A 72089-nucleotide genomic window follows, 5' to 3' on the forward strand; every position below is an offset into this window, starting at 1 on the left:
CTATAGCTATGCCTGGTATAAGAAAATCCTTAGTATTTAAAATAATTCATACTTTTGCAAACAGTAAATTTATAAAAATGACCATATAATTAATATTCATATCAACACCGAAGTGCTGACTACTGGGCTGATGATACCCTGGGGGACGAATCACCGATTAGTGAGGCCCCTCATGGGGGGGTCCTAGTAATCACATAATCACCATTTTTTTGCCAATATAATCACATAATCATTAAATATTTGCTTATCTTTAGTAATCAAATAATCATAAACTAAAAATACAGTCCTAGGTAATCAAATAATCATGAAATATTTGGCTTAATAATCAAATAATCATTAAAAAAACGGCCAAGTAATCACATAATCAAAAACCCCATGAGGGCCCTCATTAGTTGTTTGTTCTATTTTAATGTTAAGGTCTCTGTCAATGTGCCCTCTTTTGTGAATACGTTTTCTATTTTCTATTTGTAATTTTATTTCATTTTTGTTTTTAAATTTTATTTATAATTTTCTCTTTTTTTAAAGGGGAGAGTTATAATGCAACTAAAAGAAATCAAATATACTAATTAATATGAGCTGTTATACAGATCAACTATAGTCCACAATAAGATAATTTTCGTACACTTTTGTACGATATTCAACATAGACGAGAGTCAGTCCATAATGTTTTGATTGGTAATGGGTTATAGCCCTCAGTCCACGAAGAAAAATATGTTTTCCTTTTTGAAGACATGTGTTATTTTCTTCAGTCCATGAAGCCAACACATATCTTAAAAATGATAATTGACACCTGATAACCTAGAATGTCCAATTATCGTTCTTATAAGCCTAGTGCTTTAAGTCTAAATGAATCGTTTGTCGATTTCTGTTAACGTATACATGTAAAAGGATGAACTTTTTTTTATAAATTAGCTCCAATAAACAATTCTACAGGGAAAATTGAACACAACCAAAAAGTTTAAACTTGGCGCGTTCATAAAGGTCAACTTTAAATTGGTGAGCTGTATACGAGTGTTCATTTTCATTTAAGGGTCATACCTGACTGTTTTATATTTTTTTAGTATAAAAAGAACTCCAACTTCAAAGTAATCCAGCTTTAATCAAAAGCTCCTTATGTCTAGACATGAACCATTGAACAAATGTAATCTCTTATTTCATACATGAGCTATTTTGGACAATGAACGATTTTTTTTTATTTAACTACATGTCCCCCTTTATAGATGATCAGACATGGGGTGATCGTAGTCATTAATCGTAAACTTTTTCACTCGATTACATTTTGCAATTAATTATTTTTAATCAGAAATCTTGTAACTCATGATACATGTAAAAAGTAAAATTACCAAAAAAGAAAGAACTCCTAACACGAATTTTAATCGTAACTTAATCGATTACCAAAAATTAGTAAACAAGGTAACACTGAACTATTTGAAGGCATCCAGAACGTAAACGATTACCTGGATTTCTACCGTTTTTAAAGTAACGTCGGGCTACTGTTCGGCTGTAAAGACTAAATACTCAAGCATCCGGTTGGAATAGGATGTTAAATTCAGTACCTTTGACAGAGATAGTATCACGCTCCCTGTACGTACAGTATTTTTCAACTTTTCTTTGAGGGTCTGTAAGTGGCCTTGGGCAAGGCTTGATTTCTTATCCAATAAATCATATATAGACATAAGGGCCTCTTTGTACGTACATCGTCTCCCTATCTTTGAAATACAAATTTCCGTTATTATTCAAGTAAAACCATAATAAACTAGTGTGTATAGTCGGATGGACAGCTTATTTGTAGAAAAAAATTTACCGTAAATAAAACTGCGTATTTACTTCACTTAATTAAGCACATGACCTGTTGCGGAATGGGTTGTACAAAGGCAAAATCAAAAGTCCAAACACATCAAACGAATGGATAACAACTGTCATATTCCTGACTTGGTACAGGCATTTTCTAATGTACATTTGACTTTGAAAAAATAATCATTCCTTTACACTAAATGCGGAATAACACATACATCACTAAATCCATCCAACTTCCTCTTATATTAACCTGACGTAAACCCTCAAAAAATATATAAACAAAATTATATATCAAAAAATCAATGAAGGATAAAAAAAACTTAATTCAAATAATTTGGGGGGGGGGGGGTTAAAAAGTGCTGCAAGTTTTGTTCATCCAAACATATATCCAAATTAGTCAATCAATTTTTCCCAAATTAAGCTAAGAGCGGGGTGGGGAGGGGGGTCATTGTAAAATTTATGAATTAAGTTTTTTTAACCTACATTGAAATTTTGATGTCGTCCCTAAACAAAACGAAAAAAAAAATCAAGAGAAACGGCTACCACTCAACACTGTCCCTTGCTTTAGACAGGCACTTATGTTGCTGAGTAAACATGTTTGCTGTTCGGCAAACTCTCCATCTAACATGCGACAGCGGATAGGACCACACTGTAAAAATCAAATTAGTAAACATCAGAATAATGGTTAACAAAAACACGGACATGTCTTTATATGGTATTTATTTAACCGCAATATAATAAACATATTTAATTCCGCCACATTCAGTACATGTCTGTTACTCAGTAGTTTTATTGTTTTATTGTATATCATATTTATTTTTCGTTCATTTTTTGGTACATTAACCATGCTGATTGTTTTTTCGTTTCAATTGTGTTACATTTTTATTTCTTAGCCTGGAATAACTGGCTATAAAGTAGCTGATTAAAAAAAAAGTTTTTTATCTGATGGAATAGAACAAGGAATGATTTGTAATTACCTAGCGACAAAGATTACCAGACATGTGATTTGTGCATCTCAAACCAGTCCGATCATGATATTCATGTTTTTGTCAGGATAGTATTGATGATTGTTCCAGGCTTGTTTTATTGCACATGAGCAAATAAGACATAACCTTGATATTTTCTAAATGATTTGGTGATAAATACAAGGATTTAAAAAGGTTCGATGTTTTTCCTACGTAAAGAAGCGAGAGAAAAAAAACCACTGTTGACCGAAAATCTGTATTCCACTTTAAATGATCGAAAATCTGTAGCCTACTTTAAATGAACGAAAATCTGTAGCCTACTTTAAATGACTGAAAATCTATATATATAATAGATATCGAACATAATTGAATTTTTTGCCTCAAACAACATCATAAGGTCATAACTTTATGTAGTCGCAGCTGGTAAAACATACTGTATTTATAGACAAGTTTTGCAACGTTAAATATCACAATCTTCCATTTTTCATGAAAATTTGCGCAGACACATGGCATAAAACGGTCATCATGGAAAAACTATTTCTGATTCATTTGATGTTCTTAATCTTTCAAACAGGTAAGGAAAGTATAATACTTTTTAAATATATTTTCATCATTCAGATTTGTTTTTTTTTCTTTCGTAAAAAGCACGTTCAAAAGACAATATTTTTCATTTGATGATGGTAATATTTTCTTTGAAAAATTTATGGTTAATGATTTAAAACTGTCTTTTATTTGTGTAAATTCTGTTATAAATATTGTTGCAGAATTGATAAGACATGTCATGTAAAGTCATATACTTTTCCTTTATTTCAACAGAATTTTATATTTGAAGTAAAATACATTTCTCTTTTTTTCGTAACTTATTATTTCTCTGAATAATAGTCCCAATACGGTGAAGAACCTGCAATTGTGCTAAAGGGTCGTTATTATTCTGAAACTAATGTGATACTACATTTCAATATTACTATAGAATGCACAATTGTTCAACAAATAATTGTTTATATTGAAATTATTAAAACTATTCCTGATATATCCTTTACTAAAACCAAAATGAAAAACATGTTGCGTAAATGTATTTGATTTATGTTTTATTCAGGTTGTACATAGCACAACAAAATGTTAGAAATTATTATAAATTAAGGAATGTATCACCCTCATGCAACGCTCTGATTCCTTTCATGGATTTGGCTATACTTTTTGGACCTTTTGGATTATAGCTCTTCATCTTTTATATAAGCTTTGAATTTCAAATATTTTGGCCACGAGCATTACTGAAGAGACATGTTTTGTCGAAATGCGCATCTGGTGCCGGAAAATTGGTACTGTTAATGTTATTACAGGGAGATCATTGTGCAAAAATCAGCTGAACGTTTGATCATATTCCATTGTTAAGGAAATATTAAGATTATCTGTGATAGAAATTAGAGTTTGTCAAACTACTTTATATCCGATGAAATTTTCCCGATAAAGTGTGTGGTTCAAGTTTTTCGAAAAGTTTATATTTTTGACAAAGGTTCAAAGTAAATAAACGAGGCAAACTAATTTTGGTCAATGAGTTTGGTATCTCCTTAAGTATAATATAAAATTTGATGCATTTTCTTTGCAAATTAATAAGGTCTTTCCTCAAAATGTTGTTAAAAATGTAGGTAAAACTTCAGAAATCAGAAAATAGTAACACCCTATGTTTTTATAAACTGCAATTAACAGTTCTAAAACCAGGATAGTAGAGGGGGAGGACAGGGGGTACCCTTCTCCCTTCTCCCACCCCTCTTCTCCTTTCTCCTACACCCCTTCTCCTTTCTCCCATTAGAATAAAACATCTCCTTTTGAGATATTTTTTCTTGAAATATTAGAAATTTTTTTAAAAGGAGAGATATTTTATTTTTTCTCCTTTCTCCAACTTTTTCTCCTTTCTCCCAGCCTTCCTCTCCTTTCTCCTACCCCCTTTCTCCTTTATCCCACCCCCTTTCTCCTTTCTCCTACCCCTTTTCTCCGTGTCTCCCTTACCCCTGTCCTCCCCCTCATAGTAGTACCATTTGTTTTGTGATCCCCGATTTGTGTAATGACTAATCGCGGCAGAGTTTATGAACATTTTGATTTTGAAAATTCATTTTACAAGTAGGAACCACAATTACTATTTAAAATCGATTAATGAGTGTTCAATGTATATCTATGCCGAATAATACGAGATAAACCTTCTTCTGGAAGCAACATGCCATTGTATATATGAATGACTAATGCATAATTATGAACTGTACGAACATTAGCTTGAGAAGTCAATAATTAGACAATATACGTATAGTGTCTTGAAATATGAAATTTATTTGTATGAGGCTTAGAAACGGGAAAATGCGAGGTTCTACCGAGCATTTTCCCGTTTCGTGCCGAATACAAATAAATTTCATATTTCAAGACACTATACGTATATTGTTTTTATACTGAAATCGAAAAAAAAAATGAAAAATGAAAAAAACATGTAACAAAAATTGTTAAAAAAAGTGTTTGGAATTTCCCTCTTGAGGTACCATTTTGGGGTATTTCCCTATGAGCGTAGTCCAGGTGGTAAGACATTGGCGTAATTAAGGAATTAGAAAGGGAAAATGAACTTAATTAATAACATTTGATAAACATGATATATAAATAACCAATTTGAAGACATAAAAGTTTAAATTGAAAAAAGTTTGACCATTGTTACTTTACGTTGCCATGGTCGTGACGTGATGTTGTTGATGAAATACAATAAGGAGGCGGGGCTTATAGGTCAGTTGGGGTCATTGACGTATAAAGCTAACGTTTATACGTATAGCTTTATCTGTACAGTAAACTAGCTGATTGCAGTATAATATAATATTGCTGCATTTATGAAATTTTGATATTTTGTAAAACATTTTATATTTTGAAAAACAGTCACGTCTTTTAGCTTAAAACTTCGCCATTCAAGTATATAAAACATATACGGATATTTTCAGATACTACCACATATAGTATTCATCCTGTTAACACGGTATCTGTGATGGATCAGGTTATGAAGACTGTTAAGTAACTTTTATGAATTCATTTTGTAACATTTACAGCTGTAGTTCGTTTTCAAAAGAAATTCTAAGTGGAAATGTGAGCAGGCATTATTCAATTATTTTGATTGCACCATATAGGGCAATGCATGTTATATGATTATCACGCAACTATTGCCAAGTTGTTATCTATTCTGGGTTGACTTAAGTTATCATTGATATGTTCATAATTATAAATTAACTGTTAACAAAACTTTGAATTTTTGAAATACTAAGGCTTTTCTACCTCAGGAATACATTACTTAGCTGTATTTGGCAAACTTTTAGGAAATTTTGGTTCTCGGTGCTCTTCAATTTCGTACAATATTGGCCTTTTGTTTTTAACATTTTTTTATTTGAGCGTAACTGATGAGTCTTTTGTAGACGAAACGCACGTCTGGTGTAAATATAAAATTTCAATCCTGGTATATATGATGAGAGTTTATTTTTTACCACATAACAGTAAATGGAAGTTACTCAAAATGGACGTGTTGGTCACATTGCTCTGTAACATGTGGTAGTGGTAGCCAGGAAAGGCGTCGAACATGTCAAAACCCACCATCAGCTAGAATCGGACCAGATTGCAGTAAATCTACATCAGAGAGCAAGACATGTACACTTACTGCATGTCCAAGTAAGTATTTAAATGTATATCAAATGTAATCAACCTTGTTTAAGTAATAAGACCAAATGCAATTCGAGTATAAGTAATTTGTAACTGACTCTTATGTTCATTTTTTGTTACGACGATCAGCTGTCCCAGGTTGGGTGACATAGATATGGGTGCCTATATCCATGTAATTTAAACTTTGGTTAATACTTTTCTCATTTTCAATCAAACCACAATTTTTTATATATATACCCCTAAAAACTAAGTTGAAAGTCACATTAATGTATAAGCCAGTTTTATGACATATCAATGAAGTTATGCATATGATTTAATAGGAACCAATTGACGGGATTCCATTTTGACTTACAAATACCACATGTATATTGTATATGCATACCAGTAAACTGGTATTTCAAGATACCGATTAAACATACCAGAGGGCCCTCATGGGGTTTTTGATTATGTGATTACTTGGCCGTTTTTTAATGATTATTTGATTATTAAGCCAAATATTTCATGATTATTTGATTACCTAGGACTGTATTTTTAGTTTATGATTATTTGATTACTAAAGATAAGCAAATATTTAATGATTATGTGATTATATTGACAAAAAAATGGTGATTATGTGATTACTAGGACCCCCCCATGAGGGGCCTCATTTGTAACTGACACTTATGTTCATTTTTTGTTACGACGATCAGCTGTCCCAGGTTAGGTGACATGGATATGGGTGCCTACAACCATGTAATTTGTACTTAGGGTGATACTTTTCTCATTTTCAATCAAACCACAATTATTTTTATATATACCCCTAAAAACTAAGTTGAAAGTCATATTAATGTATAAGCCAGTTTTATGACATATCAATGAAGTTATGCATATGATTTAATAGGAACCAATTGACGGGATTCCATTTTGACTTACAAATACCACATAAATATTTTATATGCTTACCAGTAAACCGGTATTTCAAGATACCAATTAAACATACCATACAAATCATTCCAGAGCAGTTCGAAAGCAGTTGCATAGAAAATACTGATACATGTAAAACAAAAACAAAATACAAACTCGAAATAAAATTCAATTCGGATAATTAAAAACTTAGCAACATCAAACGAATGGAAAAAACTGTCATATTTCTGACATGGTACAAGCAATTCCTTATTTTATTATTTATGATGGTTGGCGACAAAAAAAATCAAAAAAATTATAAGTATTATTTAAAGCAAGTACTTAATGTGACATGAGAAGCTTGATACCCCTAAAGTAACATGCATATATTGTCTACCCTGCTATTGTGTTTCAGTTAACAATAGTATGAAAATTTATATTGTAATTGTATTAAAACTATATGACAAATTGAAATAAAAAGATATTATGAAAAATGAATTTGTAACGGAGCAATATGACCAAAGTTATCTTGAAACATGTAAACACACGAGTAGGAAATCTCGTTTTTGGACAATAACAGTATGCACCAATATCGCCTTGCCTGACCCAAGTCAGGAACATGTAATTCAGTGGTTGTCGTTTGTTTAAGTGTTACATAATTGTTTGTCGTTCAATTTTTTAGCTCACCTGGCCCACAGGGCCAAGTGAGCCTTTCCCGTCACTATGCGTCCAGCGTCCGTCGTCCGTCGTCGTCGTCCGTCGTCGTTAACTTTTACAAAAATCTTCTCCTCTGAAACTACTGGGCCAAATTAAACCAAACTTGGCCACAATCATCATTGGGGTATCTTGTTTAAAAAATGTGTCTCGTGACCCGGCCAACGAACCAAGATGGCGGCCATGGCTAAAAATAGAACATAGGGGTAAAATGCAGTTTTTGGCTTGTAACTCAAAAACCAAAGCATTTAGAGAAAATCTGACCGGGTGAAATTGTATATCAGGTCAAGATCTATCTGCCCTGATAATTTCAGATGGATCGGACAACCAGTTGTTGGGTTGCTGTCCCTGAATTGGTAATTTTAAGGAAATTTTGCCTTTTTTTGTTATTTTGATTATTATTAAAGATAGTGATAAACTGTAAACAGCAATAAGGTACAAAAAAGTAAGACCCCCTTAAGGAGTTATTGTCCTTTATAGTCAATTTTTAACAATTTTCATAAATTTTTTACTAACATTTTCCACTGAAACTTAACTGGGTCAAGTTCATTATAGATACAGATAATTGTAAGCAGCAAGAATGTTCAGTAAAATAAGATGTACAAACACGTCACCATCACCAAAACACAATTTTGTCATGAATCCATCTGCGTCCTTTGTTTAATATTCATATAGACCAACATGACCAAGGTTAGCGACACAGGCTTTTTAGAGCCTCTAGTTTTTATATAAATAAGGCCGTTAATTTTCTCGTTTGAATTTGTGTAACATTGTAATTTCGGGGCCTTTTATAGCTGACTATGCGGTAAGGGCTTTGCTCATTGTTGAAGGCCGTACGGTGACCTATACTTGTTAATTTATGTGTCATTTTGGTCTCTTGTGGAAAGTTGTCTCATTGGCAATCATACCACATCTGCTTTTTTATATTGTCATATTTTTTAAGTAAATGGTAACTACGGAAAATGGACGGCATGGTCTTCTTGCCATGGAAACTGCAAAGGTGGCGTCCAAGTCAGACGAAGATCATGTAATAGCCCAGCACCATCTAACAACGGTCTAGATTGCAGTGGCAAGAGTTCAGAAAAAAGACGCTGTAAACTTCTTGGTTGTCCAAGTAAGTTTCTAAATTAAGACTAAACAGTTTAAGTCTGACAAAAAAAGGTAATCGTTTGATAGTAGGAACAAAGATTACTGATACTCATCTTAAGAGCACTTGCGAAATCCCCACGATGTTGTAATTCGTGTACTGGTGTTTGTCATAAAGTTGATATTTGAAAGTTAAGAATGTGTAAGAACTGACACAAAAGAAAACCTTTTGACCTCAAATGACCTTAAATAATACCTAAGTCCATTTCAAGTCAACTTTGCCTAATAAGTCTTAATGTTGATTTCTTTATAATTTATAAATTTACAAACGGACAATTTAAAATCATGGCGACACAGGAATACTGACTACTGAGCTGGTGGTGTCGACCCAGTGATGTGAATACATAAAGAAAACATTATATAAATCTCAAACGTTCGATGTGCTTTTCTGGATATACCATGATGAGGACATATAACGCGTAATATTCGAAAGCTTATAAACCTAACCAGTTGAGGAGCTATTTAATCAAAGAGGACCTGAAATGATATCCGATTCCATCTCATTGGCAGTTATGTCAGATCCACTTATTTTCATTGTATGTTATTATCTTATTCGAAAGCTATACATGCTATACTAGTATATGTTTTTGGTATACTTTACCTCAATCCCATATCAGTGATGGTATGCATATTATAGTATAAAACCACCATTGAGTTAAATTTTTACCTGAGATAGTAAAGTGAACGTGTGGCATGCTAGTAATTTGTAGATATCGATCCGAACATAAGTGATCCCTGTGGGGTAATCTATGAGGTATTTGAACTATCATTCGTCCAGAAAACCACTTATTTTGTAAATAACGAATTAATTTAATTAAAGTCTTCAATGACATTCAACCTCAATCTCTATTTGGCCTTTTTTATTACTTTTTACTCGAGCGTCACTATTGAGGTTCCTGTCAAAGAAACGCGCGTCAGGCGTACACAGTTTAAATCCTTGTATTCAGATGTATTACAAACAAAGCAAACTTACCAATATCATATATATTAAGCGTCAAAGATTGCTAGTAGTTCGGAGCATGATTAAAACACTTAATCTGTACTGATTTCTGGGTTTGAATATCCCTAGATCATCTAGAGAACGACGTTGCAGATGTTCTTACATATTTTCTAAACATGTGTTATAATCCGTTGAAATAGGTACAGAAAGTGTATCATCAAATTATATATAATTTTTATTCAAATTAAAAAAAAATGAAACAAACGTATGTTATAAAAAAGACATTGTCATGGAAAATCTAGCAAGGAAATTGTCTATACGTGTAACAGAAAAATAGGCAATTTCGATATTTAGCAATTAGAATATGCGGATTATCTTCTTACCATGTTTTGTAGTAAGAGGCAAATGGGGAAGTTGGACGGGCTGGTCAAGGTGCTCTGTAAGCTGCGGTATTGGTAGCAGGATGCGAACACGATCATGCGATAACCTAGCACCGGAGTGTAGTGGCCCTGGCTCAGAAAGTAGAAAATGTGCACTGAAACCCTGTCCAAGTAAGTATCCAATATAAATGCAGTATTGTCAGTCTTATTCATGTTGGTACTCATTATGTAAAATATGCAAAACTTGTACATAATATTGAGCACTCTTAAAATTCCTTCTGCTTTTGTCATTGAAATAATGTTTTCCTGGTATATTGTAGGCATTTTTTTTATAATATTTAACATTTAAACATAACTAAATATATAGTGCTATATAGGTACAGTTATCAACATTCGTCATCCGAAATCAAATCGCTACCATTACATATATTTTAGCCTTGCACAATGCGTTTCTCAAACTGTTTTCGACAATGTATGACATCGTTAAACGTAATCCGTGGCATGTGTACTGATTAATTATTCAGTCTCGGAGAACGTGATTTATCAATTAGTTGAAATTGTCTATGAACTAGCTGCGAATACTCCTATAAGGGTGCGTGGAATATTTTGCTATTGTCAATTGTTTATTTAGTGTTTTATTCCGATCTAATGTGTCAATACATTGTCAACTGAATTATATTGTGTTTTTATGTGCTGTTATGCATGCATTTATTTGGTTGATTAGGTCTAACATTTCATTTTCTTCATGTGCCTACCCCAAGTCAGGGACCTGTAATTTAGTGGTTGTCGTTTATCCATATCTGCAATATTTGATTTTCGTATCTACCATTGTTAGAAATAATTCAGTTAATATAAAAAAAAGAAGAGATATGGTATGATTACCAATGAAACAACTATCCACCAAAGTTCAAATAATGTTGATGTAAGCATTTATAGGGCTTTCAACAATGAGGAAAAAAACATACAGTATAGTCGGATAAAATGCCCTAACATGAAAAATGTGAAACAATTTCAACTAATTTATAACAAAACAATTTACGAAAAACAAATATGGCATACATGTTCTAACAACAGATTAGTTTTCTCGTTTGCATTATTTTACATTTTCCTATCGGGGCATTTTATAGCAAACTATACGGAATGGGGCTTTATATTTATATTAATTGCATAGATCCACGTCATCTGAACTCTCTGGTGGACATTTGTCTTATTGACAATCAACCATTTTTTTTTATATATTGACCCTTAAACTAGATTGAAAGCTTCATATTATATGAAACGGTTTGCAATGGTTATCATTTATCAAAACCTCAATGAAATATCGTTAAAAGTATGCATATGTTTCATAGGACAACCATCGAAGTGGTTCCTGGCCGAACTAGGACAACTATTGGACTATTTGTTAGGCTTATTAGTAAATCAGTATTTTGATATCTCAACTCGAACCCAATTTGATTTATCTCTGTATTATGAACTAAAAGGTTCACAAAAAACATCCAATACAAATCATTACAGAAAAGCACTTGGTTTCAAAATAACGAATCTAGAACGAACAAAGCAAAAATAACAATATTAGATAGAATCAAAGAATGCTCGCAGAAACTATCTTTTTTTACACTCCTGTATGTGTGGCTGAGCTTCATATTATATTTCTTACACTTCATCATGAAAATGTGAAAATACAGAATTCCCTGAAAAACAATTTAAATCTTGCTTCACACTTAGTAAGCAAATTGATGTTCATCGCAAGGAAGATAAAAGATTTTCCAGAAATACCTGACGCCTTTTTCATACTCTTGAAATTATTATTAAATGAAAAGATACATATTTACCAGTTTACCATATAGAACGATTTAAGATTAAAACAATTATTACATGATATTGGTAAGTCCGTAAAAGAAAACGGAAAATATTCGTAGTTATGATTTGATAAACTGAGTAGTAATCATGGTATTGAACGATACTCACATACGATGTATGGTCACAAACACGACTGCATAATGTGCATGGCACCAAACAAAAACAAATTAAGGTGAAGTTCTTAAATTAAGTACAGCAAGTTACAAATGTGACAGATTAGCTGGTGAACCCCTCAGTTGTATATATTTTCTTACCATCTATATTTTTTTAGAATGTAATAGTATCGAAAATTTTGAATCTGGTTATTTTTATTAAAACTATAACAAATTGAAGCAAAAAAAGGTTATGAAATATGAATTTTTAAAGGAAAAATATGACGAAAATTGTTTTCAACAGAAGAGTAGAAAACATCGTTTTGTGACAATGATGGTATGCAAATATATTGTATTGTCCCTTTTTGCAGTAAATGGTGATTGGGGCGAATGGAAGGAATGGTCTTCTTGCTTTGGAGGCTGCAAGAATGGTCGCCAACGTAGGAGAAGAACATGTGATAGCCCAGCACCAGCTAACAACGGTCGAGACTGCAGTGGAACTGGGTCACAAATTAGACGGTGTAAACCGCTTAGGTGTCCAAGTAAGTACCAACAATTATATCGAATATGGTCAGTCGTGTTCAAGAAGGTAGTCATTTTGTAATAGAAAATAATGTAAGGAACATTCAAAACGAAAAGTTTTTATCAAATGGCAAAATCAAAAGCTCAAACATATAAAAAGAATGGGAAAAAAACCTGTTATGTTCTTGACTTGGTACAGGCATTTATATTTCTTATATAGAAAATGTTAGGTTACACCTGCACATTCTAATCTTAAGTGAACCTGAAATTATCCCCTATTGGGTTGCGGTTCGTGTTGCTTAGTCTGTCGTGTTTTCTTTGTTGTGTTTTGTGTACTGTTTGTCTTTCGTCGTTTTTCGTTTTTTTTGCTATCTCGTTGTCAATTTGTTCTCAACTGATTAGTTTCAATAGCCCATTGTGATCTTTCCCCTTTAGTTTACGAACTATTCAGACCAAAAATAAAAATAACGAGTTTTCAATGACGTGCGTCTGAAGCGATTTTTAAAATTAAACTTCAACAAAAACGCGTAAAGCTGAATATTTGAAAGCCATGGATGTATAAGAACCGAAACAGTTGAAGCTGTATGTGTTTGTCCCAAGTGAGGAACCTGTATATACGTGCTTGTTGTTTGTTGCTGTAAATCATATTTCTTTTTCGTGTTTTGTTTTGTATATAAATCAGACTGTTAATTTTCTCATTTGTATTGATTTACATTTGTCATTTTGAGGCCTTGTATAGCTTGCTATGCACTATAAGTTTTACTCATTGTCTAAGTCCGTATGGTTATTACGTCAATGTCCTGAGGTCTCTTGTAGAGAGTTGATTCATTGGCAATCATAAATCATCATTTTATTTTCATATAAAAAGGAATTTTAATCGAAAATAGGAAGAAAGCTATCTTTAATAGTAGTTAACCTCAAATTTGAGCAATAAGAGTCGGCAAGTGTATCTTTTTAAAATATATTGTAGTATCTGGTAACTGGGGAAGTTGGAAGGACTGGACAATGTGCTCTAAGACATGTGGTGGTGGTATCCAAGAGAGAAGCAGATCATGTGATAACCCAGCACCAGCTAACAACGGACCGGATTGTAGTGGCTCTGACACAGAAAGTAGACAATGCGCATCAAATCCTTGTCCAAGTAAGTATACAATTTACATGAATTGTTTTCAATCTTGTTGAAGAAGGTAGTTATTTTTTTTTTTCTTATTATTTATTTGCAATACAAACAAAAACCAATTTTGGTTATAGCAAATATAGAGACAAAACAAACATAAGAAAAACTCAACCATTATAATATACATGTTAGAACAGTTAATATTGGTCTCCTTTACGCAGTTCTAATGACTATTTAATAAATGAAACAACTGTTTTTATATCATTTGGTGTTGATGGATTTAGTATAATCACGAGTTTATCAGTTAATTAAAGTGTATTGAAATTGCCATTTTTCCGATATAATATTTCAAAAGATTTTTCTTTTATTTTCATTAATTTTACAGTTTAAAGAAAAAATGGAATTCATCATTTAAGATTTTTCATATTTTACATTTTCTTTCATTTCTTGGTATTTTGTATATCGTCCTGTTTTTATTAAAAGACAATGAACGCTTATTCTAAATTTGGTTAAGAATTTTCTTGTTTCTTTGTTTGGATGAGATAGGTAGTATTCCATTTGGTCATTTATATTAGATTTAAGAAATGTATACATGTATATTTTATATAGACATGTGCCCTTAAAATAGATTGTAGGCTATGGTTATATGAAAAGAATAAATCTATCTAAATATATATGGTAATGTATGTAAAGCTTTGGGTACTCATGGTCCTACATCTTATCGGTACTGTTAACATATAGTCTAGTATCGCACAATGTCATGAGTCTTTCAGATTGTTTATGACGTTTATACTCTAAATTCGTTGAGTGTGTACTGTATATTACTTAAGTATGGGAGTACATGATTTATCTATTAGTAGTAGTTAGCTTTGAACTAGCTTTTAGTAGCTTTTAATAATACAGTGTTATTATGAAGACATCGAGATACGTAATACAATATCATTTATGTAGTATCAAGGAATGCTCGCAGTTTTTACAGCCAAGGTCAAAGAAGCTTTCTGATTTCAAATCATGTCTCCTTACACTCTTATACTAATGGCTCAACTTTATAGTAAATTTTCTTCACTGCGTCGTAAAAATGCGAAAATAAACGATCTTTGGAAATTCCTCGAACTAATTGAACAGCATTTCAATACAGAAAAATCAACCATATATAGAAATAGGAAGATGTAGTATGAATGGAAATGACACAACTCTCCATCCAAGTCACAATTAATAAAAGTAAACCATTATAGGTGAAGGTACGGTCTTCAACAAGGAGCCTTGGCTCACACCGAACGGCAAGCTATAATAAAATTAACGGTACCAATTTTCTTGCACCAGATGCGCATTTCGACAATACATGTCTCTTCAGTGATGCTCGTGACCAAAATATTTGAAATCCAAAGCTTATATAAAAGATGAAGAGCTATAATCCTAAAGGTCCAAAAAGTATAGCCAAATTCGTGAAAGGAATCAGAGCTTTGCATGAGGGAGATACATTCCTTAATTTATGATAATTTCTAATATTTTGTAACAGCAAATTTTAATAACACAAAAATTCCGTATTTTCATGCCAGTACCGAAGTACTGGCTACTGGGCTGGTGATACCCTCGGGGCCCCAAAAAATTACTAGTGTAAAACCATTCAAACATACATTTTAATCTTGCTTTAATATAAAAATTGGCGATTGTGTGTATATTCCTAAGAAGAAGAAAACACTTTTCAAAAATACGAGAAACCTTATTCATGTTCTTGAAATTATCATAAAATGAAAAGATACATGTCGAATTGTTTACGTATTACATTACTGTAGCATTTGATATTAACCGTATCGAACGGTTTAAGATTAAAACTATTATTACAGGATATTGGTATGTCCGTGAAATAAAAACCAACTGAAAAGTTCGTAGTTGTGAATTGATATACTGAGTAGTAATGAACGACACTCACATACGTAATATGGATACGAACACGACTGAATGGCACCAGACAAAAAAATAAAAGATAATGTGAAATTCTTAGATAAATTAAAGCAATTGACCAATGTTAGGAGAGTAGCTAGAAAACTCCTATATTGTATATATCTTCTTATCGTTTATTATTTTTTCAAATGTATAAGTATCGAAATTTAAAAATTTTTGTTATTTCTATAGTACCTAAACAAATTGAGATAAAAAAAAAAGGTAATGAAAATTGTATTCAAATGGAGAAACAAGAAGACAGTTGTCTTTAACAAAAGAGTAGGTAATCTCAATTTGAGCAATACGAGTCAACAACTGTATTTCCTTATCATATATTGTAGTAGCTGGCAACTGGGGAAGTTGGAAGGACTGGACAATGTGCCCTAATACCTGTGGTGGTGGTATCCAAGTGAGAAGCAGATCATGTGATAACCCAGCACCAGCTAACAACGGACCGGGTTGTATTGGCTCTGACACAGAAAGTAGACAATGCGCTTCAAATCCTTGTCCAAGTAAGTATACAATTAACATGAATTGTTTTCAATCTTGTTCAAGAAGGTAGTTATTATGTCAAATATGCAACTCTTGTACCTTTTTTTCTTTTTTCTTTTCTTATTCTTTATTTGTAATACAAACAAAAAACAATTTTGGTTATAGCAAATATAGAGACAAAACAAACATAAGAAAAACTCAACCATTATAATATACATGTTAGAACAGTTAATATTGGTCTCCTTTACGCAGTTCTAATGACTATTTAATAAATGAAACAACTGTTTTTATATCATTTGGTGTTGATGGATTTAGTATAATCACGAGTTTATCAGTTAATTAAAGTGTATTGAAATTGCCATTTTTCCGATATAATATTTCAAAAGATTTTTCTTTTATTTTCATTAATTTTACAGTTTAAAGAAAAAATGGAATTCATCATTTAAGATTTTTCATATTTTACATTTTCTTTCATTTCTTGGTATTTTGTATATCGTCCTGTTTTTATTAAAAGACAATGAACGCTTATTCTAAATTTGGTTAAGAATTTTCTTGTTTCTTTGTTTGGATGAGATAGGTAGTATTCCATTTGGTCATTTATATTAGATTTAAGAAATGTATACATGTATATTTTATATAGACATGTGCCCTTAAAATAGATTGTAGGCTATGGTTATATGAAAAGAATAAATCTATCTAAATATATATGGTAATGTATGTAAAGCTTTGGGTACTCATGGTCCTACATCTTATCGGTACTGTTAACATATAGTCTAGTATCGCACAATGTCATGAGTCTTTCAGATTGTTTATGACGTTTATACTCTAAATTCGTTGAGTGTGTACTGTATATTACTTAAGTATGGGAGTACATGATTTATCTATTAGTAGTAGTTAGCTTTGAACTAGCTTTTAGTAGCTTTTAATAATACAGTGTTATTATGAAGACATCGAGATACGTAATACAATATCATTTATGTAGTATCAAGGAATGCTCGCAGTTTTTACAGCCAAGGTCAAAGAAGCTTTCTGATTTCAAATCATGTCTCCTTACACTCTTATACTAATGGCTCAACTTTATAGTAAATTTTCTTCACTGCGTCGTAAAAATGCGAAAATAAACGATCTTTGGAAATTCCTCGAACTAATTGAACAGCATTTCAATACAGAAAAATCAACCATATATAGAAATAGGAAGATGTAGTATGAATGCAAATGAAACAACTCTCCATCCAAGTCACAATTAATAAAAGTAAACCATTATAGGTGAAGGTACGGTCTTCAACAAGGAGCCTTGGCTCACACCGAACGGCAAGCTATAATAAAATTAACGGTACCAATTTTCTTGCACCAGATGCGCATTTCGACAATACATGTCTCTTCAGTGATGCTCGTGACCAAAATATTTGAAATCCAAAGCTTATATAAAAGATGAAGAGCTATAATCCTAAAGGTCCAAAAAGTATAGCCAAATTCGTGAAAGGAATCAGAGCTTTGCATGAGGGAGATACATTCCTTAATTTATAATAATTTCTAATATTTTGTAACAGCAAATTTTAATAACACAAAAATTCCGTATTTTCATGCCAGTACCGAAGTACTGGCTACTGGGCTGGTGATACCCTCGGGGCCCCAAAAAATTACTAGTGTAAAACCATTCAAACATACATTTTAATCTTGCTTTAATATAAAAATTGGCGATTGTGTGTATATTCCTAAGAAGAAGAAAACACTTTTCAAAAATACGAGAAACCTTATTCATGTTCTTGAAATTATCATAAAATGAAAAGATACATGTCGAATTGTTTACGTATTACATTACTGTAGCATTTGATATTAACCGTATCGAACGGTTTAAGATTAAAACTATTATTACAGGATATTGGTATGTCCGTGAAATAAAAACCAACTGAAAAGTTCGTAGTTGTGAATTGATATACTGAGTAGTAATGAACGACACTCACATACGTAATATGGTAACGAACATGACTGAATGGCACCAGACAAAAAAATAAAAGATAATGTGAAATTCTTAGATAAATTAAAGCAATTGACCAATGTTAGGAGAGTAGCTAGAAAACTCCTATATTGTATATATCTTCTTATCGTTTATTATTTTTTCAAATGTATAAGTATCGAAATTTAAAAAATTTTGTTATTTCTATAGTACTTAAACAAATTGAGATAAAAAAAAAAGGTAATGAAAATTGTATTCAAATGGAGAAACAAGAAGACAGTTGTCTTTAACAAAAGAGTAGGTAATCTCAATTTGAGCAATACGAGTCAACAACTGTATTTCCTTATCATATATTGTAGTAGCTGGCAACTGGGGAAGTTGGAAGGACTGGACAATGTGCCCTAATACCTGTGGTGGTGGTATCCAAGTGAGAAGCAGATCATGTGATAACCCAGCACCAGCTAACAACGGACCGGGTTGTATTGGCTCTGACACAGAAAGTAGACAATGCGCTTCAAATCCTTGTCCAAGTAAGTATACAATTAACATGAATTGTTTTCAATCTTGTTCAAGAAGGTAATTATTATGTCAAATATGCAACTCTTGTACCTTTTTTTCTTTTTTCTTTTCTTATTCTTTATTTGTAATACAAACAAAAAACAATTTTGGTTATAGCAAATATAGAGACAAAACAAACATAAGAAAAACTCAACCATTATAATATACATGTTAGAACAGTTAATATTGGTCTCCTTTACGCAGTTCTAATGACTATTTAATAAATGAAACAACTGTTTTTATATCATTTGGTGTTGATGGATTTAGTATAATCACGAGTTTATCAGTTAATTAAAGTGTATTGAAATTGCCATTTTTCCGATATAATATTTCAAAAGATTTTTCTTTTATTTTCATTAATTTTACAGTTTAAAGAAAAAATGGAATTCATCATTTAAGATTTTTCATATTTTACATTTTCTTTCATTTCTTGGTATTTTGTATATCGTCCTGTTTTTATTAAAAGACAATGAACGCTTATTCTAAATTTGGTTAAGAATTTTCTTGTTTCTTTGTTTGGATGAGATAGGTAGTATTCCATTTGGTCATTTATATTAGATTTAAGAAATGTATACATGTATATTTTATATAGACATGTGCCCTTAAAATAGATTGTAGGCTATGGTTATATGAAAAGAATAAATCTATCTAAATATATATGGTAATGTATGTAAAGCTTTGGGTACTCATGGTCCTACATCTTATCGGTACTGTTAACATATAGTCTAGTATCGCACAATGTCATGAGTCTTTCAGATTGTTTATGACGTTTATACTCTAAATTCGTTGAGTGTGTACTGTATATTACTTAAGTATGGGAGTACATGATTTATCTATTAGTAGTAGTTAGCTTTGAACTAGCTTTTAGTAGCTTTTAATAATACAGTGTTATTATGAAGACATCGAGATACGTAATACAATATCATTTATGTAGTATCAAGGAATGCTCGCAGTTTTTACAGCCAAGGTCAAAGAAGCTTTCTGATTTCAAATCATGTCTCCTTACACTCTTATACTAATGGCTCAACTTTATAGTAAATTTTCTTCACTGCGTCGTAAAAATGCGAAAATAAACGATCTTTGGAAATTCCTCGAACTAATTGAACAGCATTTCAATACAGAAAAATCAACCATATATAGAAATAGGAAGATGTAGTATGAATGCAAATGAAACAACTCTCCATCCAAGTCACAATTAATAAAAGTAAACCATTATAGGTGAAGGTACGGTCTTCAACAAGGAGCCTTGGCTCACACCGAACGGCAAGCTATAATAAAATTAACGGTACCAATTTTCTTGCACCAGATGCGCATTTCGACAATACATGTCTCTTCAGTGATGCTCGTGACCAAAATATTTGAAATCCAAAGCTTATATAAAAGATGAAGAGCTATAATCCTAAAGGTCCAAAAAGTATAGCCAAATTCGTGAAAGGAATCAGAGCTTTGCATGAGGGAGATACATTCCTTAATTTATAATAATTTCTAATATTTTGTAACAGCAAATTTTAATAACACAAAAATTCCGTATTTTCATGCCAGTACCGAAGTACTGGCTACTGGGCTGGTGATACCCTCGGGGCCCCAAAAAATTACTAGTGTAAAACCATTCAAACATACATTTTAATCTTGCTTTAATATAAAAATTGGCGATTGTGTGTATATTCCTAAGAAGAAGAAAACACTTTTCAAAAATACGAGAAACCTTATTCATGTTCTTGAAATTATCATAAAATGAAAAGATACATGTCGAATTGTTTACGTATTACATTACTGTAGCATTTGATATTAACCGTATCGAACGGTTTAAGATTAAAACTATTATTACAGGATATTGGTATGTCCGTGAAATAAAAACCAACTGAAAAGTTCGTAGTTGTGAATTGATATACTGAGTAGTAATGAACGACACTCACATACGTAATATGGATACGAACACGACTGAATGGCACCAGACAAAAAAATAAAAGATAATGTGAAATTCTTAGATAAATTAAAGCAATTGACCAATGTTAGGAGAGTAGCTAGAAAACTCCTATATTGTATATATCTTCTTATCGTTTATTATTTTTTCAAATGTATAAGTATCGAAATTTAAAAAATTTTGTTATTTCTATAGTACTTAAACAAATTGAGATAAAAAAAAAAAGGTAATGAAAATTGTATTCAAATGGAGAAACAAGAAGACAGTTGTCTTTAACAAAAGAGTAGGTAATCTCAATTTGAGCAATACGAGTCAACAACTGTATTTCCTTATCATATATTGTAGTAGCTGGCAACTGGGGAAGTTGGAAGGACTGGACAATGTGCCCTAATACCTGTGGTGGTGGTATCCAAGTGAGAAGCAGATCATGTGATAACCCAGCACCAGCTAACAACGGACAGGGTTGTATTGGCTCTGACACAGAAAGTAGACAATGCGCTTCAAATCCTTGTCCAAGTAAGTATACAATTAACATGAATTGTTTTCAATCTTGTTCAAGAAGGTAGTTATTATGTCAAATATGCAACTCTTGTACCTTTTTTTCTTTTTTCTTTTCTTATTCTTTATTTGTAATACAAACAAAAAACAATTTTGGTTATAGCAAATATAGAGACAAAACAAACATAAGAAAAACTCAACCATTATAATATACATGTTAAAACAGTTAATATTGGTCTCCTTTACGCAGTTCTAATGACTATTTAATAAATGAAACAACTGTTTTTATATCATTTGGTGTTGATGGATTTGGTATAATCACGAGTTAATCAGTTAATTTAATTGTATTAAAATTGCCATTTTTTCTGATATAATATTTTAAAAGATAAGGTGAAATTCTTAGATAAATTAAAGCAATTGACCAATGTTAGGAGAGTAGCTAGAAAACTCCTATATTGTATATATCTTCTTATCGTTTATTATTTTTTCAAATGTATAAGTATCGAAATTTAAAAATTTTGTTATTTCTATAGTACTTAAACAAATTGAGATAAAAAAAAAAGGTAATGAAAAATGTATTCAAATGGAGAAACAAGAAGACAGTTGTCTTTAACAAAAGAGTAGGTAATCTCAATTTGAGCAATACGAGTCAACAACTGTATTTCCTTATCATATATTGTAGTAGCTGGCAACTGGGGAAGTTGGAAGGACTGGACAATGTGCTCTGCAAGCTGTGGTGGTGGTAGCCAAAATCGAATAAGATTATGTGATAACCCAGCACCAGCTAACAACGGACTGGAGTGTATTGACTCTGACACAGAAAGTAGACAATGTGCATCAACTCTTTGTCCAAGTAAGTATACAATTTATATGACATGTTTTTCCGTCTTGTTCATGTAATTAGTCATTATGTCAAATATGCAGAACTTGTGCATAATATTCAATCGTATTTTATTCCCTAAACAACTGAACAGCATTCAAATGTAAAAATAACATGACAATCACTTGAATCTTGCTTCAAACTTTAAATAACGTATTGATTTTAATCCCTAGGATGACAAACTTTCAAAAAGTACATAACATCTACTTTGTCAAAATTATCTCCCCATTACGCCACCTTATTTTTATAATCATAAAAATGGAAGCCATTGTAATGATGACGCGTTGTCAATGTAGCTCTTGAAAACTGATAAATTTATCCACATAGTATCATTACGATCCTTATATGCCATTTGTATTTTAAAAGAGAGGTGTATCTCCTAGCTGTTGATCATCATTTAACATGCTTAATAAGGAGGAAACCCAGTGGAAATTAAACAAAAGAAATGGAAATCTTTGTTAGAGAAGGCAGAAAGGCGACGTTGGTAATTATGAATTGTTTACATCTATTTCTATGGGCTTAACAGTTTAATAAATGTGCCTAATTTATGATTTTATGCATCTTATTTATGTGTTTTACTTATATTATTGAATTTAGCTTTGAGATATTTGTAAACTTTTAAATTAAAGAAAAAATTTCACAAAACAGTTGATTCTGGTAGGTGCAAATTCACATGGATCTTTTTTGTGCATAAGCATAAATTTCACCACAAAAAAATCAAAAGAATGATAATAGATTTATCTTTTGAAAGCACCAATTTACATCTCTCCCCCCGGTGACTGTTTTTTTGGACAAAACTCCCCGAAATAGGCAATAATTTAATCGAAATGAGAAAGTCGAGTACACCATTTTAGATTCAGGTGTATTTGAGTTGACTATTCTGTCTTGAAAACGTTTAAAAGAAAAATATTTGATACATCATCTCGCTTCAGATTCTATTATGTTTTATATATTTAGGCTGTAGGTTGATACAATATCATTACAAATTTACAGTACTAAAAGATGAAATGTATGGGTCAAGTGAAATATCTTTCTAATGAGTCGTAACAACTGAGTAGGTGTGTTCGAATAGTAAATTTTTACTAAAAGTACTTGTCGACAAACTTTTTTGGTGAATCTTATAAATGTAGAACTTCAAAAAAAACTTCATTGTGTGTGTGTGTTATCTAGGGTAATTAGTCTTCAACCTCTGAAAATTTTTAGTCTGCCCTTCCATGAAATATTTAATTCGAATTATTTTTTTTAACTTTCGAAAACTATTGACTGATCGGTTGTCAGGGGGAATATTCGAAAGTTCAAAAATACTTGTTGTCAAGTACTTTTAGTAAAAATTTGCTATTCGAACATATCTACTCTGTTGTTATGACTCATTAGAAAGAGGTATTTCACTTGACCCATATATTTCATCTTTTAGTACTGTAAATTTTAATGTAATGGTATAAACCTACGGCCTAAATATATAAAAAAAAATCAAACACGCCTGAACTCAAAAAAGGTGTACTCGACTTTCTCTTTTCGATGAAATTATTGCCCATTTTGGGGAATTTTTTTCCAAAAAAACTGTCACCGGGGGCAACGATGTAAATGAATGCTTTAAAAAGATAAATCTATTATCTTTCTTTGGATTCTTTTCGGTGGAATTTATGCTTTGCACAAAAAAGATCCACGTGAATTTGCATCTACCACAATCAACTGTTTTGTAAAAATGTGTCTAAAATTTAAAAGTTTACAAATATCTCAAAGCTCATTTCAATAATATGAGTAAAACACATACATAAGATGCATAACATCCTAAATTAGGCACATTTATTAAACTTTTAAAGCCCTTGGAAACAGATGTAAACAATTCATATTTACCAACTTCGCCTTTTTCACCTTCTCTAACAAAGATTTCCTTTTCTTTTGTTTAATATAAACTGGGTTTCCGTCTGATAAAGAGTAGCCGGAGAAGGCCTACATTGTGTATATTTCCTTACCTTCCATTATTTTTCATATAACAGTAAGGAAAGTTTGAAATCTTGTTTTATTTTTATTGAAACATTTATAAATTTAAATTTAAAAAAATATTTTCAATGGAGAAATATGACGAAAGTTGTCTTTAACAGAAGAGTAGGAACCCTCGTTTTGGGGCGATAACATATGCAATTGTTATGCGTTTACTTTTCTACATTGGCTAGAGGTATAGGGGGAGGGTTGAGATCTCACAAACATGTTTAACCCCGCCGCATTTTTGCGCCTGTCCCAAGTCAGGAGCCTCTGGCCTTTGTTAGTCTTGTATTATTTTAACTTTAGTTTCTTGTGTACAATTTGGAAATTAGTATGGCGTTCATTATCACTGAACTAGTATATATTTGTTTAGGGGCCAGCTGAAGGACGCCTCCGGGTGCGGGAATTTCTCTCTACATTGAAGACCTGTTAGTGACCTTCTGCTGTTGTTTTTTTCTATGGTCGGGTTGTTGTCTCTTTCGCACATTCCTCATTTCCATTCTCAATTTTAACTATTTTGTCTTTCCATGTTTTGCAGTAAATGGTAATTGGGGAAGATGGGGCCAATGGAATCTATGCTCTGGAACCTGTAAAAGTGCAAGCACTCTTCGAAGAAGATCATGTAATAAACCAGCACCAGCTAACGACGGTTTAACCTGCATTGGCTCTGGTACTGAAAGATCAACATGTACATTTAGTTGGTGTCGTAAGTATTTAAATTTATAACAAACATATTCAGTCTTTTTCAAGAAGGTAGTTGTTTCGTAATAGAAATATACACTGCATATTAATATCTAAAGAACTGTAAAATATCTAAAAGCCAATGATGTATACAAACCGACACGGTTGAAGAGCTGTGTAAGTATCGAAATGTTTGTTTTGGCATAGAAATAATGTTTTAGTATACGTTCTCTTGTAAGCAATTGTTTGTAGCTTTGTAAGACCTTTACTCAATCCATGATCACTCAGTGATAAACGGGAAACCTAATTCAATAAAAGTGAAAAAGAAACAAATGTATGTTTTGAATCGAATGTAGAGACAAAAGTAAAAAATTCAAAAGTTGCATGTGTTATTAGCTGATCACGTACAACAATGTTATGTAATATTTTTTAACACAATTTCACACCTGTCTGATGTATGTAATTGTATGTAAACATGAATGCAAGTGTTATACAACTTCCTGTTGAATCAGATGTTTATATACACTCATATTTTTAGTTGTCCATGTTCTCCTGTACTCGAACTTGAGGGTAATAAAAGAATTCCAACAAGATATAATTCTTGTATGTGTTTGTGCTTTTACTATATTTTTCGTATGAAATGGAACTGAAATTTACGATCATATTATTTATTTTAGGCTAGTATATGTGTGCGTCCTGACTTTCAATAAAAGTAAGTATATCAATATCAAATGAACTCAGTCATGTATAAGTAGATAGTAGCTTTGTTATAACAGCAAAAATCACTCATAACCTCAGAAGATTTTGAAATAAATAATCTCCTCATAAAAAATTAAAGACTGCGTAACCCGTACCCAAACAGAAATGTGTGATGATCACATGTACGCCGGAAGAGTAAGCAGATCAATATTCACTTGTAGTATCTGTCATGTACCATGGGGAGTACAAGTTACATAACAAAATCATTCTGTGAATCTCAATCGAGGAAAAGAGAACGGTATTGGGGCAACGACAATTAAAACATATCATGTGCTCTTTTAGGCAATGGTTATAGTTTTATTATCTTAATTTGCATTTCTCTTCCTCAAGCCCTGGCTAGGTACATCATTTTACATTGTGAACTGAAAACATAATTTAAAACAATGTAAATGTTTATTTCTTTTGCAATACTAAGGCTTTTCTTCCTTAGGAATAGATTACCTAAGCTGTATTTGGCAAAACTTATATTGGACCTCAATGCTCTTCAAATTTGTACTTTATTTGGCTATGTAACACTTTTTGATTCGAGCTTCACTGATGAGTCTTATATAGATGAAACGTGCATCTAGCGCAAATATAAAATTTCAATCCTGGTATCTATGATTAGTTTATTTGAATTATAGATTAAAGTAAAACAGTAGCAAAATAGGAAAATACACATGTAATTAGTTGACTTTCAATTATTAAGTGCTTTTCTTAAACTGAATTACATATCGGTAAGGCATGAAAATTCAAGTGTTACACAATTTTCTGATGATAGCGTGTTCTTATGTTCACACACAAAAAAAATATGCTTTTCTTTATGTATTCCTGTAATCGAACAATTAAGATAATGCAAAATGTGCAGTAAGTTACGATCTTTTGTATGTGTTTGTCTAAGACATTCGTTATTTGATATATCAGCACTTCATGATTTAATGTAAAAGACTTTTCAAATCAAGCACAGTTAAACGAATACAAATTCACTAATCATTTCATAAGCTGTCATTTTGATCTTTTGTAGATTGTTATCAACAGTAGATATTGGATATGAGGGCTACCAGAGTGCAAAGTGTAATAACATTACATAAAAGTTTTGTGTTAAAAATAAAATTTTGTTTCATCTGGTCATATACATATATTTGTTTCGTTTTCTTCATAAAGCATAACAAAAATACGCGTTTTGCTTTGTGTTAATGAATATTTTACGTTCGTTGTAGTCCTCCACGAATGGTACATAATTTGTATTTTTATAATGTGCCAGGTGTACGGCGATTTCTAAGCCAAAGGTACTGTCTTTTTTGCAATGATATCTGAACATATAACGAGTACACATTCCCTGCTTTAGATCCGGGAAACTATCGAAACTGATTCCTCTCAGGTCAAAATAGTTAGAAAGCCAAACAAGTACAAAGTTGATGAGCATTAAGGACCCAAAATTCCAAAAGGTTGTGTCAAATACGGCTAAGATAATCTATGCCTGGGATAAGAAAATTCTAAGTATTTCGGATTATTCATACTTTTACTAACAGCAAATTTATAAAATGACCATAACATTAATATTCATGTCAACACCGAAGTGCTTACTACTGGGCTGATGATACCATCAGAGACGAAACAACGATTAGATGTTTGTTTTAGTTTTATTTTAATGTTGAGGTCTCTGTCAATGTGCCTTTTTGTGAATTCTTTTTATATTTTCTATTTTTTCTTTTTAATTTTTTATTTATAATTTTCTCTTTTGTAAGGAGATAGTTATAATGCAACAAAAAGAAATCAAATGTTTAAATGAATATGAGCTTCAGATCAATTGAAGTCCACAACAAGATCATTTTCGTACACTTTTATACAATATTCAACATAGCCGATAGTCGATTGATAATGGGTTACAGCCCTCAGTCCGCGAAGAAAAATATGTTTTCATTTTTAAAGACATGGGTTATTTCCGCAGTCCATGAAATTGGTGAAGCAAACACATATCAACAAAATGGTAATTTAAAACACTTGATAACCTATAGCTAGTATATCCGATTAACGTTACCTAGTATATCCGATTAACGTTACCTAGTATATCCGATTAACGTTACCTAGTATATCCGATTAACGTTAAAACACTTGATAACCTATAGCTAGTATATCCGATTAACGTTTTGTTCAGCCTAGTGCTATAAGTCTACATGTTTCTTTAGTCGATTACTTTTAACTTATAACTGTGAACTCTACTATACTTTGTATGCTAAAAAAAAACTAATTCTAAACGGAAAGTTGAACACAACCAAAACGTTTAAACTTGGCGCATTCATGATGTTCAATTTTAAATTGGTGAGCTATATACGAATGTTCTTTTTCATTTAAGGGTCATACCTGACTTTGTTTTATATTGTTGCTCGTTTTCAAAAGATGAAATTCTTCACCTGCCGTTAAGCATCTAACAATAAATCAATTACATATTTTACCTTTGAAGGATATATAAAAAGTATTCCCACTTCAAAGCAATCCAAGTTTAATTAAAAGCTACTTATGTCTTGACATGAACCATTAAGCAAATGTAATCTCCTATTTCATGCACAAACTTTTGTTATAGCTACTAGGACATCTAATAGCATATACTATTAATGAGGAGGTTTGAATCCAATTTTGATTTTGATGATCGTCATAAAAGAGCCCACTTGTACAATAATGGATTTCATAATAATTTTTTTTTGTTGCATATGTTAAATTTGTAATTCAACCAGAATCGTATTCAAGGGGAAGCCGGGGACTGACAATGATGGTAGTGAGGTGAACTTCTTATCCAATTAATATATCTGGACATTAGGGTCTCTTTCTTAATCTATTGTCACTCGTTCTTTGAAATATCAATTTCCGTTATAATTTTAAAGTAAAACTACAAAAGATTATCGTGTATAGTCGGATGAACAGCTTATAGTACTGCAACCAGAGTTCATTTTTTAAAACTTTAATGGTCCGGAAGAACACACACCTAAATTATATATCGATGGAAAGAGGAAAACGTGTACAATAAGAAAAGTTGGGTCGTAAAAATCCACAGTGGTCTCAATTTTGTGAAATTGAGGTCAAAGGTCAGACAAAAAAATATCAATATTTCAACCACAAGGACAAAAAGGAGAAATATTCTGATATTATTCAATAGAATGCTACAAAAACGATTCAATCATAAGCATATGCTATAAACGATGTTAAAACGACAAATTTTACTACTTATACGAAGAGCTGCCATTACAAAATGGCGTTGATTTGGAACCTTCTGATTTTTTTCCATTTAAGACATAGCAAAAGAAGAAGTGGCCTTGACCTTTTCACATCCATAAACTTTCATATTGTGTATAGTATTTCGCTATAGTATATTACAGAATTATTTTCTAAAGTATAAAACACCAGTTTATCAAATTATTTCAATATTTTTTCTATCTTTGAAAAAAACTAAATCCAAGCGCTGAAACATTGTTTTTAATTTTGCATCTTAAAGGTTGTGTATTTTGTGAAAATTAGTATCTAGTTATAGATAAATACATATTGTGTATTTGCAAAGTCTGGACAGAGCAGTTATAACACAAAATATACTATAGTCACCCGAGGCGAATGCGAGGTTTAAAAAAAATTGAGTGTAAAACAAAGTCAGTTTGGAAAAATTATACAATGCAATGCCAATTTTCTAATGTTGTAATTTAAAATCAGTCATGATCCTTATATAACTTTTAAAAGCGACACACAATAGCTCAAGTATTCAAAAAATAGGGACATGAATCAATCTCGTAGTCATCATATGCGGATTCAGTACGCGTATGAGCATTACAAGACACTTCCCTTTTTTATAAGGACAAGTTCGGCGCAGGACAGAGTTTGTGCAAAGCAAACACAGTTTTTGAGTACAAATGCTATTTGGAGCGTAAATACCGTCATGATTCGGTCAAACTCGTCAGTTATAGTGTAACCTTTGCATAGGAAACACAAAAGAAATGTGAGTACAAAGTTTCGATCAATGTTCCTGACCCATATTCCCATATTCATATGCATGATGTATCTGCACTGCCAAGCCCAAATGTAATGGGGCGAATGTTGCAATAGAAACGATTGATTTTATAATAGCCATACATTTACGATTTTTTGTTATCTTTAGGGACAATATACGGTTCAGAAGCGCCTTTGTGTTATTTTTCATCAAGTAACTAACAAATGGACTTTTGAGCCTAGGCTCCGTGTTGAAGACCGGACCGTGACCTATAATGGTTTACTTTTATAAATTGTGACTGGGATGGTGTGTTGTATCATTGGCACTCATACCACATCTTCCTATAACTATTAACAAGCTATGCGGGCATCATTTCCATAGAAATACCAAAACGAGGACATAGCTCATAAGAGCACTGGTGGCAGGGTGACGTAATTGTTCTTCTTTTAATGTATCCTTGATATTTTCAGACACACCTTGGTGTAATTCTGAAAGTCTTAACATAGACTTCAATTTTCCTGCAGCAGATGAGCCATCCCCTAAATTGAGTTCAGAGCTAAACTCTATATTTCATATCCCTTGGCCCCACTGTGTCTGAATTGTAAGGTGTCACACTATCTAGTTAGTTCTGGAGTTTGGCAGTTGTTTGGTAAGCATGAGAGACAATCTTGGGTAAAATTGATCGGTATATATAGAGGATGTGCTACATGAGAAAGGCTTTTTCTTATGGAAGAACAAATCACATCACTAACAATCGTTATTAATGAACTGACAGCAAGTTCAAATTCTAATTTTTCAGTAACTGTTTTACTTAATTGCACAGGTGTTGACTTCAATAAGTACTTGGTTATGCATGGAAAAATGATTACTCACATTAATATGCACAACTTAAAAGACTGTCAACACGTTTAGAGGACTCAGTTTTGAGTAGTTTTCTGGGTTTTTTTTTAAGGTTTTTCTTTTACACAAAAACTCTGTTTTCATATCAAACTATAAGGAAGAAACTGAGTGCGAGATCGTAAAAAAGTGTCAGGTTGTGAGGATACATGTCGATAAGTTTGATCACATACATGTATATGGATTTCTGTTGTTTATAATTTAAAGTTTCCCAAGGGTGACTGGGGAACCGAAATATGGTCACTTGGTCCTCCCCCGACCGGCAGTAAAACGAAGCGGGGCGTCCGTTTGGCTGTGCGGGATGTATCAAGTTCGCAGTCACATCCGGTCAGAATTGGGACGTTAAATCCGATGCCTCGTGTAAAGGGAGTGTCACGTTCTTTGCACGTTAAAAACCCTTGCATCAACTCTTTGAGGGGTCCGTAGGTGGCATGTTGAAATGGAAAATTTCTGTCCCAATCCAATATACCATCATTTTCCAGTGGCAGTCTAAATTTTTCCGATCATCATCCCGAATGGCCTCTATTATGACAAAACCTATACCTATTGTTTTTATTGTTAACTTGTTCTCGTCCTGAACATGCATGCAATATTTGTCACTGGATTTTAAGCAACCATCAATCAATCAATCAATCTAATTTAAAGACGCACCAATTTTGCCTTCTGGTGCAAGTCTCATAACATCACTGATGATTCGCCCACGGAAAGCAGAATATCAAGAGAAGTTGGTTTTAGCATCACCTTGTCACACACCAAATCTCTGCGAAACTTCAAAAGTACTTTTCCCCCGACCACTTGCATGCATTTTAATTGCTCTGAGGTTTAAGCATTGACATACAATGTATTTTCACACAATGTCAACTATAGTCATTATCCGGAAAAACCTCTTATCCGAAGGATTTGGTTAACTTTTATATAAAGTCAAAATTTTATTAACAAAAATATAACTTATTTACAGAAAATACACGAAAGAACTACTATATATATTCAAATCACTCAAAAATGAATTAACTTATCCTACAAAATATACATAATCACATCGAAACTATTAAATTCATTGTGAAGGAAAAAATAAATGGTGGAGCTGATTGACGGATAGGAAATTTCCGTAATTAAAAAAGGTACAAATGATGTTTTTATTTTTGAGTTTTTAACAAAATTGTTTGGAATTTGTCCAACAAAATTTGCATGCAGTATCGCAATAATATGTTTTGTCCTCTCAAATGTCAAATACTGTTTTTGAATCATATGTTTTCTCGTTTTCAAAGAAAAACGCGTTAAATTTCTATCTAAAAAACAGCCAACTATAAGTTTGAAAGTTTTACTTGGAGATGGTATTATATTTATGTCTTCATCATTCCGATTATCCTTGATGATATGTGCATAGAAAATATTTACGGAAATAGCGGGAAATTTAACCAATAAATATTTTTTTGGATTTTTAGGTAACTAATCAAAACCGTAAATTGGGGGTACCCCTATTAAAGGGATAAAATACAAAAATGTGACCATAGAAACTTTTTACGACCCGACGGAAATTAAAATATAGATATTATTCTATCATTTAAAACAATTTGCAGCCGTGTGTTATTCCGGACCATTAAACTCGTTAACTAAGCGTCTTTTTCGATGTCAGTTGCAGTACTATTATAACTTATAAAAAAAATACCGTGAATAAAAAAGTGCCGAAGATTTACTTCATCAAGCATTGACCTGGTGCGGAAAGGGTTGTACATTTGAAAAGATAATAATTCCTTTGCACTATATAAGGAATGACACATTACTAACTAAATTCATTTAACTTCCTTGTATATTAGCCTGAAGTAAACCCCCCCAAAAATATATAATTTATTCTTTTTCTCCTATACATAAATATGTATAATTTTATATATTTTTTCATCAACTTAGATGTTGAAATGAACTTTAGACAACTCTCTCCAGCTGAGACCAAATGATGTAAACATTTACATTTATAGGTTATCACACGGCCTTCAACAGTGAGTAAAACCTAAACTGCATAGTAAGCTATAAAAATAACTCGACATGACAAATGTCAAGCAATTAAATCGACAGAAAAAAAACTAACGGCCTTATTAATGTACAAAACAATCAACGAAAAACAAATAATATGAAATCCAGCATCAAACCACTGAATAATAGGTTCCTGACTTTGGTCATGCAAATACACAATGGCACAGGGTTAAACATTTTTGAAGGCACCACCCATTTAGCCTGACATAATGGTCAAACGACAAAACACAAGAAAACACTAAACGAAACGAAAACAATAGAGAGAATAATCAATAAACGGCAACCACTTAATCACCGCCTAATAGCTTGAGACAGTCACTTACGTTGCGACGTAAACACATTTTATGTGTGACAAACTCTCCACCTAACTCGAGACAGCGGTGTAGCAGTACAACATAAGACCACACTATTAAAATCATTTGAAAACGGCTTAATTAATAAAATCAATACAAATCAGAATAAGGACTAACAAAAACCCGGACCAGTCTTGGATGGGTAGTTATACTCCCCGCACAACAACACACATGTTTAGCCCCATCCCATTCAGTATGTGCCTGTATCTGGATGTTATCAGTGGTTTTCGTTTGTTGCTCTACTACATATTTGTTTTCGCTCATTGTTTTGTTCATGAACCATGCCGTCGGGTTTCTCGTTTGAATTCGTTTACATTTGTCGTTTTGGGTCCTGTTGTTACTGGCTATACATTATGGGCTTTTCTAATTGTTAAAGTTCATGCGGGACATGCAGCTTTAAATTTCTTTGACGTTTGTTTGAAATGAGAGTTGTTTCATTTGCATTCAAACCACATCTCCTGTTTTCATCATGTACATAAAGCTGGTTTGTAGATTCAGAAGAAAGAGATCATAATATGAATTTGTCAATTAAATGAGAATACAGATAACATCAATTGATTAAATGTAGGTTATTACCTTAGCTGTATTTGGCACAACTTTTTGGAATTTTGAATCCTCAATGCTCTTCAACTTTGTACTTGTTTGGGTTTATAAATATTTTTGATTTGAGCGTCACTGATGAGTCTTATGTAGACGAAACGCGCGTCTGGCGTACTAAATTATAATCCTGGTACCTTTGATAACTATTTACTGTTGTCCTACCGTGCGTTGTTTTGATTGAAATGCTATCATGCCTTATCCTTTAAAAAAATGATGCATGACTGATTTTATCCTTTAAAAAAGTTTTGATATCTGATAGAATAGAACAAGGAATCATTTGAAATTACCTAGCGACAAAGATTACCGTGCATGTGATTTGAGCATTTCAAACCTGTCCCTTTCATGTTTTTCATCTGGATATTATTGATGATTGTTACAGGCTTGTTTCATTGCACATGAGCAAATAAGACATTAGTTTGATTTTTCCTAAATGGTTTATTTATGAATACATGCATAATTTCTCACATAAAGAAGCGAAAAAATAAACCACTGTTGACCGAAAATAGGTATACTATTTTTAACTAGTTTAATATTACGAACATAATTTAATTTTATGCCTACAAACAAAATTATAAGGTCATAACTTAATGAAGTCGCAGCTTGTAAAACATACTGTATTTATAGAAAGGTTTGGCAATGTTAAAAATCACAATCTTCCATTTTTTACAATGAAATTTTGAGCAGACACGTTGCATAAAACGGTCATCATGGAAAAGCTATTTCTGATTCATTTGATGTTTCTAATCTTTCAAACAGGTAAGAAACGAGAAGGCATAATATTTTGTGATATCTTTGCATCATTCAAATTGGGTTTCTTTCTTCCGTAATAGCACGTATCTATGATGGGTTTATTACAATAAACAATAATTTTCATTTGATGAAGGTTACATTTCCTTTGGAAAAATATGGTAAATTATTTAATACCGTCTGTTTTGTTGTAAATTCAGTTATAAATATTGTTGCAGAATTTGTAAAACATGTCACGTTAAATCATATAATCTCCTTTATTTCAACAGAATTTTATTTTTAAAATAGTCCCAGTACTACAGTACAGTAGTAATCAAATAAAATCGCTTAAGCGTTATACAAATGTAATAATTCTAAAACTAATGTAATACTTCATTTAAATATTTTATAGAATGCAAAATGTTCAAAATAGGATTTTTATTATTGAAATCATTAAGAAATATAAAAAATAATAAAATGTTGATATGTTGAAACAAATCGATGATGAACGAATTCGTTTGAGTTAGTATGTACTAAAACATCAACAATAAACATAAAACATAATGATTTATAGGTTTCAACCAAAACTTTTAACAAGTAAAATATGTTTTTTTCAACAATTGTAGACGAAATATGTTTGAGTCGTTCCACGATTCATTGTATTCATTGGAAACAAGGGCAGGTTAAATTAGTTCCGGCAACTACTACTTAAATATTCATGAGGAAAAGTGATATCGGGTCAGTGACTGTATATTACAATAGTCAACGTTGGCCAACCAGGATAGTACCGTTTATGTTATGATTCCACGATTTGGTGTAATGACCAATCGCGACAGAATTTTGGAACATTTCGATTTTAATCATTTATCTTTCAAGTACGAACCAAAAAGCAATGTTTAAAATCAATAAATGAATATTAAATAAATATCTATGTCTAGGTATGTGTCAAACCCACCTTCGGAAGCAGCATGTATATCAATGAATAATTATATAATAATAATCTGAAAATAAAACGATACTCAAATTCGCTTATTACGTATATGAATTTCATGGGGGCGATTGTTTTTGTATCATGTTTCATTCTGTCTGGTTAACATTAAACATTTTGTTTGTCTCAAGATAAATAGTACATGCCCCCAAACTCCACAACTAACACGAAATGTGCGTGGTCGATGCATAAGGTACCAGATACATTGTAAATCTGATTAATAACTACAATGGTTTGAATCATTTTCTGATGTTAATTTTTGACCGAAATTAACATTTATAAACTGGATGAATTGCTTCCAGATAATTTACCGTTGTAATCATTATCACAAATATTCTCCACACATTTTGTCCAATGATGGAACTTTTGCTTGATTTCAAAAATGATATTTAAAATGAATCATTTCGGAATAGTAGAAACTACAGGTGTCCTTCAATGCATACTTTAATACTCTTCTTTGCTAGCGAAATTCAAATTCATAAGTCGAAAATAAACTGACAACGCCATTGGTAAAAAAAAAAAGACAAACAAACAACCGATAGTAAAAAAACACAACATAGAAAACTAGAAACTGAGCAACACGAACCCTGCAAAAACTGTGGAAGGTCTCAGATTCTCCGGAAGCTGATCCTGTTCAACTTTGGCACCCGTGTAATTACAAATGATGGTGAAAGGTTGGTTATAAGTCTAATTCAGTAGGTCACATTCCTGAAAGGAGACGGGATTTGTTTTGTTTTTATATTTTCCATTCGTTTGCATTTGTTAATAAAACTATTCCTTGTCAGCTGTTAAATGAATTGTTGTATTAAATTTATTCCTTTGTAATTAGTAATATCTATCCATATTCAAAAGCAAGTGTGTCAACTTTCATTTATCACGGTTTTTCCCTCGCACTTGCGCTGTGTCATGTTATAACAAGAAGTCCCCATGTAAGGTCACTTCACACTGGAAAATATCGTTAAATCTGTGTTTGGGAAGTCAATAATTCAATATGGGTACATTTATGAAGATTTTAATATCATATAAAACATTTCGTTTTGGATTAAAGTTCACGTTCTCTTCTTTAAGCGTAAAACTTCACCATTCAATTATCTAAAACATGTTCAACTTTTTTATTTTGATGTTTCATAACACTTTGATATAAATCATTTTTCTTTGGCTCGTGAATATTAGGTTTGCCATGTCGCAATATATTGTATTTATCCTGTTTACTCGGTATTTTCGTCAGAACTATGGTGGATTAGTATATGAATAAACTCATCGTAGGTACCAGGATTAAATTTTGTATTAACACCAGACGCGCGTTTCGTCTACAAAAGACTCTTCAGTGACGCTCCAACATGAATTATTTTTGATTTTTTTAATGCACTTTTACGACTGTAGCTCGTGTTCAAAAGAAATTCTAAGTTGAAATGTCAACAGGTAATATTCAATTATTTTGATTGCTTCATAGGGCAATACATGTTCTATTATTATCAAGCAACTTTGTCTTCTTACCACATTACAGTAAATGGAAGTTGCTCAAAATGGACTTGCTGGACTCATTGCTCTGTAACCTGTGGTAGTGGTAACCAGGAAAGGCGTCGAACATGTCAAAACCTACCATCAGCTAAAATCGGACCAGCTTGCAGTAAATCTACATCAGAAAGCAAACGATGTACACTACATGATTGTCCAAGTAAGTATTTAAATGTATATCAAAATGATTTCAACCTTGTCAAAGTCATAAGACAAAATATAATTCGAGTATTAGTAATTTATAACTGAATCTTATGTTTGTTTTTCGTTACGAGAAACAGCTGTCCCAGGTTGGGTGATATAGAGTTACCAATATCAATGTAATTTGAACTTTGGTTGATTCTTTTCTCATTTTCAATCAAACCACAAATGTTTATTTAAACCATAAGAACTAAGTTGAAAGTCACATTAATGTATAAGTCAATTTTATGACATACCAGTTAAGTTATGCATATGATTTATGGGTGTAGGCCTTGGTAACACCAACATTTTAGTCTCGTTTAATTTTTCTTATATTTACATCATTGAAAAGGTAGGGGTCCATGCATCATCTGCCAAAGTCTAAGGGAAATTCACCGTTTCATTTTATGTTTAGGATATATTGAATATGACCAGTGTTGGGCACCATAAAAAACGGCCGAAAACACTAGTAAGTAAAAATCATTGAGTGTTTTTGCACATGTTGTCATTAGAAATAGCTCTGACTGTTAAATTGCATAGAAGAAACATATTTTGGAGGTAAATCTGAAACATCATAGTAATACAAATAGCATGATTGAATTGAAGATGAGGGTATGGCCTTCAACACGAACCCTTAGTTCACACGAACAGCAAGCTATAAAGGGCTCCAAAAAGTACTAGTGTAAACCCATTCAAACGAGAATAACAACGGTCTAATCTGTATACCTTCTTTAACGAATGTTCTGTTGAACAGAAAAATTGGAAAAGTATTTTTGTGACAATGACGGTATCGTATGATCACCTTTTGTAGTTGATGGTGATTGGAACGAATGGATAACATGGTATACTACCCTAAGCAAATTCAAAAGCTTAATCACATCAAGAGAATGAAAAACAACTGAATTGCTCCATTTGTCTTTTTGTTGGTTGTCTTTATTTCACTATTTTTTTAAAAGTATGAACCAATGCTCCGTGTTGAAGACCGTAACTTGACCTTTTTTTTTTTAATTTTGACATAGATGGAGAGTTGTCTCATTGGCACCCATAACACATCTTCCTGTATCTATTGAATATCTTCCTGGTATATTACGCCTTCTTATCGTGTACACTTCTTTTAGTGACTTCTGTAATGGATTAAATTTCATTGTTCTCTTATCGTTATATAGTTGTTTGTATTCTTAAAAAAATGTGATAAACATTTACATTTGTCAATTTCTAATTGAATACAAAATAGGGTTTGTAAATAGAAAAACCTAAAATTAAGAGGACACGATTGGGACCAAAACAATTTTAAAACATCATATATCCAAAGACAATTTTTTTACGATACTCTATAATGAAAAATGGTATGAAAAATACATTTGATTAATTCTAGGGTATCATCAATTTGCTAACACCAATTGAGGAGTCAGTATTAACTTTACAAATTGGCCATTCCAGAACAGTTTAAGTCTAGGAATATTTTGAATTTAAAATTTAACTTTCAGACTTCAAAGTCTGAAGACAGTCATTTTGGGTTGTCTTTTTAGAGCATATTTATTTCTACTATCCACGTACTCTTACAGACTAATTTTTGCAAAAATAAAATGTTGAGATATATTATCACCAGTGCTATCTATAATATCAAGGTATCCAATTTTCAAAATTATGGTTCTATTTTCAAACTTAATTAGTTTGTTTCCCAAAATTTTCTTATTTCTATGAAGTTAATTTTTCTATTCGAGCCTTCGACTTCAGTCGAAAAAGCTAGACATAGCGATCCTACATTCTGTCGGCGGCGGCGTTCACAAATATTCACTCTGTGACCGAAGCTTGGTTATAATCAAAAGATAGTATCCACAAGTAAATTTAAAAAAAAATAGAAATCCATTCTTTTCCGTATATTACTTTTGAATGGACATAGATTTTCTGCCAGGAAACAACTATGTGGTCAAAGTTTCTTGTACTATTTAGGATTTGTATCAAACTTGGACAGAAGTATGTTTATCATTAAAAGCTAGTATCTAGAAGGACATTTTGTTGATTTTTTGTATCTGTATTTTAATAATGTTTGGAATAAATAGAACTACTGGTAACCCTACATATTCTTTAACATCATTTACCAAGGACGAAATTTTACAAAATCACAAATCTGTCCTTCTTTCTTTTGGTATCAACATCAAAGAAAATGAAGATAATTTACCATGATATACTGGATACCAAAACTACACAAAACTCCATATAAAGAAAGATACATAGCTGGGTCATCAAACTGTTCGACTATGCATCTTTCTAAAGTGCTGACTCTATTCTTTCTACAGCTAAAGATGGGCTTCAAAAATATTGTGATGAGACATATTCTACCAGTGGTCTTAACCAGATATGGATTCTCAAAAAATTGAAAGATCTACTGCATAATCTTCGATCACAATCTTTGCAATTTTGCAGCAACATACAGACTTGATTTTCTACGCTTTACACTACTATTACGGGGTGCCGAATGGGACTCTTGTGGTTTTGTACTCAAAATTCAACAAAAATAAGTTCAATTTAACAAAATTTGTATCATACTACAAATTTAAAATTTTGTCATACAAAATTATCTATCAGCGGACAAAAGTCACTTTTGTCATGACAAAATTCATTTTTGTTACACAGACTTGAATTTTGTTACCTAATTTGAAAATTGGGCGACAAAAGTCAATTTTGTATTCAAATTAGTTTAGTTTGGTTTCTGTGAACTAATTTGCATACAAAATCGACTTTTGTTACACAAAATTGACAAAAATGAATTTTGTCTCAACAAAATTGACAATATTGACTTTTGTCTCAACAAAATTGACAAAATTGACTTTTGTCTCAACAAAATTGACAAAATTGAATTTTGTCTCAACAAAATTGATTTTTGTCTCACGAAAGTCAATTTTGTCGTCACAAAAATGAATTTTGTGGTCACAAAATTGACTTTTGTCTCAACAAAATTGACAAAATTGACTTTTGTCTCAACAAAATTAACAAAATTGACTTTTGTCTCAACAAAATTAACAAAATTGACTTTTGTCTCAACAAAATTAACAAAATTGACTTTTGTCTCAACAAAATTGATTTTTGTCTCAACAAAATTGACAGAATTGACTTTTGTCTCAACAAAATTAACAAAATTGACTTTTGTCTCAACAAAATTGACAAAATTGAATTTTGTCTCACAAAATTGAATTTTGTCTCACAAAAATCAATTTTGTCTCACAAAAGTCAATTTTGTCTCACAAAAGTTAATTTTATCTCACAAAAGTTAATTTTGTCTCACAAAAGTCAATTTTGTCTCACAAAATTGAATCTTACCTCACACAATTGACTTTTGTGATTTAATTTCCATATCAGGTAACAAAAGTCAATTTTGTATGCAAATATGTTTATATTTGCATACCTTTTAGACAAAATTGACTTTTGTCATGACAAATATGAATTTTGTCTACAAAAATGAATTTTGTCATGACAAAAATTAATTTTGTCTACACAAATGAATGTTGTCATCACAAAATTGAAGTTCTCACAAAACAAGTCTGTAGCACATAGTTTTGTAAGACAAAAGTGATTTTGTTATGACAGAATTGAATTTTGTACAAAACCACAAGAGTCCCATTCGGCGCCCCGTAACTATACCCCATGAACAGTTGAAAGATCGACGTTATCATCTCATTAAACAGCTTTTACTATAAAAATGGGAATCGTAGATACAAATTTCTTATTTTGGGTTACACAAATTCATATTTTGTGAAGAACCACACTGAACATACCAGAAAATATACTGAAGATGATATTATCAAAATGCTTGACTTTTTGATCGACAATATATTTGTTGAGTTTGGAGGATTTATATTTCAACAGACAGTCAGTATTCCAATGTGTACTAATTGTTCACGCCTACTGGCCGATTTGTTTTTGTACTCGTATGAAGCAGAATTCATTTAGAAGATGTGTCACGGTACTTTTCTATCTCAAATTTATGTATTTAGTTATAATGTTATATTTGTTATTCTCGTCGGATTTTGTTAAATGTCTTAACGTCTTTTCTGTTATATTTGTGTGTTAAGGTAAAGATAATTTATCACACCCTTCATTTATTAGATTTAGTTCAACGAAATTAATACGATATAGTAGGTTTACTGTTTAATTCAGAAGACACACCGACATAGCTAGGTAATACAATTAATTATCTAATTACTACCACAATTAGATATTAATAAGTATTGTTATTTTGATTGTTATTAATTCTATGTTATTTTGAGAAATTCAAATGTGACGTCACTTTGGGTGTGTTTTAAGAATTTCAAATGTGACATCACTTTGTGCGTTGAGGCTTTAGCTAACTCGGCTGTGTATTTTTATGTGCTGGATTAAGTTGTTTTATGTAATGTATCCGTTTTATTCTGTTGTTACTCCCCACTTCGGTTTTATCATGTATATCTATTATATAGTCATTTAATCAAATTTACAGTGCTCTTCGGCTGTGTACTTGTTTTGGCTTTCGAACTTTTTTCATCTGAGCGTCACTAGTTTGACGAAGTGCACATCTGGCGTATTGAGTTTTAAACCTAGTACCTTTTGTTAGCTATTATTCGTGTGTTTCTCTGTCCTACATGTTGTCTTTTTAATGTTATATTTAACATTGCCATAACAGCGAGAGGTTTGGCATACCACAAAACCAGGTTCAACCCACCATTTTTTTCTTAAAATGTCCCGTACCAAGTCAGGAAAATGGCCATTGTTATATTATAGTTCGTTTCTGTGTGTGTTACATTTTAATGTTGTGTTTCTGCTGTGTCGTTGTTCTCCCCTTATATCTGATGCGTTTCCTTCAGTTTTAGTTTGTAACCCGGATTTTTTTTTTCTCTCAATCGATTTATGAGTTTCGAACAGCGGTATAACTGTTGCCTTTATTTACGTATTAATGGACTTAGTTTTCTTCCAGTTAACATTACATACAGTCTGTCGTTAAAGTTTTAAAACATTTATTAGATTCATAAACTATCCTTGAACTTGGACAGAAGCTTCTATTAATCAAAAGACAGTATCAAGAGGAATATTTTTATTCCTTGTTTTCCTCTTTTTTGTTGAGCTTGCGATTAACAGCAAAAGTAGGCGAGACACTAAGTTCCGCGGAATCCTTACGAATGTTTTCGTCTGTCCACCGCCTGAGACAGAAGGAAAAATTAATACCAGCTTTAGTAATATATTTTACCGGAATCAACTTCCAGTTTGAAATACCATTTCAGATGAGTTTATTTACCCAAGATGCTTTCAAAGACATGAAGCAACTTTGTATATCAATCATTGGTAATCCATCTTATTCGTACTAATTAATCATCGCATTTCTTTTAACTTTATCTGGTTAACCATCCCAGATGTATTTGTAGCATGTACTCTCTATATCTTTTCTATATTTCTTTGGAACTGTACAGGTATTTGACAAAATGTAAAATCTGGTAAAACTGATATTTTTATAAAGAAAAGTATTTTCCGATGAAACTTGAATATATTTTCCCCCAATGATATAACTTATAAATTTTCTCAATGTTTTTCTCCCAATATAATGTTTCACATTTTTCTCTACACAACCTAAAACATATTCAAAATGCTTTTAGTGGTTTATTTATCCAATTAATCCCGGCTACCTTGTCTTAATCTTTTTTAGTTTTCCTATTCGTATAACCTCAGTTATATATTTTTTTTTATTAAACATTAACCCAGAAAATGATAAAAGAAAAAAATAAATGTCGTTCATTGCAGCTTTGATTTCTTTCTTATTAATGAGAAATAAAGTCGTATCACCAGCTAGTTAAGAAATCTGAATGGTACGATTTTTTATTACTTATGTTTAACTACGACCCTTTGATATCTCTGTTTTTTTTCGATGTCGTAAATCCATGATCTCCACAGATAATTCAAAAGGAGCGCTGATAATTGACATCCTTGCCTTCTTCTTTTTGAGTTTTGATAATTTCTTAAATCCATCCATTATTAATGACGCAAGTTTATAACCCATAGTATGCCCTCTTATAAAGCTTAATTGAAAGCTATATATGTTTTAAGACGGTATAAAATGGCATGCGCTACTTTTTTTTTCTCAATCAGATACCGGTGATGGTATGCATATGATTATATAAGACAGCCATTGTCATGGTTTCTTGTCTGGGACAGTCACATAAATGTTTGGCATACTTAATAGTCAACTACTATTTCTATATATCATTTAATCTAAATTAATTCTGGGTTTTGGTACCTATGTGTAAAAAACAAAATAAAACTAAACAATATCATTTATACATATAGTATTAAAGAATTCTAGTAGTTCGACAGTCATTAAAGTTCTTTATTTAATTTGAAATCATGCAATGCTTCACTTATATTTGGGGCTCAAATTCGTGAAAAATTTCCTTTATAACGTCTTTTAAATGCAAACATACACAATTGTGTGCAATTACTTGAATTGAGCTGCGTTGCAATGTATGAAAACGTAACAACCAAATGAATCTTTCTAGAATCTACAAATTATCGATTTTATGTTTATCAATAGGAAGAGGTTTGTATAATACAGTTTGTCTTTAAGTTTTATCAATTTCGTTTTGAACCCTTGCATTGTCTGTTCGTTCTGAATTATGAGTTTGTATATCCCTTTGGATATTTAGCACCTAATCAAATTATTATCGACTGAATTATGTGATAAACAAAATAAAAAGTAAAATTATTATAGGAAAGACAATACACCAATGTGTTTAGTGTATCTAGATAACTTTTGTATACATATAGACACATGTTTTCTTAAGATAGATGGGGGTGTCTAAATTATAATCCATAACTCTTTTAATAATTTGCCAAAATGTAGTTTATATCCTGCTTGTTTAAGAACATTAATAAAAAGAATGGGTCACGGGACTTATTTTCACACTACAGGTTGTGCAAAATTGTCAGATTTTGTATATATTATGCATGGAAAACCCAATTTTCTGCCATAAAACGAAAACTACACCATAGAATTTTAAGATGAAGTATGAGAAAATAGCTCCAATATTATGCTTTTAGATAACAAAAAGAAAAAAGGAGGTCACCAGACTCGTTTTTTTGCTACAGAATAAAATGGGTAAATTCCTAACTCATTCTATTGTAAAATTAACACTATCTGAATTATCTGCCCTTGCATTTGAGTTGCCTCCCCTTATTTGGCAAAGTTGGAAAAAATTGAATCAAACAAAAGTATTCATTTTTTTGTAAACTACAACCAAAAATATGATAAAACATGGCATTTCCTATATTATAATGAAAATTCTTACACATAAACTACCTAATAATCTCCAAATTTGCACATTTCATCAAAGATCTAGACCTTGTTTTCTGGTATTTCAAAATCCAAAATGGAGGAAGACACCCTATCTACCTTAACAGTGGTATGTGTCGTATAAATTCGATCAAGTGATTTATATGATGTTTTTTTTTCTTTTGTGCTGTTATTCATTCGTTCATATTTATTCATATTCATTTTCTCAACATCAATGTGTTGAGTATATCTAGATAATTTCTATATGAACGCATGTTTTCTTACCATTGATAGTTGTCGTATAAATCCGCTCTTATGTGTCATCTGATTTATATGTGGTTGTCTTTTTCTTTTGTACTGTTATTTGTTCGTTCATATTGATTCATATTGATTTTCACAACACCAATGTGTTGATTGCATCTAGATAACTTCTATATAAACACATGTTTTCTTAGCATTGGTATCAGAAGAGAAATTAACTTCAATTGTAAGCAATTAGAGTATGTGACTTTATCTTTTCACTATGTTTTATAGTAGCTGGAAAGTGGGGAGGTTGGAGGGAATGGTCAAGGTGCTCTGTAAGCTGTGGTGGTGGTCACCAACAGCGAACAAGATCATGTGACAACCCAGCACCAGCTAACAACGGACCGGATTGTAGTGGCCCAGCCTCACAAGGTAGACAATGTGGAAAGAAACCCTGTCCAAGTAAGTATCCAATTTACATGTGGTATGGTCAGTATTATTCATGTACTTACTTACTAGTCTTATGTAAAATATGCAAAACTTGAACATAATATTGAGCACTCTTAAAATTACTTCGGCTTTTGACATTGAAATAATGTTTTCCTGATAGGCAAGTGTTTATGATATGCAACATATATTTAGTTATGTTTCAATGTTTGCATATCATAAACTAAATATATTATGTTATATATGTTCATTTAACAACACCCGTATTACCAATGTTATTTGAACTGATCGGGCGGAGCTTATGTTTTTATTTGCATAAGGACAGTCTATTTGAAGATGTGTGTGATAAAGATGATAGCCGTTATAATTATTGTTGATTTCTAATCACCTATAAATGTCACCAAACCGATATACAATTCAAGGAAAGAGGGACGAAAGATACCAAAGGGACAGTCAAACTCATAAATCTAAAACAAATTGACAACGCCATGGCTAAAAGTGAAAAAGACAAACAAACAACAGCACACACGACACAACATAGAAAACTAAAGAATAAACAACACGAACCCCACCACAAAACAAGGGATGATCTCAGGTGCTCCGGAAGGGTAAGCAGATCCTGCTCCACATGCGGCACCCGTCGTGTTGCTTATATGATAACAAATCCGGTAAATAGTCTTATTCGGTAGGTCACATTCATGATAGGGAAGGGGATTGTAGTTACAACGTAAGGCAACTGAGTGTATTACGTAATATGCTTTGTGACGAATAACTGAACACTTCAATAAAGTCATATGAAACCTCAAATTAAAAAAAAAATATGCATAAAGCAAAATTGATTGTTTTCATTATTAAAGTTATGTACATATACTTTTGTCTGAAGAAAATTCTTTAATTTGTCCACATTTAGAAGAAGTTTACTTTTCTAAATTGCTTTCTTCCAGGAAGCAATTCGCCAACATATTTTCCGTCTGCAAAGTGACCTTAGCGTGACCCTGCTCGTAAAACTCCGGTGATCGCAATACGCATGGATCTGTCACTAAAATAAACTACTATCTGATTGTACATGTTATACATGTGCTCAATTGCCATGCTTATTTGTTGATGGTTTACTATAAGGGGACAATCGGTAAACTACGATTTCAAAACACGACAACTAATGAGCGGCCATATTTTCATAACAGACAAAGAGAAAAAGAAATTGATAACGATATGTTTGCGTAAAAAGTGATCAATTCGTACACAAAAGACTAAGTTTATAATATATACATGCATTGGTTCAAAAATTGGACAAACATTATTTTTCACCAGTCACTCGTTCCATATGAGTTTATCCCGAAACAACTGTATATAGATGGACTGGTTTTAAATATGCGAACCGATTAAACCCCGTCCAGTTTAGTGAAATAAATCAAGTAATAGTTAACTTCAATTTTAAGCAATTAGAGTATGCGACTTTATCTTTTCACTATGTTTTATAGTAGCGGGAAAGTGGGGAAGTTGGAAGGACTGGTCAATGTGCTCTGTAAGCTGTGGTGGTGGTCACCAAACAAGAGTAAGATCATGTGATAACCCAGCACCAGCTAACAACGGACCGGATTGTAGTGGCCCTGGCTTACAAGGTAGACAATGTGGAAAGAAACCCTGTCCAAGTAAGTATCCAATTTACATGCGGTGTGGTCAGTCTTATTCATGTACTTACTTACTAGCCCTATGTAAAATATGCAAAACTTGAACATAATATTGAGCACTCTTAAAATTATTTCGGCTTTTGACATTGAAATAATGTTTTCCTGATAGGCAAGTGTTTATGATATGCAACATATATTTAGTTATGTTTCAATGTTTGCATATCATTATGTTATATATGTTCATTTAACAACACCCGTATTACAATGTTATTTCAACTGATCGGGCGGAGCTTATGTTTTTATTTGCATAAGGACAGTCTATTTGAAGATGTGTGATAAGGATGATTGCTGTTATAATACTAATTGAATTCGTATCACTAATTAGTGTCACCAAACGCATATACAAAAGAATTAAGTGAATGATAGGGGATTAACTGGACACTTCGTTGGTGAGTTTATCCCAAAACTCCTATCTATAGATGGACTGGTCTTAAATGAGCGAACTTCTTAAACTCAGCCCAGTCAAATAAATCTATCAATAGAAGAGTAGCTGGAGAAGTCATAAATTGTATAGATTTTCGCACTATCTGTTATATTGTTAGAATGTAAAAAGTATCGACATTTTAAAATCTTGTCATTTTATTTAAACTTAAAAAAATTGCAGTTAAAAAAGGTTACACAATAAGAATTTGTAAAGGAGAAGCATGATGAAATTTACCTTTAACAAAGGAGTAGGTAACCTCAATTTGAGCAATACGTGTCAGGAACGGTATCATATATTGTAGTAGCTGGCATGTGGGGAAGTTGGACGAAATGGACAATATGTCCTGTTACCTGTGGTGGTGGTATACAAGTGAGAACAAGGTCATGTGATAGCCCATCACCAGATAACGACGGACCGGATTGTATTGGCTCTAGTACAGAAAGTAAACAATGTGCGGCATCTGTTTGTCCAAGTAGGTATACAATTCATATATATAACATTATTTCGGTCTTGTTCGTCCACATGTACTAATCATTATTTCAAATATCTTGCTTGATTCCAGAAACGATTGAAAAGCATTCTAATGCTCAAAAAAACAACAATATAACTATCACTTCAGTCTTGCTGCAAACTTTAATAACAGATTGATATTAATCCCTAGGCAGAACAAAATTTAAAAACAAAATTACCTAACATCTTTTATCAAGTTCTCTATCATTAATAAAGGTTATTTAAATGATTATTAAATTACTTTAACCATCTGCTTTAATATTATCGAACAGCTTAAGGTACAATTCTTATCCCAGTATATATATTAGATCAAACAACAAAAAGGTAAATGCCTGTAGTTATGAACTAGTACCGAACGACCGGTTAGGCGTAATAATATCGACACAAAGGCGTCTGAATCGTTCCCGACAAAAAAGAAATACAAAATAAGGTTTTTGTCTTTTATACATAAAGGCAACAGTAGTATACCGCTGTTCGAAATTCATAAATCAATTGAGAAAAAAACATATCCGAGTTAAAAGCTAAAACAGAGGAAAACATATCAATTAAAGAAGATGGCACAACTCCCGTTTTTATGGCAATGTTACATATAACATTAAAATGACAACATTACCTGACAGAAGTACCATCCAAATAAATGGGAGAACATATAGGACAAAGAAACACACGAATATTAGCTAACAAAAGGTACCACGTTTAGAAAAATTTAATACGTCAGACGCGTGTTTCGACCACACAAGACTAACCAGTGACGCTCAGATAAAAAAAGTTCGAAAGCCAAAACAAGTACAAAGTTGATGAGCATTGAGGACCAACAATTCCAGAAAGTCGTGCCTTAAACGGCTAGGGTTTTCTGCCTGGGATAAAAACATCCTTATTATTTAGAATAATTCGTACTTTTGCATACAGTAAATTTATAAAAATGACTATATATTAGATATACATGATAACACCGAAGACGTGACTAACTACATAATAAAAACGGATACATAAAACAACCTAAACCAGCACATAAAAATTCACAGCCGAGTTAGCCAAAGAGGTCAACGCACAAAGTAACGTCACATTTGAATTTCTAAAAATTTTCCAAAAATAGGATAGAATTAGGATAGAATTCAAGATTAGGTTTGTAATATTGATACAACATTTATTGATAATAATGAAAATTACAATAATAACTAATATAAAATTGTGATAGTAACTAGATAATTATTTTTTATCTAGCTATGTCGGTGTTTCGTCTAACACAAACTGTAAACGAAATATATCATATAGGTTTAGTTGACCCACACTAAAATCTAATAAATGAACTGGGCGATTAATTATCTTTACCATAACACACGAATACAACAGAAAAATAATAAGATTTACAACTACAAACGATAAGACATTTGACAAAATCTGATGAGAATAACAAATATAACACCCAAACTAAATACATGAATTTTGGATAGAAAAGTACCGTGACACGTCTTATAGCAATGCGAATTCACACTCAGCACAACAGTCACAATCGGGAATTTGTCAAGTTCTGAACTTAAAAGATCAGACAACATAATTGTTATCTAATAGTTCGTTTCTATGTATGTTGCATTGTTGTTTGTTTTCTGTTGCACTTCAGTGTTCTGTTGTTTCGTTGTTCTGCTCTTATATTTAATGTGTTTTTCTCGGTTTTAGTTTGTAACCCGGATTTGTTGTTTTCTCTCATTCGATTTATGACTTTTGAAAAGCAATATACTACTGTTGTCTTTCTTTTATTATGAACACAAATTACTTAAGTAATAAGAGTAGGCGGAGAACACCTAATGATGTATTTTTCTGAACCTTCTATTATCTTTCAGTATATAACAGTTTGGAAAGTTTGAATTTGTTTATTTTAAAACCTTTACAAATTGAAAACAAAGAAGATTTTCAATGGAGAAATATGATGAAAGTTGTCTTTTTAAGAAAATGAGGAACCCTCATTTTTAGTAAAAAAAACAGCATGCAACTATTCTATCTTTCTATATATAGATAAAAGAAGATGTGGTATTAGTGCCAATGAAAAAATTCTCCATCAAAGTCACAATTTGTAAAAGTTAACCATTAAAGTTAAACTACAATCTTCAACACGGCACATTGGCTCACACGGAGCAGCAGGCCTTAAAGGGCAACAAAAGGAAAACAACTCCCTTATCTACATAAATAAAGGCAACAGTAGTATACCGCTGTTTGGAACTCATAAATCGATAAAAAATAAAAAAAATACCGGGTTACAAACTAAACGAGAAACACTTATGAACTACTTCAACAAATGACAACTACTGAACATCAGATTCCTGACTGTGGACTTCATGTTTTGCAGTAAATGGTCATTGGGGAGAATGGGGTGGTTGGTCTAGTTGCTCTGGAACCTGTGGAAGTGGAATGCGTACTCGAACGAGAAGATGTAATAACCCAGCACCAGCTAACAACGGTTTTACTTGCAATGGCAAGAGAATAGACACAGAAAGTTGTGAACCTAGTGGGTGTTGTAAGTATATAAATCTAAATCAAACTGATTAGGTCTTTTTAGCTCACCTGGCCTAAAAGGCCAAGTGAGCTTTTCTAATCACTTGGCGTCCGTCGTCCGTCGTCGTTAACTTTTACAAAAATCTTCTCCTCTGAAACTACTGTGCCAAATTAAACCAAACTTGGCCACAATCATCATTGGGGTATGTAGTTTTAAAATGTGTCCGGAGACCCGGCCAACTAACCAAGATGGCCGAAACGTCTAAAAATAGATCATAGGGGTAAAATGCAGTTTTTGGCTTATAACTAAAAAACCAAAGCATTTAGAGCAAATCTGACAGGAGGTAAAATTGTTTATCAGGTCAAGATCTATCTGCCCTGAAATTTTCAGATGAATCGAACAACCTGTTGTTGGGTTGCTGCCCCTTGAACATTATTATAGATAGAGATAAACTGTAAACAGCAATAATGTTCAGCAAATTAAGATTTACAAATAAGTCAACATAACCGAAATGGTCAATTGACCCCTTTAGGAGTTATTGCCCTTTATAGTCAATTTTTAACCATTTTTCGTAAATCTTAGTAATCTTTTACAAAAATCTTCTCCTCTGAAACTATTGGGCCAAATTAATCCAAACTTGGCCACAATCATCGTTGGGGTATCTAGTTTAATAAATGTGTCCGGTAACTCGGCCTATCAACCAAGATGGCCGCTACGGCTAAAAATTGGACATAGGGGTAAAATGCAGTTTTTGGGTTATAACTCAAACCAAAGCATTTAGAGCAAATCTGACATGGTGTAAAATTGTTAATCAGGTCAAGATCTATCTGCCCAGAAATTTAAAGACCAATCGGACAACCCTTTGTTGGGTTCCTGCCCCTGAATTGGTAATTTTAAGGACATTTTGCTGTTTTTGGTTATTATCTTGAATATTTTTACAGATAGAGATAAACTGTAAACAGCAATAACGTACAGCAAAGTAAGAACTTAAAAGAAGTCAACATGACCAAAATGGTCAATTGACCCCCTAAGGAGTTATTGTCCTTCATATAGTCATTTGTTAACAATTTTCACAAAATTTGTAAAATTTTAATAACATTTTCCACTGTATCTACTGGGCCAAGTTCATTATAGATAGAGATAATTGTAAGCAGCAAGTATGTTCAGTAAGTAAGATCTACAAACACATCACCATCACCAAACCACAATTTTGTCTTTAATCCATCTGTGTCCTTTGTTTAATATTCACATAGACCAAGGTGAGCGACACAGGCTCTTTAGAGCCTCTAGTTTCAAGAAGTAAGTTGTTTCATAGACGAAAGATAAACAGCATAATATCACTAGTATCTACAGAAAGTAAAATATCTAAAATTGTTTTTGGCATAGAAATAAATTGTTTTCGTATATGTACTATTGTAATCAATGTTTTTTTTTTAAACTTTGTAAGACCTTTACTCAGTCCATTTTCGCTTAATGATCAACGGAAAACTTTTAACGCATGTTTAATATAAGTAGAAAAAAGTAAGGTTTTATATTGAAAGAAGAGACAAAAGTCAAACATATAAATGTTGCATGTGTTAATATTAGTTGATCACGTACAACAATGTTATGTAATATTCTTTAACACAGTGCCATAGCTGAAAGTATAAATTATCGAGCTTACTACACATTGATATTGTAAAATATTATCCACAAGCTACAATGTGAATCTTCTTGACGATTGCGCGCAGCGAACAAGCAAAAAAGCTTCACATTGGATTGAGTTGATGATATATTACGTTCTCTACGCTAAAAAAATCCGATTATATGTGTATCGGTCTACATGTATTACTGTTTTTCCCCCAAAACCCTAAGGCAGTTAATGAAAGCAAGCTTTTTTTTATAAATCTTGGGTAATAAATCAGTCATCCCCGACAAAACTTGTTATTTATTTTATTTTTTTAACGATAACAAATGTTTTTTATTCAATTATTTCCTGATATATAAATACCTAAGTAGCCTAGGTTGCATACTTAGGGACCCCTGTATTTTAACAGCCTCACTGGACGAGGGAAAAATCAAATGAGTTTAAACTTTCCATAGTTTTTACATAACTATATTTCTAAAAATAACCAATACAATTGATTTTACCCGATACGTATCACTGACACTATAAGACATAATAATTATCGTATATCCGGTACACTGACTTACATTATACTTGTGTTGATTAAAGCGTGAAAACTATATATTTGATTGAGAGAAAAAAAATGTTATAGTTAGAATTGGAAATTATTGACTAAATGTGAATGAACAAAAATTAAAATGATTCTGTGACTTACACATGGATAATAAAAATATAAAGCACATGTGGTGAATACTAATGTATTGAGAAACGTGATATATGTAATTTACTAATATAAATATTAATATGCACAGACATGGATTCAAATATCGATTAATGTACAAATCTTTCTTTCTGTAAAAAAAACCAAACATATTGTTCACTACGTTCTTCCTAAGATATAGTAATATTATTACATAAGGAATCAAACACACTTTTAGTTTAGAGCAGTTGGACTAAGTATATTAACCTACATTTTTTAGATAAAGAGTTCATATATTTTTGAGCGTTGCAAGAGTAGTTTTAGTTCATTTTTCATATGAAATTCAACAAAGCCGGTATAGGCTGCAAACTCATTTCGTTGAAAAAAATTGTTGATTATATGGGGAAGCATGAGAGTAACGCCCCCCCCCCTTTAGGTCAGTCAACGCCCCCTCCCTTATGAAAAGTTCTGGATCCGCCACTGTAAACTAATTGATAGTAAATAGCAAATATTATTCATTTTCGTTTTCCTCCCAAAATAACCCAAACTGAAACACGTTAAGCAAGGATGATACATGCTAGAACTCAAAATGATAGCAGAAAGCAAATTCATATACTTTATTTCATAGTCTTTGTATGTTCGAAGTACAGAAAAACACAAACCGGAAGTCTAATCTGACTTAAAGTTTTGTCCAATGACGGGAAAATATCCGGACGCATTCTTTTTTCGTTTTTTATTCAAAAATAACCCAAACTTAATGATCATAAGAATGGATGACAAATGCGACTATACATGTTACCTATAGGACACAGAGGCACGATGATTAATTTATTGTGAAAAGAGGAGAAGCGACACCAAAAATTAGGTCTTCTCGTTTAATAGTATAGATATCCAGTTTTCTGAGATTTAGCCAAATTTTTTCCCAATTTATGTACTCGCTATACAAATTTTCCCATTTTGTTTGACATTTAGGGGTCTCAGTTATGTTTAAGTTTAGCTGAAGATATTTTAATGTTAAATCTTTTTTTTTTATAATTTTATTATCTGGATTTATAAATTCAAAGTTTTTTTAACACCTGTATAAAAGTTAGCGGTACGGAACTTTTAATTCGTGAATATTCCGAAATACAATTACGTTGATCAATAAGTTGTTGATATATTTCACTGCACGATTTAAATCATTGGTATTATCATCCCATAGATTACCAATAGTTTTATTACACTTTTTGAAAAAAAAAGAATAAAATAAAGATTTCTTTGAAATAAAATATTTGAGTTTCCAAATAAAGGTTGCTTCTTTACTTCCATTTTATTAGATATACCCTGTGTGATATTTGTCAATTTTGACCACGATTGTAAAGCGCTTTTGTAATAATGTTGTAGGGTTTTCTTTATATCAAGACCTGAAAGGTCTGAACGTCTACACAGAAAAAGTTTATTTGCAAATTTTTTATCATGTTTTTTTTACCAAAATTTACCTATTGTATTCCAACTAGATAATGGCTTGTGTAATATCGAATATAACGATTTTATATATTTACTTTCTATCCAACTATCCAAATTAACCATCCCCATGCCCCCTTTTTGCTGTCTAAACAACAAATTTTCCGGTCTATTTGATACCTTTTAGGAATATGACCGTTCTTGTCCATTCATTTTTTATGCGTTTTGTTATTTGATTTTACCATGTGATTATGGACTTTCCGAATTGATTTTCCTCTAAGTTCAGTATTTTTTGCGATTTTACTTTTTACCATCCCAAATAAAATCCCATATTTTCTTATTTAAATCTTTTTTGTGTTTTACAGGTATACCTCGTATTTCTATTTCATAACCACACACTGAACTAAATAAATTTTTACAATAAGGACTTTCAATATTGATTTCCATATTTTGTCGTTATCAATATTATAACCATGGAGAATACCTAGTGTTTTATGTTATCTGTTGTCCAGCTATCTTTTTTAAAAGTAGGCCGTCTGCGTTTATTTGCGCCAATATTTATTCCCTTAGTCTTTTCGTAATTAATTTTTGAACCCGAGGCCTTTTCATATTTGTTTAATATTTCAAAAGATTTTCTAACAGATCTTTAATTTTTATTAAGTAATTGAGTGTCATCTGCAAACATATTCAATTTGGTTTCTATTAGCTCCCCATTTTCCCCCGTGCAACATAATACCTACAATGTCTTTTTCTGCCCTTATTGCACAGGCCAGGGGCTCTGCTTGTAATATATATAAAAAGGGGGCTATAGGACACCCCTGCCTGGCTGATCTAGTAATTGAAAAATATTTAGAGACGTAGCCATTTGTTTTTATACATGTTTTTGCACGTTTTAATAGCATTTGAATCTAACCCCGAAAATTATCCGTAAAATTAAATTTCTTCATAACGAAGTCTAACCATCCCCATTCCATCCTATCAAAGGCCTTTTGTTGGTCTAAAAAGACAATCATACCCTCTTCATCTTCATTTTCAGTATATTCTATGATATCCTGAATCATTTTATTTGCTTCCGTTATATGTCCGCCTTTTACAAACCCTTTTTTGGTCGGGATGAATAAGCTTTGGAAGGACTATTTTTAATCTTTCTGCTAGTATTTTTGCTATAATTTTATAATCATAATTCAGTAGTGTTAGAGGTCGCCAGTTCCGTATGTTTTCCCGTTCCCCACTATTGAATAATAATGTTAAAACTCCTTTAAATTGTGAGTCCAACATTGTTTTTTATTACATTAATGTTTTACGTACTTTCATTGTTAACTTTTTTATTTTTGATTATGTGACATCCCACCAATCTATTTTTTCGATTCTATTTTTTTTCCATTTTCCAGGATTCCTACCAAATTTTAAATGCATTCCTTCACTTTTTATTGTATTTATATTCATTATCCATATACCCGGGCCTCTTTGTATTTCATCAAGTTTTAATTTTAAAGACACAAACTCATGATCGCTAAAAGGACAATGCGAGATACCAACACTGTAAACTTTATTTGAAAGACTTTTATCACAAAAGATATAGTCGATTATTCTAGACTTAGAATTTCCTATCTGAAATGTATACAATTTGTCTTTTGGATACCTATCTCTCCATATGTCTGTAAGATCATATTGTGACAATAAAAAAAAGTAATTCCTTTGTACCAATATGATCACGACAGTGAGAAGGATTTCTATCATGTGTTTTGTTAAGAGTACAGTTAAAATCACCTACCAAAATAATGTAGTGATCTACACTATCATCTGTAAAATTACCAAAACAATTATGAAATGATTCAAACAGCCGTTTCCTCTCGACGCCACTATTGTTGGCATAAATATTTAAAATATGGTAAATCGCACTTTCCGTTTTTATGCTACATTTTATTATTCGACCGTTTTGTGAGTTGGTATTATCAAACGCAAATTCGTCGGGACAATTTTTTGTTTGTAAAATAGAGACACCACGAGAATCACTGGTTCCGCAGTTCCAAACACTTTTATTGTCCCCATTTATTTTCCATTCATTTTGCCACTGTATTATATCATTTACTGTGCAATGTGTTTCTTGTAGACCAATTAAATCATATGTTTTGTTATCTAACCAATTGAAAACTAAATTACGTTTCTTGGTATCACGTAAGCCGTTTACATTAAATGTTATGATTTGGATCGACATTCTTATTTAAAGTACATGATTTGGTTTAAAGGAGAAGTTCCAGAAAGACCCTTTTTTGGCCCCAAAATATAGCAGTTTTACAAAATTGTTAAAATGTAAACTTTTAGTTATTTATTGGATAGTAGAATGGTTCTGCTACATAAATATGGGCTGTTTTTGACAATACAAGGCACATTTATTGGGTACTAGCACCATTAAATCATGCTAAATTACTGAAATCTTCCAAATTCCAGCATTTTGGTTAAATTTTAGACGGTTTCCGTGTGAAATGAAAGTGGCCGCATTCGTGTTCATCCAAAATATTGAAATGGAAGTTGTATTTGATAATAATACATAACATATATAAAGATTGAGGATGAACACGGATGCGGCCACTTTCGTTTTTGACAAAAATCATCTGAAAAGTGACATTTTTTCGCATATTTGGTAGATTTTTCATATTTGAGCTTGAATCGGATCGTTTTTAATGACTAAATAAGTTAAAATCTTTCACATAAATTAATTGAATCATATGAAGTAGACACTTAAGTGTTTAAAAAGTGGTCAAAATCTTTCGTCAGATGAAACTGAAATTTGAGGTCAAAATCGGTCCTTACCGGACCTACTCCTTTTAACACCGCTATGCCTCGTTGATTGATTTGAATATAACAATACAGATAAATAGATTCAGTTTGAAGTACAATAGATTGAAAAATAATCTATCAATATAATTCAAAAACTGCAATTCAGTAAAATAAAACATATGTACAAATAACATTTTGGATTGATTTGTTTTTATCGTTTTACATAAAAAGTCACATATACAATAGTAATTTAGGTTTGTGTATTATCACTCGTATTCATCTGTAGAACCCTGTTTACTTTGTTTACTCTCTTTCTCTGCAGACATGGCGTCAGCGATATGTCACTAAGTTTGCGCTTGGTGTCACAAGGACGAAATTCACGTAGTTTTACTCGTATTGTTTGAGCCCCTTCAATTGTGATATGAACTCCACTGGAGTCTGTTTTTTCACAAAGTGACTTCACCACGTTACCTTTTTTTACGAATAAGTGTTCTACGTCAATATAGGTCAGCACTTCATCTTTGAGACATAATTTTTCCAAGAATTTATTCACATTTTTAGCTGTTTCATATACTGTGTGAATATGATTACTGTTCCCTTTTCTCGGAATAATACCACACTCACCAATATCCGCGTTTGGAAATGCTTGTGATGACCTTGCCTACATTTGAACCATTGCTTTTCACTCGGTGATTTTCAGATGAAAGCAAGCTTGATAACGTAACCTCACACATTGTGACGTCGCTGATAACTTCTTCTCGTCGATTATGACGTCGCTGATAATGCCTGCTCTCGTCTCTAAGCCGTGAGACGAGACGTACGGAGCGACTGAGCAGTGTGATCAAGGCGTAGGAAAGGACAAGAAAGTTATGCTTACACGAACGCGAGTATTAAACAACTGCGTGTTGAATTGAGATGTTGATGTACACTCATATTATAAGTTATCCATGTATTCCTATACTCAAACATGAGGGTAGTAAAAGAATTCCAAAAAGTTATAATCCCTTGTATTACTTTTGTGCTCTTTGTTCGTATGCAATGGAACTGAAATTTACTATCATATTATTTATTTTAGCCTAATGTATGAACGTTGTCCTGACTTTTAATGAAAGTAAGTATCACAATATACATCAAATGAATATCAAATTGAAAATTGGGAATATGTAAAAGAGACAGCAACCCGACCAAAGAGCAAACAACAGCCGACGAAAACCAATTGGTCTTCAACGCAGCAAGAAAATCCCGTGACAAGAGATGGGCATCAGTTTGCCCCTAAATAACATTGCGTAAAAGTTCAGTGAAAAGGAACTTCATACTAGACTCCAAAACATATAAATGAACTAGAATAAAAAAAAAAATACAACACTAACAAAGGTAATAGGCTCTTGTTTTGGGATAGGCGCAAAGATGTGGGGGGTTAAAAATGTTTGGTCTTATTTGCCTAAAGCCAAGATAGAATAAAGAAACACATAGCAGTACACACAGTAACACCCAGTTCTAAAGAAGTCCGAGTCCGATGTCCGAACAGGCAACCAAAGAAACTAAGTGAGATGCCAATGATACATAAATTAACAAAGGACTACTAGCATTATTGACCTGCCAGCCCGAGACCTCAATTTAACTGATTGAAAGATTATGTCTTCATCACATAAAAAGTACAATCCCTACCGTTAGAGGTTTAGTATCATACAATCATAAAATATATGATAACATAACTTGTATCATGCCAACAACTGGTTTGAGAATCAATGTGTTTATTTCAGATGCAAAGGCTCTTTAATCATATTTATTTATAGTGGATTATGAAACAAGTTTTGCAACTTATATTTATCCCTTTCCACTTTGCGAGTGCGAGTGCTGCCATTAGCCTGCTCTCTTTCGAAATCTACAAGGTATCTTTAACGTGCAAGAGATATGACTCTCTCTTAACACGGGTCAGCCATTTATCGTCCCCTTCCGACGGACTATCATCGTTACCTTAAGACCATATTCGCAAATGGTGTCAAGGGAGAACCGAAAACTCAGTCCCTGAAATTTTCTTCCCCAAACGGGAATCGAACCAGGAACCTTTGTGTTAGCAGTCCGATGCACTTACCACTACACCACGGCTCTATGAGTGAATCAGTATTAATATTAAAATATGTCATCTTTAATGACCTGACAACAGTCTAATCTAGTTTGAGTCGATAGTTGCTCGGTAATAGCAGCAAAAATTGCTCTTGCCCTTATGCACTGTTTAGAAAACTTCGGCATTTAAATAACAAAAACTCTGTATAAAGATACTAGGGGTACATTCAAATATGATAAGAGATTGACAAGGTCATAGCTAAGAAAGAAAAACAAAAGACCGACAAGTCAATAAAACATTTCATAAAAAAATACAGACTGCGTAAATCGTACCTAATCAAAAATGTGTGAAGATGTTATGTATGCCGGAAGGGTAAGCAGATCAAATTTCACTAGAAGAAACCGTCTTGTTGCTTTTGGTGAGTACTAGCTCCGTGAAAAAATCATTTTGTGATATCTAACTCGAGCTATAAAGAACGGTATTGGTGCAAGGAAAAATAAAACATAGCATGTGCTATGGCAATGGTTATATTTGTATAATGTAAACTTGTAAACTTTTCTGGCAGGATGCATTTTACATTGTGAACTGAAAACACAATTTGAAACAATGTAAATGTCTATTAAATTCTAGATTAAAAGTAAATCAGTGACAAAATCGCTTAATACATGTTTTTAGTTGGCTTGCAATTGTTATGAGCTTTTCTTTAACTCAATCACTATGAAAATTTAAGTGTCACACACTTTCCTGTTTATATGTTTAATACCACGATTGATTTTCCCCTATGAGTCAGTGTTAAATTTGCTCTTTTTAAAAAAAAATATGCAGAATGTATCTTTGTTTCAAATAAAGTTTGATCCTGTCCAGTACTATAGAAAAAATTTCACATAACATTTCATTGCATATAAGAAAAGAACCATCAGTGGAAGTTAACAAATCAAATTTCTCCCCTTATTTCATCTGTGTACAAGGTTTAGTCACCATGTTACCTCAAGATTACAAAATTTTCTATAGAAATCCCAAATAAAAAATAATGGTGTTTTGAAATACCCAAGACATATGTTTATGACACAGAAATGTTTTTACTGCAATAAAATGTAGGATTAATTACCTACAACTGTCAAATTCAAGGGAATATTTTTTCGACCTTCTTTCGTATACAACCGGATGTGAAGTACCATGATTTGGTGGTATTACACCTATAACGTGTTCTTATAATAATAAAAACTTTGAAATTTCAATTATCACTGTGCAAATGCAAATCTGGCACAGTTAAACGAATACAAATTTACTAATCATTTCATAAGCTGTCATTTTGATCTTTTGTAGATTGTTATAAACAGTAGATGTTGGATTTATGAGCAGCCAGAGTGCAAAGTTACATAAAAGTATTGTGTTAAAAATAAAATTTTGTTTCACTTGTTCATACACACTATATGTGTGCTGTGTTCTTTATATAGCACAACAGGAATACGCGTTTTCCTTTTTATCAATGAATATTTTACGTTCGTTGGAGATCATAATGTCTATTTTGAGAACGGACCAGGAGTACGCCTATTTCTAAGCCAAAGTTACTATCTTTTTTTGCAGTGATGTCTAAACACACGAGTACATGAGTGTAAACATTCCTTGCTTTAGATTCAGGAAAATCTTGCCACACAGATTCCAACAACAATTACACATGAGAAAAAACATCGCTACGCTTGACGTTTTGATCTACAACATATTCGTTCAGTTTGGGTGATTGGTATTTCCCGTGATAGTCGCTCAAATGTTAAAATTGAGAAAGGAAATAGGGCAAGTGTCAACGCGACTACAACCCGACCATACAGCAGACAACAGTCGAAGGCCACCAATGGGTCTTCAATGTAGCGAGAAACTCCCGCACCTGGAGGCGTCCTTCAGCTGGCCCCTTAACAAATATGTAAACTAGTTATACTATTAGCCGACTTTGTATATGTTCCGGACCATATAGTATTTAGACCATACGCCATACCATATGGTCGGGGTAGTTAACACTTTGTTACACGATTACTCTTAGTCTTTAAAACTCTTCACATGGTATGACCGTTTTAGTTGTCACGTCATTAAAAAGACGCTACCATATATATAGGTCATTTATTATAATATTCTAATAAAAAGATTAACTAAATAAAAATAAGCATTTTACATAGTAAATTTTATTCACTTATCAAAATTATGGTAAATACCGATGGTAATTACCGATTTGTTATTACGAGTGAATGGCAATACGTCGACTTGGGGAGATAAGTTCCAAAATTTTCTATAACAGTGAACTGTCTCATTGGCAGTCCTACCACATCTTCTTTTTTATATGTTACACAAGGAGTCACCGTCATACAGCAATCATGTTACGATATTTGAGATCCAGAGCTTCTTAAAAACACCGTAGACACATTGTAATGGAGAAAGACCTCGGTATCAATGCACGTGCTAAGAAGGCTAACGGTTACTCGCAAACAAGAGGTTTAACTGAAAAGGATTATGCACAACAAAGCGTATTAGTGTAAATGCAAAACAAAAATATGGTACCATGTGGAAGTTAATGTCATCGTTAGCCTACATACAGGAATGAAATTGCAATGAAAACTAACTATGGCATCAATATAAAGTTTTTATTTAGCCTTTGAATTATAAAATTATTACAATTTCATGTTCAAATTTCAAAGTTCATCTTTTTTTTCAATGGTTTAAATTCTAAAGCAGATTGTCAACATTATAATACCTAAAACCCACAAAATAGAATATTAAAGACTTGGCAACACGAATCCAACTACAGATACATGAGTTGATCGCAGGTGCTCCGGAAGGCTGATCTGATCCTGCTCTGCATATTGCTACCGTTATATTGTTCATGTTAGTACAACCAAATAATTCTAAATCGGTAGGTCACGATGAACATGATAAAAAGAATATACATAACAACAGCTTCTTTATATCAAATCCAATATACATATATTTTAGGGAATTTTATTTCACAACAACAAGGAGACTCCCAGTCTATACTGCTCATTGTCTTAAAGAGGTGAGTGAGGAGTCAACTGAACACAGCAAGGAAGAAGCAGATATATTTTGGTATGTTAAAATGCATTTGAGACGAAGTCATGAAACAATTGTACTTCAGTTAATGGCGTCCTTGCAATAAATCCGTTGAGTGCCTATTGATTGATAGTTTAGTCTTAGCGACACGAAATTTATAAGTTTGAATTGGCATTGAACTACCTTTCTGAACTTCGAGTTATCTGTACTTTGTGTCTCTTTTTTAGTCTATTTTTGCGCTTTTGTATACCGAGAGAGACAATCTCTTCTTAACTGATTGTTACAGAAAGTAAAATTGAGAATGGAAATGGGGAATGTGTCAAAGAGACAACAACCCGACCATAGAAAAAAACAACAGCAGAAGGTCACCAACAGGTCTTCAATGTAGCGAGAAATTCCCGCACCCGGAGGCGTCCTTCAACTGGCCCCTAAACAAAAATATACTAGTTCAGTGATAATGAACGCCATACTAATTTCCAAATTGTACACAAGAAACTAAAATTAAAATAATACAAGACTAACAAAGGCCAGAGGCTCCTGACTTGGGACAGGCGCAAATATGCGGCGGGGTTAAACATGTTTGTGAGATCTCAACCCTCCCCCTATGCATCTAGCCAATGTAGAAAAGTAAACGCATAACAATACGCACATTAAAATTCAGTTCAAGAGAAGTCAGAGTCTGATGTCAGAAGATGTAACCAAAGAAAATAAACAAAATGACAATAATACATAAATAACAACAGACTACTAGCAGTTAACTGACATGCCAGCTCCAGAGTATATACCGGTATTATACTGTTATACCTCTATCTAAACTTTAATGAGAGCCGGGCGTTCACAAACTTTTTTAACCTCGCCACATTCAATATGTGCCTTTTTTTTAAGTAATTTGATTTATGTTCAATAGTTGCCTCATTGAAAATCATAGAATTAATTCTTATTTTTGCACCCTAATTTTTTCTTCCAGGAACCATAAACCATTTGACTTACCAAGAACAACAACTGCTAAAAGGAAACGTGCTACAATTAGTTCATATGACAACTGTCCTCACGGAGCGCAAGGAATACGTCGATATCACAGAAAAGATGCACAAAAGAGCCTGTCTGAATGTAGATTGAAAAATGCGTCATTTATAATACACATGATTAAAGGATGAAAAAGACTAGAAATTTTGAAATCAATTTATAGTTAGTCAAATTATTATTCAATAAGTGCTATTACATTTACTTATATGTCTGCTATTGCTTCTCAACCACGCGTACCTCTGCCACATTTACATATCAGTTCCTGTTGTCCGTGATTGGTCTTATAGTGTTCGTCATAGGCTCTTTTGGATCCAAATACAGATGGGCATTTGTCACATGCGGTTTTATCCACACTTTTACAGTCGCTTATGCTACTTAAATAGGATGCTCTATAGGAAAATGTTTTTGAACATTTTTCGCATTTAAAAGGTTTATAGTTTAAATGCTTACTATTTCTGTGTCCCTCATGGTCGGCTTTATTAAAGAAATTTACATTGCAAATTTCACACCTAAAGAATTTAGAGGATCCATTATGAACCTTCATATGTCGTCTTAATCCAAACCTCGATGTGAAATGTTTCCCATGTCGTCTTAATCCAAACCTCGATGTGAAATGTTTCCCACAGATATCACATATTAATGGGTTGACATGTCCTTGCTTGTGGTCATCAAGGCTCCATTTTTCTGTAAATTTTGAGGGGCAAATTGAACAAGAATAATGGTGTTCATGTTTTCTCAGATGTCGTTTTTTATTTTTGTTATTTATGTTGGACTTACAAACGCCACATGAACTAGTAAGAACTTCTTGAGACGTACTCTTTTCGTCGATATCATTATTATTACAATCGCTGTTTCCTTCTTTGTCTTCTTGATTATATGTCAACTCTGGTGCGACACATTCAGCAACAAGGGTACTATCATTGTCTTCCTCGAAGGATCCATCTAGGGGAATGCAGGTCTCAACATTGAAACTTGTTGAAGCATCTGAAATTGAAATAAAAAATATATTAGTACTCTATATGACAAAACCTAAACATGTTAGTATGCCAAACTTTTAAAATCAATGAACCATGCCTGAGTGGGTGGGCAAGATTATCGCCATGGAAATGAGATATATTCTTATACAGCTGTTCACCAAAGGACATTAACTTATCATACTTGGTTTGCCTTAAACTGGTCTATAAATCACAAACTTTACCACGTCCACTCTGTTTAGTTAGATGAATTTATATTTGTATATATCTACTGCGATGAGCCTTTTGAACTGTTTCTATAGTGCGTTTTATGTTGATTATGTGGCGCCTACTAACATGTTAAACACCGCTACATTCTGTATGTGCTTGATTGATTAATATTTTGACTAGTAAAAAATATATGCAAATTCAATTTTCAATAGCTATAAAACCAAATAAAAAGTACCATTTTCTTCGACATATGCTTGCACCAAGACAGGAATAAAACAGGTATTTTCAAGTCGTTCATTTGATTGTTATAATCGAGCGTTTTGTTTTGAATTTCAGTCCGCATTATTTTCGGTGAATTTTGTTGCGTCAAGTATTTCATAATTTGTTACAAAAGAACTTTAACATGCATCATCATCATAGAACAACCATTTATATGTAGAGCGAAAAGAAATCAACAATATATACAATTTGTCACGTTTGCTTGCCCATACACTTTTGTAAACAATGATATCGTTCTTCCTGAAATTACGCTATTTTAAAAAGGTTTTGTCATGTTATCATAAAACATTAAAAAAAGACTTGTGAAGAAATTTGTCTTACCTTCAGTATCTTCTTTCTCCATGAAAACATGCACGCACACACACGTTTGTGTAAGAAGCTATAAGCATAAGGGAGCTACCATTTGATTTTTATGGGGGAGGGGGGGGGGGGGGCTAGGATGAAATTTGAAAAAAATAGACAGGACAGGAATTTTGAGTAAAAAAAAAGGCAGGATGAGATACTTGCAAAAAAAAATGTCAGGGTGACAATTTAGGTAAAACAAAGTCAGGATAAACTAAAAAAAAAAAAAGGCAGGACCGAATAGAGTGAAAAATAAAAATGCAGGACAGAGATTACAACTAAAAAAAAAAATGCAGGACAAAATTTGTCATCCTAGCCCCCCACCCCACCCCACCCCCAATAAAAATCAAATGGTAGCTCCCTAAGAACTCTCAATAAGTGCTTGTATGGAGGCTCCGCATAACAATTATAATATTTGTGGCTTTCAAATATATCATTTGTTAAGGCTGATAAAATAAAATAAATTAATGAAAAGATTTTAAGATTATTAAATAGAAACAAAACAAGCCTTTTTAGTTGGTCGCAGATGCTAGGAAAATTCTTAAGGGTAAAATAAACAAAATATTTTCACAATCATCTGCATTAGATTATTTTCTTTCAGACTGTTTAAATTTCAAACAGTAAACATACATGATGTTATATTTGTTATTCTGATAGGATTTTGTCTAATGCTTAGTCGGTTTCTGTGTGTGTTACATGTAAATGTTGTGTCGTTGTTCTCCTATATTTAATGCGTTTCCCTCAGTTTTAGTTTGTTACCCCGATTTTGTTTTTTGTCCATGGATTTATGAATTTTGAAAAGCGGTATACTACTGTTGCCTTTATTTGTCTTGTTGATTGGTGTATCATTGGCAGTCATACCACATTTTCCTTTTTATGCAAGGGATATGATAAATTGCACATTATTATATAGTAATATTCTCCCGTATATGCATATTTATTTATTTCATAAAAAAATGAACGAAACAGACTTAATTCTAGTCTTCTCAAACAAGTATTCCCCCAAATATATGCTATGGGTATTTTCTATATATTAGACAAATGTTCTGCCTCAATGATGTTGAATATTTGCCACTTTTTCTTCTAACATAAAGAACACAGAACCAGGACATATGAGCACAGAACCAGGACATTTTTTAACAATCACCAGCACATCGACAGGACATAATTGTTTTGAATATTTCCAAGACTTTTGCATACAAAAAACGTTGTATTATACCTAACGAGGTACATTTTTCAGTGTTGGAGAAAAATTACACAATAGATCGGTCGTTTTACTGTCGTTCCGATGCAATGTTAACAAACCCACCAGCACAGAATCAGGACCCACCAGCACCCGTCAGTACCGAATCACCAGCACAGAACGTTCTCTCGCAGGACAACCATACCCACCGTGTATTTGGTCTTTTTAACTTTTTTTGATTCGAGCGTCACTGATGAGTCTTTTGTAGACGAAACGCGCGTCATTCGTATATACAAAATTAAGTCCTGGTATCTATGATGAGTGTATATACATGTATAATCCCTTCACATCCTTTATGTTACTTTCCAGATCCACGGACATACATAATCTTGTTGTTGTCGTCTGTGAAGAAATATCATTAAAAAGCTGTGCACACTGAATAACCCGCGTTCGTAGCACCACATTTGTGAGGTTATTTCGAATGGACAGAAAAATGATTACAGTTTTTCCTTATGATATATATTTAATTTTAAATTCTATTCTAAGGAGTAAATCATGAAAAAAGTTGATGACGTCGTCACTGTCGCATTTAAGGGTTCTAAAATCTGTGGGGAAAATTGTCTAACTATTGTGTTAGAACCTTTAGCATTGGTGGCAATGTCTGTAATATTAAACAAGAAAATGATTCCTTATATACGTTTTTTTTTCTAAATTAAGAAAAGATTAGCTCTAGGAGTTATCTCGCATTGTGCATGGCCCAATCAAACATCTATATCATTAACAAACTTATTCGTTTCGATACTGTTTTCAGTCTTTCAATGATGGATTTTCTTACCTAATGGTGTGTTTGCATTTGAAATGAACACATTTATTTCTCAAACCAGTTGTTGGCATGATACGAGTTATGTTCTTCTCATTTATCCTATGATGGGATAATAATAAACCCCTGACAGACGGGATTGTGCTTGATTTTAATATGAAAACATAATCTTTCAACCTGTTTTATCTAATTGAGGTCTTGAGCTGGCATGTCAGTAACTACTAACAATCCTGTGTTAATTTATGTTGATCATTGTTATTTTGATAAGTTTCTTCTGCTATCTATTCTAAAATCGGACTCGGACTTCTTTTAAACTGAGTTTTACTGTGCGTTTTGCTGTGTGTTTGTTAATTCTATATTTGCATGAGGTATTAGAAGAGAGTTGAGATATTACAAAAAAAATGTTTAACCCAGACGTATCTGTCCGGCAAGTCAGGAATCTCTGGCTTTTGTTAGTATTGTGATTGTAAGTTTTTTTACATAATTTTAATTCATTTATATGTTTCGAAGTTTAGTGTGACGTCCCTTTTCTCTGAACAAGTATACATTTTTGGTTTAGGTGCTAACTAAAGCCGAGGGAATGCTTAAACATTTGCTGTTAATGATCTGAATACAGTTATCAAAAATGATTTTGTTTCACAGAATCCTGGTAGTTACTGAAAAAGTAAAATCATAAAAATACTGAACTTCCGAGGGAAATTCAAAAAGAAAAGTCTCTAATCAAATGGCTTAATCAAAAGGCAGTGGCTATTTTGCAAGCCGGACAACTAGCGTTTTTACGGTATTTTGCTATTTGTTCAGCAAAAAATAATGGTGAAGATATAACATCGTTATTTAAGGAGATAAATAAACGCTATTAAAGTAGTTATGAGAAATATTGTCTAAAATCGTATATCAACATCTATGCAGCAAATACACCTTTGAATTAGTTACTTGGCAACAAATTGTGCAAATTATTTCCATTCATTCACTAAAACAAATCGAAATGCAACTGAATATACTACAAATTATTTATTTCATTCAGATCTTTTTTTTTTATTCTGAAGGAGTTATTTTCATAATATTAGCTCATCTATTTTATCTAATTGAGGTCTGGAGCTGGCATGTCAGTAACTACTAGCAATCCTGTGTTAATGTGTGTTGATCATTTTTTCATTTTGATAAGTTTCTTCTGCTATATATCTGTTCTAAAATCAGACTCGGTCTTCTATTAAACTGAGTTTTACTGTGCGTATTGTTGTGTGTTTTGGTAATTCTACATTTGCATGAGGTATTAGAAGGATTGAGATATTACAAAACATGTTTAACCCCGCTGTGTCCGGCAAGTCAGGAATCTCCGGCTTTTGCTAGTATTCTAATTGTAAGTGTTTTTCATAATTTTAGTTCATTTATATGTTTCGGAGTTTTGTGTGACGTCCATTTTCTCTGAACCAGTATACATTTTTGGTTTAGGGGCTAACTAAAGCCGCGGGGTTTTCTCACTGTGTTGAAAACCCTTTAGCTGTTTACTTCTCTTTAGTGCAGTTGTACATTATGTGACACATTCCCCGTTTTCATTCTCAATTTTATATATGTTTGAATGCATCGATTATTTCTGATGGAATATTGAATGCTTAAACATTTGCCGTTAATGATCTGAATACAGTTATCATTTTGTTTCACAGAATCCTGGTAGTTACTGAAAAAGTAAAATCATAAAAATACTGAACTCCGAGGGAGATTTAAAAAGGAAAGTCCCTAATCAAATGGTTATATCAAAAGGCAGTGGCTATTCGTCCGGCTAGCCGGACAGATAGCAAATAATGTCTATTTATCGGGCAAGCAGGACAAATAGCAATTTTACGGTATTTTGCTATTTCTCCAGCCAAAAAAAATAATGAAGATATAACATCGTTATTTAAGGCTATAAATAAACGCTGAGTATTTATTTCATTCAGATGTTGTTTTTTTTTTATTCTAAAGGAGTTTGGGGAGGGGCAAAAAAGACTCATCTTTTTATTTATTCAACCTATGAATTTCATGTAAGGTAAACAGTCTGAACACTGATTATTGGCCGTTCTATAGACATCTATGATTCCAAAAGAAGATTCTGAATTTATTGTTTCCTTGAAGTTTGGTTCAAATCAGGTCGTTAAATGATTTTCAGACACGATTTTTTAATTAAAATGTTCGAGGATTTTTAACTCATGAAATAATAGAGAACGATAGACACGTGTAACCTTCCCCGAAAGAAAGATTGTGTTTACGATAGAAAAAATTAGAAAAAAAAGCTTAGTAAGTTAAACAGAATGGTATCCTATTCCGAGTCAATGTATATCATTATATGTTCATAGATCTCCGTTGTGGTAGAACCTAGAAATAATACATCCAAGCATATTTGATAAAGTCATTATCCGAATGCGTTTTGCCTCCATGGGGTAAATCAGCAATTCAGTTTGGTGTCAGGCTTATTCTTCTCAGTTTACATGTATACTATATACGCTATTGTTCTGGAGTCACTAGTATATATAAAAAATGTTTTAAACAATCACATTATTTCTAGTTTTTATTGACATCTTTGAATATAAATCACGATCTCCAATTCCCAAAACGTCCTTTGCATACGCGCGTTTGTTGTCCGAAACCTCATCCCAGACACTTTCAGCGCTACATGACACTTTTATTGATATTAAAAATGTGTGCATCCGCAAACGGAAGGCCGGAAAAAAAAGAGATTTTTAACTATTCGTATGGCTAGCCGGACGAATAGATACTCCGAAATCAAACGCTCAAACACATCAAACGAATGGATAACAACTGTCATATTCCTGACTTGGAACAGGCATTTTCTTATGTAGAAAATGGTTGATTATATCTGGTTTTAAAGCTAGTTAAACCTCTCACTTGTATGACAGCCGCATCGAATTCAATTATATTGACACCGATGTGTGAACAATACAATTTCTCGCTACATTGAAGACCTGTTGGTGACCCTCTGCTGTTGTTTTTTATTTGGTCGGGTTGTTGTCTCTTTGACACATTCCCCATTTCCATTCTCAATTTTATAGTAGGTAAAAATGTCAAAAATAGAGGTACAGCAGGCAACATTGTGTTATAATCTTACTCTATAGAGACAGATAAATATGTAACAAAGAAGCATAAAATGGCATATGGACCAAGCAAATTAACAAAAATCAAAGACAAGAACACACAGATTTTCCCTAGTAATTACGGGATGTATAAGTACAGAGCCACGTCATATGTTTTAAGGAAACACAAAAGGCGCATAGACAAAACACATTTGCAAAAATGAAAGACAAGAATACAAAAATGTTTTACAATAGCACAATAACGGGAAGTATAAGTACAGAGCCACATCCTATGTATCAAAGAAACTTAACAAGGCATATAGACCAAGCACATTGGCCAATATGAAAGACAAGAATACGAAAAGTATCGTAGAACAATAACACAATGACGGGATGAACAATAAATTTGGATATCAATAAAAAAAAAACCAGACTAAACAGTAATAATAATATTCATAGAGAATAGTATAACACGTTATTAAATATACTAGTCTAGTATCGAATAAACACATTTTATAACTAACATTATGTCATTGGTTTTGTAAATTGTTGAAGATTCGGTGAACTTAAGTTGCTTACAGTTTTTGCCTCTTTGTCTTTTGCGAAATTAGGTCAGGCTTATTGGCAATTACACATCACTTTCTTATTGTTATTGTGTATTCCAAACTAATTCGTTTGATGTGTTTGAGCTTTTGGTTTTTTCCATTTGATTATTGACTTTCCGTTTTGAATTTTCCTCGGAGTTCAGTATTTTTGTGATTTTACTTTTTACATTTATATGAAACATGAGATTATAACGATGAATTTTTAGGTTTAAAATATAGTTGCTAATTCGTACGGCATTTGATCTCACTGAAGAGACATGTTTTGTCGAAATGCGCATCTGCTGCAGAAAAAATGGTATTGTCCCTGACAATCATACACATCTTCTTATTTCCGTATTTAATCAAATAAAAAATATATCGGAGAATAGAATTATTTGAATTACTGAAGGTAAAAGGATAAAGGTAAAAACTCAGACATGCATCGGCATAATACAAATAGAAAATTTGCCACCTAATTTTCATCGGAAATTGCAATAGGACGTTAAGCATACAATCAATCGTCAGCATCTGAAGTAAATGTGTATTTTACTGATAATGGACACAGTTTTACAATCAGCTTTTTTTTTGTGGTGGTTTCCTCTGACCTTTAATTTTATTTTTGTTTTGCCGATTGTTCTTTCCACTGTTATAAATTAACTTATAATTTAATTTTGAATGTAACAAGTCTTCTGATTTGTTGACAGTTTTTTTTTGTTTATCAGCTCATAGACATAGTTTAGTCATGTGACCATGAAGTCATTAACGTTACGCGGGTAATTCAGTATGCACCAAATTTTTAATGCTATTTCTTCATAGACAGAAAATATATTAAAGTCATTCCTTAATAACAATTCTGCAATGTTTAATAGAAAACTAATTTACAAAAATCATAAATTCAAATCTTTGACAAGCAAGATAATTTTAAGTCAAATTGAGTTTGTTGAACACAGTTCACTAAACACATGTACCTATTCCCAAAAAAGTCCAGAAAAAATACAAGTAAAGAAAGTATGCAAAACACAACTGACAAATATACTGTAAGATGTGGTACTGTACATTATTTGTGATGTCATAGCGTCAACATTTTGTCGTTGATGTCATTTATCAGCGTATGACATTCATACTGGTAACGTAGGCTTTTTGCATGACATAGCCAACATAATTTTTAGCAAGTGAATTACATATCCAGTATGTTTCTTTCTTTTTATAATCATGTTTATGTACATGTATGTAAAGGGGTACAGTGAATGATTTCCAGATGGATATACATGTTAAAGTCTGTAAGATACAATAAAACAGCAACACATACAACTTTTTCATTTTTTTTTTTTTATTTTATTATATTGTTCTTAAAAAATTACACACAGTCTTTAGAAATAAATTTAAAAAAACTGTAAGGTATTGATATATATCTACATATTGTATCTATAAATCTCATATTATATGGTCAGTCGGTATTTTCTCGCCTGAAAGTGAAAGCACTGCGCATGGATGTCCAAATTGGTCTGCCGAATATCTTATCGAAAAGTGAACGTTAAATTCGAGACCTTATAAATATGGAAAATTGCTTGCTTACGATGCTCCTATAGATAAATGTATCATCAATTCGGTTGTGTTTGTTTGGCATTGCCATATTCGATATGATATTAGGTAAAGTGTTTACGACTTATCTTTTTTTCTTAATCACTAGTATTTAATTCAAATCTACTCGATCACTGACATTATCAAACACTCAAGACTAAATAAAAACATATACGCTCTCTTTGACACATATCAAACAGCAACCGTTCGAAAATGAATTGTGCAAAAGGTTAAAAGATACTCTAAACCAAAG

The 72089-nt window shown here is 32.3% G+C and overlaps 1 protein-coding gene and 1 long non-coding RNA gene across 2 annotated transcripts; one reads left to right on the forward strand and one right to left on the reverse strand.

Moving 5' to 3' along the window:
* Window positions 1–2257: 2257 nt before the first annotated feature.
* Window positions 2258–60133, forward strand: LOC139492819 (A disintegrin and metalloproteinase with thrombospondin motifs adt-1-like). The gene is made up of 19 exons (XM_071280971.1): window positions 2258–3336; window positions 6276–6446; window positions 8977–9147; window positions 10515–10670; window positions 12823–12993; window positions 13944–14114; window positions 16376–16546; window positions 18843–19013; window positions 21311–21481; window positions 22146–22316; window positions 24868–25035; window positions 25549–25613; window positions 36700–36994; window positions 44843–45013; window positions 46480–46650; window positions 47415–47585; window positions 49968–50135; window positions 57720–57755; window positions 60039–60133. The coding sequence occupies exons 1-18, from the start codon at window positions 3249–3251 to the stop codon at window positions 57722–57724; spliced, it is 2826 nt and encodes a 941-aa protein (XP_071137072.1). The 5' UTR covers window positions 2258–3248; the 3' UTR covers window positions 57725–57755; window positions 60039–60133.
* Window positions 60134–62984: 2851 nt separating this feature from the next.
* Window positions 62985–64650, reverse strand: LOC139491449 (uncharacterized). The gene is made up of 3 exons (XR_011656542.1): window positions 64580–64650; window positions 63398–63779; window positions 62985–63358 (listed from the first exon to the last, which is right to left on the reverse strand). It is a non-coding gene; the product is annotated as an uncharacterized lncRNA (long non-coding RNA).
* Window positions 64651–72089: the final 7439 nt, after the last annotated feature.

The sequence above is a fragment of the Mytilus edulis genome, chromosome 10 (genome assembly GCF_963676685.1).
Source record: "Mytilus edulis chromosome 10, xbMytEdul2.2, whole genome shotgun sequence".
NCBI classification, from domain to species: domain Eukaryota; kingdom Metazoa; phylum Mollusca; class Bivalvia; order Mytilida; family Mytilidae; genus Mytilus; species Mytilus edulis.

What these genes read in the sequence shown, in the direction of transcription:
- LOC139492819 (XM_071280971.1), top strand. Translation starts at nt 3,249, where the DNA reads ATGAAAATTTGCGCAGACACATGGCATAAAACGGTCATCATGGAAAAA. An exon ending in TAAACTTCTTGGTTGTCCAA is followed by an intron (nt 9,148 to 10,514) that starts GTAAGTTTCTAA and finishes CATGTTTTGTAG; the next exon opens with TAAGAGGCAAATGGGGAAGT. An exon ending in CGCTTCAAATCCTTGTCCAA is followed by an intron (nt 21,482 to 22,145) that starts GTAAGTATACAA and finishes CATATATTGTAG; the next exon opens with TAGCTGGCAACTGGGGAAGT.